Source organism: Myxine glutinosa, chromosome 1 (assembly GCF_964187855.1).
Source record: "Myxine glutinosa chromosome 1, kmMyxGlut1.1, whole genome shotgun sequence".
In the NCBI taxonomy this organism is placed as follows: Eukaryota; Metazoa; Chordata; class Myxini; order Myxiniformes; family Myxinidae; genus Myxine; species Myxine glutinosa.
In genome coordinates, this window is record NC_136261.1 from 182,820,593 (window position 1) to 182,892,681 (window position 72,089).

Consider the following 72,089-nt stretch of genomic DNA (forward strand, 5'->3'; position numbering starts at 1 on the left):
CGCTTCTCTCGCACTTCTCCGAACTCATCTGCTGCCTCAATTGTCTGCTAGTGCCGCTGTGTGGACATCGCGTGCTTTTTCCAGGACTCGTCTTAGGTGGGGGCGTCTTCTGCGGGTTATATATGCCACCCCCTGAACCTTCGCGAACCTCCTTGATGTTTCTCTCCACACCCTCTCCAAGTCCAACCCCTTGTTCTTGGTTGGTTGAGTGGGGCTGACTCACTCCTCCCCTCTATGATGAGGTGGGGACACGCCTTTCTTCCCCGACCCGAGCACATGTTCAATGGCGGCAATTGCAGCAAACCGCCCAATTCAGTCGGCAAAGGATGCAAAAAGGGGAATGCAGTTGGTAATGGAGGCTTTGAAGGAATTGAAAGGGGATCTATCTTATGTAATTCAGTGCAATGGAGTATTAAGTTAATGGAAGACAAGGCCTTACCCTAATACACAAGGAAATAACTGTCAACAAAGATATATGGTGTCCTTTGTGTATGTTTTATGGAATTAACTACGGGAACGCCCTTTGACCTTTATACAACAACAAATGCAGGAAGGAGGGTGACATTTTACCACAATTCATCACACAACAATAAATAAAAAAAACATTCTCATATCCACAACACTGCACCCTCCTCCCCCCCTTAGGCACGGCCCGGGCCTATAACTTTTACCTTAGTGTGGCACGTAGGTGTAGTTCCCTCTACTTTTAACCTGACCCTGAATGTGACAGTTTTAAAACACCAATAAATATGTCCCGCTGCTCCATTGCACCCTACCTAACAGACTCACCCCCACAGCTAACCGAATTGCGGAATTGTCTTCAAACTATACATTGACGGTGGGGAGCATTATTTACAACGACTCTACTTTATTTACAAAACGCAACCCAGGACCTGTGATTGTTCTTTCTGGGGGGGGGGGGGGGGGGGAGACAGTCTGCCCTGCATCGATGCACCAGAAAGCACCAAAGCACCCTCAAGCACCAATCGGTGCACAGTCACCACAGTTCTCAATAAAAATAACCAAACAACCCCTAACCCTGCTGGTGGTCTCTTGCTCTTCGGCTCCCTCTGCTGGCTATTTGCTTTCTTCCAGTTGTTGTCAACTTGTGTTTTGCTGCCTATTTGGTGGAAATAAAAGTGCACAAAATGTGTCCATTTTTATTTGTGGCCCACAGGGCCGACTATGAGTGGTTCACCTGTGGGCTTGGTGCCACCTCACCGGGTCCGCAAGCAAGATCTTGGGCCATCGTGCCCGGTTCCAGCAGAGGGGCCTTGCCCCAACCCATGGGGTCCATAAGTGGTGCTCGGCCACAGACATGTGGTCCATAAGGTGGTGCATCGATGCAGACAGCTGGTTCTGGGAGTTCCGGGTGCACAATGGCGGACTCACGCACGCTCCCATCGGCGCCCAGTGGCGCACAGGTCCTCATGTGGGAGACAAAGGGGGGAAAAGACAGATGAGCGAGGGGTAAGGTCTCAAGGGTACACATCAAACAAGGCAATGCAAGGCGAAGTGCGTACGGAGAGCGAAGTGAGAAAGCTCGTCCCTACCGTACGTCACCTCCCCTGTCACCTACTCTACCCTTGCCCTTACCCCATATTTACAACAATCTACACATTTACAAATCCTTCGCTACCGTCACATCTTCCCCCTATTTCCCCTATACCAAATTCGTCTCCACAATCCCTCTAACCAAAATTTTCCATCACCCAATTCATCATCAATCCTCATAAGGAGGGAGAGATGGAACAACAAAGCACAATGTCACACCCACGTCATGATGCGTCTCACAATCCAAAACATTTGCATCATAAAAATAATAAAAACAACCTGGCATGGTGTGGAGGTACGTCATCCCAGGTGAGTGGATGCAGATGGTGCGAGGAGATTCTTAATCCTAACTATCCTCTGAATGACATTAACACACTTTACACTACCCCGGGTCTTTCCCTGCCAATCCATTGGCCAACTTACACTATGGGTTCTAAAAAACCAATTCCCATTGACCAAACTGTGGTGCTTCTCAATTTGGGGTCTCACTCCCCCGATTCATCTCCCGGTGCCCTTGAACAATTTCCGGGCTGGGTCATGTAGCTCTCCCAGCAGGTCTACCCACCTGCACACCTCCACCACTGTAGTTGCCACCCGAGCTTACCTAGCTCCTCACCCTAACCTATCTAATTGGGGAAGGCCCCTACTGGCTCTGTCACCCCTCGGTGCCCTCTGGCACTGGGCTACCCGGGTCCGTCCTCCGGATCCTCGGGCCCCATCCACAACAACTCTACCGGCTCCCAGAGCCCACCTGCGGCCTCACCTGGCCGACATCCTCACAGTGGTGGAGTGCCCAAACCAACTACACACACTAACAGGCTACACGCCCAGCCATTTCCACAACACTAATGCACCCATTCAATCACCATTCTTCCACCACGCACCACAGATGCCAATATCCAACCACAATTTACCTGTACCCTCTACCTAACACTTACACTACCCTCCCCGGGTATTCGTGATGGGGGTCCATTCTTCCCCCATTCACACCTTCGCACCATCCACTCCACTCCACAGTTTCCACCATACTCACTCCACGACCATCCATTCCAATACTCCATATATTCCACACTCCATGTATTTCACACAACCATTCTCCATACACCTGTTGTTGCACACCTGTGCAATCACACCTGGTGCCACCTGCATCCTCCTTCCTTCCTGGACCATTTGGGTCAACACAACACACATCACCATCACTCCCTCATACACTGCTCCATCCACCTGTTCAGTTGCACACCTGTGCAATCACACTACAACTCACAATCATTTACTCATACCCTGCTCAATACACTTGAATACACCTCCAACACTCACACGGCATCATCTGAACTACCTGGTGCCCTGCTAACTTAGTGCTCCCCGTCTTCCCTTTAAACTAAGCACATACCACGTCATTATCATCCACACTAACCTACCTGCGTCCCCACTACAGGTATCATTGTCACTACCTAAACCTTACCGTTACCTATTGTCATCTTCTCTAGATCCCTACCGTTATATCCTAACCCTCCCGGGCTAGTTTTCACTGCCATAAACCCCATAAACTAGTGCTCCTTTGCCCCCGCTGTGAGAGATGGCAGAGTTGCCATCCCACCACATCGGGTATCTCTCACTACCAATTTTGCTCGTCCAAATTCAACAATCACTACCAATCCTCTGCCAATCATCACTCTGCCAATCCTTTGCCAATCATCAAATTTTGTTTTTCTAATTTCGGCGCCAAAACACTATCCTCATCATCACAGTCTACTCACTAGTGCCTCTCGGTGCGCCAATTCATCTCCAAAGCTCGGCTTCGCAAAGCCGAGCAATGAATGCGGGTGGTTCGTTGCCAGCGGATGGGTCCGTCCGGCATTCGGTGCAGGGAAGGCGGTCTACTCGGCCCGAGATTTCACGCACCATCGGGGCACGGGACCGTCCGATGCCCCAATCTCGGCCGGCTGGAGCGCGGCAACCACAAGGGGTCGCTGTGTCGGCCCTTCCAACCGGACCGCCCGCTTCGCCTGGCGGAGCTCGGACGCGACCGTTCCGAGCGAGGCCCAGTGTGGATCGCGTACGGCGGTTCTTTCGAAACCGCCGTGGTTCGGATCCCCGCTGGTCCTCGCGGCACGCGAAGCCCGGCACGTACCGAGGGCCCGATTCGGCTAAACGTCGTTCTAACCGCTAACCCGGTTAGCGTCGATGCTCCATTCGCATGCTTACACCCCGCAGCCCGTTCCTTGCTCATACATCCAGCCGTCTTCATGCTCTTTGTCATTGCACCTTCCCTGACACACCCAGGTACACTCACAGACTTGGTCACACACCTGACCACCGCACACACCTTTGCACACACTCATCGTTCGCACACCTCACCAACACACCTCTTCACACCCCCTCCTTGGTCACCTCCTCTGTGACAACCACAGGTCTGCTCTCACTTGCACACCCAACCACGTGCCTCACTACCAACTCCAGCGTGCATTCCCATACGCGCTCTACCATTCCAGGTGTGCTTCCTTCCATTCCAGGTGTCCATCCTCTCTCACCTGCCACAACCAACTCACGCCCCGTGTCACTCTTACTACTTTTACCACCACACTCGGTCGCGCATTCACCCTCACTCTTGACAGCGCACTCTTTCCTCATGCACCCGTCCGTTACACACCTTTCTCGCGCATCCTCTTGTGCACACTCTCTCGTTACTTCCTCCGTAACACTCACCACAGGTGTGCATTCTCCCTTACTCTTGACAGCGCACTCTTTCCTCATGCACCCGTCCGTTACACACCTTTCTCGCGCATCCTCTTGCGCACACTCTCCCGTTACACCCTCCGTAACACTCACCACAGGCGTGCATTCGCCCTTACTCTTGACAGCGCACTCTTTCCTCATGCACCCATCCGTTACACCCCTTTCTCGCGCATCCTCTTCCGCACACTCTCTCGTTACTTCCTCCGTAACACTCACCACAGGTGTGCATTCTCCCTTACTCTTGACAGCGCATTCTTTCCTCATGCACCCGTCCATTACACACCTTTCTCGCGCATCCTCTTGCGCACACTCTCCTGTTACACCCTCTGTAACACTCCCCACTACGCGCTTCCATGTGCCCCTCACACCTGCGCTACGACCAACTCACTCTCGACAGCACACTCACTCCTCGGCGCGCACTTTTTCCTCACACACCCCAGAGTCGGACATTCTCGCACACCTCCTCTTTCGCACACCGTACCTGTCGCACACTTCACCAACGGCCTCTCACGAACACCCGGGTCCACATCAACCCCCAAGCCGACTGAAGCTCCCCTCACATCATATACATTTCCACGTATATCGCCACTCACCTTGGCACCTCGTCTCCGCACCACCTCTGCCACCTGCAAACTCTTTATCTGGTTAGCAAGCACACCATCACGATTTGAGCACCGACCTTGCACATATTCCATTACTTCCTCCTTTATCTCCCTCTTAGTTTCCCTCCGTCTCTTCTTAATTTCACTCACCCCTTCTTCCACTTCCTCTAACTTTTGCTTCACCTCTTTTATTTCCCGGTGCGTCTCCTCAATTTCGTCCTCTAAGGCCACCTTAACCGTTTCTATGTGCGTCCTCACCTCCCTGTCCTTCGTCTCCATTACTTCTGTCACCTCGTCCAACCTCGTTGTCAGTCCCTCACGTACCATCTGACATTGCCTCTTCGTCGCTGTCAAGTCGTCCTTGATGTCTCTTTGTGTCGCTTTTAACCCTCCTAGTACTGCAGTGTTCTTTTGTACCTGCTCCGCTAACTCCGTCTGTCCCACCGTCAGCTGTTCCACCTCCTGCGTCAGGTCCTCTATGCCCCCTTGTAACCTAGCCGTTCCATTTCTCACCTCTTTCTCCATACGCTTCTCACCTCGCTTTACCTCCTCGCGTACCCCCGAGACCTCCTCGCTTACACCTCGTCGTATCTCCTCCTTCATCTCCTCCATCTCTTTTGTGGATGCCACCCTCATCTGTCCTAATTCATCCCTTTGGGCATCCAATTTGGTTTCTACCCCGATTTTCACCTCCTCTATCTGCTCTCCCATTAGTTTAATTTCCCGGGCCGATTGCTCCCCTATTTCCCGCAATTTGTTTTCCATCTTGTTTTCTAACCCCTCTAACCCATTTTTCACCCCCTCTATCTGATTCTCCTGGGCAGCCATTCTATTTTCCACCCCCGTTAACCCATTTTTCACCTCTTTTATCCCGTTGTCTAACCCCTCAAATTTATCGTCTAACCGTTCACTGGTACCCCTTGCTTCGTCCCTCATTTGACTCCTCAATTGCTGACCCTGAGTATCCATCTGGTTCCCCAATTGCTGACTATTAGCCCTCATCTCGTCCCTCTGCAGGTTGAGGGACGCCTGCATTTGCGTCATAAATCGTTCCATGAGGGCCTGCATTTGGACCACCCCCATTGGTGCAGCGGGCGCAGCTACCGTGCGCTCGTGCGAGGCGCCTTTTTGCGCGCCTGAAACCTCGTGCGCGAGGGCGCCATTTTGCGCGCCTGAAACCCCCTCAACCACATTGCCATTGTTCTCCTCCTCCCTTTCCTCCACATACATTTCCCCGAGGTCCTGGGTCGATTCTACCCCGTCTATCTCTCCCACCGGCATCCCGTCGCCTTGACCAGCCATGGCGCGACTTTCAAATTTAGGATTTTATAAAAGACAATCTTTGGGCCACTCGTAATTTGAGCGCGCTAAGCGCTTCAGGTCCGAATCCGACACTCCTGACACCACTTGTTACGGACGCGGCTAGGATGTTGATTGGCCGAGCGGATGGCCGCCGCGCCCGAACAGTTACTCCGACTAACCCGATTCCTGAACGTTGGCCAAAATCGCGCCACAGATATTCAATGGGGCAAAAACTAAAGCGAAGGATGTGAAGAAGAAGAACACCAAAGCAAAAGGGTGGAAATACGAATATTATTTATTACTATTTACACAATCAAAGAAACCAAGGAGGAGGAAAGATAAGAAAATAAAATAGAAAGAGGGACGGACCAGAAGGACACAGTGCAAATTCCTAGCTTACCTATAGCAGTCTTAATTAACCCAGGGACAGAACAAACAAAACAAACTCACGTACACAAGAAGGATGGAATCGTTGGAATGAATGCTGGAAGGAGGAATGGGAAGGTTCAGCTGGGGCAGATGGTTCGGGCTTGATTCCGCACGGGACGTCGGGCTGGACCTCGACGGCCACCGATGCCACCGCAATCTGGTTCCCGCGGGGTAACGGGTCGAAGCGGCCTGGTGGAGTCAACTGCTGGTGGAGCCAAAACTACTGGTGGGGCGCAACTCTTTCGTTGCACTTCTTACTTCGCACTTCTGTCAAAGGCTTCCCCGCGCTTCTTGTTTCGCACTTCTGTCAAGGCTTCCCCGCGCTTCTCTCGCACTTCTCCGAACTCATCTGCTGCCTCAATCGTCTGCTCGTGCCGCTGTGTGGACGTCGCGTGCTTTTTCCAGGACTCGTCTTTGGTGGGGGCGTCCTCTGCGGGTTATATATGCCACCCCCTGAACCTTCGCGAACCTCCTTGATGTTTCTCTCCACACCCTCTCCAAGTCCAACCCCTTGTTCTTGGTTGGTTGAGTGGGGCTGATTCACTCCTCCCCTCTATGACGAGGTGGGGACACGCCTTTCTTCCCCGACGCGAGCACATGTTCAATGGCGGCAATTGCAGCAAACCGCCCAATTCAGTCGGCAAAGGATGCAAAAAGGGGAATGCAGTTGGTAATGGAGGCTTTGAAGGAATTGAAAGGGGATCTATCTTATGTAATTCAGTGCAATGGAGTATTAAGTTAATGGAAGACAAGGCCTTACCCTAATACACAAGGAAATAACTGTCAACAAAGATATATGGTGTCCTTCGTGTATGCTTTATGGAATTAACTACGGGAACGCCCTTTGACCTTTATACAACAACAAATGCAGGAAGGAGGGTGACATTTTACCACAATTCATCACACAACAATAAATAAATAAAAAACATTCTCATATCCACAACACTTAAGGTCAAATTTTCAAAATCAATTTTCATCTGAAAAGCCGTCAATTTTCAACCGATTGACTTGAAAATTGAACAGCATTTGCCTATCGAGTCACTAAATTGGGAAACATACTCTTTTTGAGGTCAAAAGGTGAAAGGTCAACGCAAGGTCAAATTTTCGAAATCATGAATTTTCATCTAAAAACCCATCAATTTTCATCTGATTGATTTGAAAATTGAACAGCATTTGTATAGTGCCTCACTGAATTGGGAAGCCAACTGTTTTTGAGGTCGAAAGGTCAAAGGTCAACTCAAGATAAAACTTCTAAAATCATCATTTTTCATCTGAAAAATCGTCACTTTTCATCCTATTGACCCGAGCATTGATCAAGATCGTCAATTTTAATCGTTATGAAATTGACAATTTGCTGTATTCATGGAAACCTTTGGGGGGAGGGGGGGCGGGTATTGCAAGTATCGTGCTCTGCATGACATCTTCTTGTTTGTTTGTTTGTCCGGGCGATATCTCAGTCATCCTTTGAGCTAGGAAGCTGAAATTTCGGCACAATAGTGAGCAAGTGCTTTGGCAAAATCAGTATTTTTGGTTTTTTGATTAATCAATTAGTTATTTAAGTGGAATGATGCCCTCACGCCAGTGAGCTTTCGTGTCCGCCACACGCGCCCCCCCAGAATTCCCACGCACCTGGAGGGCCAGTTTGCGGGGCAACCGGATGACCCGGCCGAAGCGCCCTCTGGGGACTGGCGGCGTCTGGGGTGCAGGGATGCCTCCGGTTGCACCCGGGATGGGTGCAGGACCGGGGGGCGGCGTGCCTGGGCAGTGCCGGGGGTCCGCCCGCAGGGGGGCGGCCCTGACGCGGGGGCCAAGCCACCAGTGGTGGGTGGTCCACGTCGAGGTGGGCCGGCTTGAGGCGATCCACCGAGACGCGGTCGGGAGTGCCGCCGATGTCCAAGGTGAAATGTTTCACCCCGGTCTCCAGCACGCGGAAAGGCCCGTCGTACGGGGGCCGCAGTGGTGTCCAGTGGGCATCGTGCCGGACGAAGACGTACTCCGCGGTGCGAAGCTCCGGGGCGACGTGCGTAGGCGGGTGCCCATGGTGCGCCGTCAGCACCGGGGCGAACCTCCGGGCGGTCTCCTGCAGCGCGGAGCACTCCTGCGCCACGGACCATGGTGCCGTGGGGTCGGGGAGGAACTCGCCCGGCACCCGCAGCGGTTGTCCGAAGACCAACTCCGCCGCGGATGCGCGCAGGTCGTCCTTGGGTGCCATCCGGAGGCCCAGCAGGACCCAGGGGAGCCTGTTGACCCAGCCGCCGTCACGGAGGGTGGCCCGGAGCGCGGCCTTCAACGAGCGGTGGAACCGCTCGCATAGGCCGTTGGCCTGGGGGTGGTAGGCCGTGGTTCGGTGCAGCTGGACCCCGAGCCCCCGCGCGACCGCCCCCCAGAGCTCCGAGGTGAACTGGGGGCCGCGGTCGGACGAGATGTCCGAGGGGGCGCCGAACCGAGCGACCCAGGTGGCGATGAACGCCTGCGCGATGTCCACCACCATCGTCGCCGCCAAAGGCACGGCCTCCGGCCACCGGGTGGTGCGGTCCACCATGGTGAGGACGTGGGTGAAGCCCCGCGAGGGGGGCAGAGGTCCCACCAGGTCCACGTGCACGTGGTCGAACCTACGTGCCGGCACCGCAAACGGGGCCAATGGGGCCTGGGTGTGCCGGTGCACCTTCGCGCGCAGGCACGCGAGGCACGTCCTGGTCCAGCTGCGGACGGCCTTACGGAGGCCATGCCAGACAAACTTGTCAGCGACCAACCTCTGGGAGGCCTTCGTGCCCGGGTGGGACAGGCTGTGGATGGCGTCAAAAACCTGGCGCTGCCAGCCCGCGGGCACGATGGCGCGAGGCCGCCCGAGGGAGACGTCGCACAAGAGGGCCGTGCCGTCGAACGGCACCTCGGTGATGCGGAGGCCCGTGACGGCGGTCCACAAGGCCTGGACGCCGGGGTCGGCGGCCTGGTCTGCCGCCATCCGGGCATAGTCGATGCCAAGGTGGACTGCGTGGGCGACGGACCGGGAAAGGCAATCCGCCACCGGGTTGTCCTTCCCCGCGACGTGCCGGATGTCCGTCGAGTACTCGGACACGGCCGAGAGGTGACGCTGCTGCCGGGCCGACCACGGCTCGGCGACCTTGCCCATTGCGAAAACCAGTGGCTTGTGGTCGACGAAGGCCGTGAACGCACGGCCCTCGAGCAGATGGCGGAAGTGCCTGACCGCCAGGTGAAGCCTGAGCAACTCGCGGACGAAGGTACTATAGCAGCGTTCGGGCGGGCGAAGCTGCCAGCTGAAGAACGCTAACGGTTGCCAGGCACCACGCACCCATTGCTCGTGCACCGCGCCCACCGCGTAGTCCGAGGCGTCAGTGGTGAGGGCGATCGGTGCATCGGGCGCCGGGTGCGCGAGCATGGTGGCGTTAGCCAAGGCGAGCTTCGCGCCCACGAACGCCGCGTCCATCTGCTCGGTCCAGGTAACGTCACCTTTGCCCGGCTTGCCCCGGAGGGCCTCGTGCAAGGGGCGCAGGAGCTGGGCGATGCGGGGCAGGAACCGATGGTAAAAGTTTACCATGCCCAGGAACTCCTGGAGCCCCTTGATAGTGCGGGGGCACGGCAACCCCTTCACCGCCTCCACCTTGGCCGGTAGGGGGACGGCCCCGTGCCTGGTGACGCGGTGCCCCAAAAAGTGGCTGTCGGCGACGCCAAACCGGCACTTGGCGGGGTTCACAATGAGGCCATGCTGGCCCAGACGTTCGAAGAGCGTGCGGAGATGGTGTAGGTGCTCTTCGCGGGACGCGCTGGCGACGAGGATGTCGTCCAGGTACACGTAGACGAAATCCAAGTCGCGCAAGACGCTGTCCATTAGGCGCTGGAACGCCTGAGCCGCATTCTTCAAACCGAAGGGCATCCGAAGAAATTCGAAAAGGCCGAACGGCGTGATGACCGCCGTCTTCGGGATGTCCTCCGGCCTGACGGGGACCTGATGGTAGCCGCGTATGAGGTCCACCTTCGAAAAGAAGGACATGCCCGCCAACCGGGCGGAGAAGTCCTGGATGTGGGGGACGGGGTAGCGGTCGGGGGTGGTAGCGTCGTTGAGGCGCCGGTAGTCCCCGCACGGTCGCCATCCCCCGCCGGGCTTTGGCACGATGTGAAGCAGCGGCGCCCAAGCACTCTCGGAGCACCGCACGATGCCGACCCGCTCCAGTGTAGCGAACTCCGCTCCAGCTACGGCGAGCTTCGTCGGCTCGAGGCGGCGTGCCCGGGCGTAGACCGGTGGCCCGGCGGTGGGGATGTGGTGTTCCACCCCGTGCTTGACGGCCCCCGCCGAGAAGGTGGGCCGCGTGAGGGCCGGGAAACCTGCGAGGAGGCGGGTGAATTCGTTCGCCGCCGGAAGCGTACAGATGAACCTGGCCGGAACCGAACCGCTCAGCAAGCCGCTCGGCGAGCCGCTCGATGAGCCGCTCCGGGAGCTGCTGAACGAGGCGGGCAGCGTGCAAGCGAGCGAGCTGAATGTCTCAGCCTGGACAAGCCTTCTGTGCTTGACGTCCACCAGTAGACCATTGGCACACAGGTAGTCCGCGCCGAGCAGTGCCATAGGCACGTCGGCAGTGACGAACGACCATCGGAAAACCTGCCCTCCGAACCGCAGCGAAAGGCAGCGTTTTCCGTACGTGCAAATGGACGTACCGTTGGCGGCAAGCAGCGCGGGGCCCCGGCCCGCGGACTGCTTGTCGGACGTACCGGCGGGGACGACACTCACCTGCGCTCCCGTGTCGCACAGGTAACGGCGCCTGGATAAGGTGTCCGTGATGAACAACAGGCTGCCAGTATGGCCGACACTCATGGCAGGAAGCGAGCGCCGGCCTGGTCGTTTCCCGACCTGCCAAAAGTACAAGGCGGGCGACAGGACCTGGCCTTGTGGCTGAACCTGGCATGGAAATGGCACCAGGTCTGGCCCGGTGGTGGTCGCCGCACCGGTTGCGACGACGGTGGTGGGCGGGGCGTGGCGGCGGCCACGCACGGATCCGCCAAACCTACGCCGCGCTCGGAACGAACCGAACGCCATGCCACGCGGCCATCCGTCAAAACCTATGCCGTGCTTGGAAGGATCCGAACCGCCCGTGCCATGCGCGGCGCCGGGACCCACTATGGCCGTGCTATATGCCGGCCGCGCGTCGTGGGCTGCGAAGTACTTGTCCGCCTCCCTGGCCAGGGCCAGCGGTTCCGTAATGGTCGACCCGGCCAACGCGAGCCGCACCTGTACAGGCAGCGCGCGGAGGAAGAGAGCACGGAACAGGAAATCCGTGCGGCCGTCGCCGAGCAGGGCTAGCATGTAATCCATGCGGGCGGACGGGCGTGTGTCGCCGAGAGCGGGAAGGTCCAAAAGACGGTCGGCGCGGTCGGCCTCTGGGAGGCCAAACGTATCGAGGAGCAGCTGCTTGAGCGCCGCGTACTTGCCCTCGTCCGGCGGGTGCCGGAGGAAGGACACGACGCGCGCGGCCGTGCCGGAGCCAAGGGCAGCGACCACGTAGACGTACCTCTTGTCGTCCGCCGTGACGCCCCGGAGCTGGAATTGGGCCTCGGCTTGAAGAAACCAGGTGTCGGCCTGCGCTTCCCAGAACTCCGGCAGCTTGATCGCGTTGATGGCCATTGCGCGTTCGGGGATTCAACTACGGTTGAACCAGTCGGAGGTCACCAATGTGGTGCGGGAGCACACACGTTGAACAAAGGTAGGCCACAACGCTTTGGTTATCATCGAGCTCTTTATTCATTGCTCACTCATCCGCACTGGAGTGCTCCGGGCTGCGCACCCGGTGTATATCCTCTTGGCCACGCCTACCCCTCGGGCGTGGCCGCCGCCCACTTGGTGCGTGGAATGATGCCCTCACGCCAGTGAGCTTTCGTGTCCGCCACAATTGATTAAGAACTTATTTATTTCCTTTCTCATTTTGCCATTATCTCAGGCCCCGCCAAGGTAAGCAACATCGGCATGCTTCGAGATGCAGAGCCTCCTTCCATGACTGCGAACACTGTAAAAAGTCATGGTTGGACTTGGAGTAATAAACTAATAAACATGTCTTTTTGATTTATCTGAGTCCCTTCTTTCAATGTTTATTATTGTCATTAACATTGCAACTCCTCAGCTCATTTTCATCCCTTCTTTAAGGTTTTGTTGGCTTCATGGAGGGGAGCACTTTGTTAGGCGGTGTATGGATATGGATTAAACGTGGGAGGTGTAAGTTCACTCTACGGTTGCGCTCGTATGTCTTGAGATTATTTTTTGATCTGCTTTATTTTATCTTTTCTCTTTCTTGTCGTACTCACCCAGATATCTGTATATTTTTGTTTACAAAAATACAACGATGGTTATCCAGCAACTGCCGACACCCACAAATAACAGGCGGTTTCATACGGACCTTCGGCCTGCTGAACGTTACATCGTTGACCTAAAGTTCCGTCATTTTTAATGAAGTAAAATTGTTAAAGCTGCATTGGCTTCATGATCTGTAAATAATATGGGTAAATTGAAGAAACTGATATGCAAGTTTATAAAAAGGGGCGGTGTATAAATAAAGGAAGTTCCGGTTAGGGTAGAGTGTAGGTTTCGCGCATGGCTCGTTTGTTTTGTTCTACCAGGGTCACTTGCCTGTTGGGTCAGTCCGTACGGTCGGCACCCAGGCGTTTACAGTCATGGCGGACACAACGTGGTCGTGCCTTTTCCGAGAGTAAGAATCCGCGACTGGGAGACAACGGGCGGCTGTCGGAGTTGGACAGAGCTGACGCGTGGGTGAGTTTACAGGCCCAGATCATTCACCTATTCACGGTTATCAATGTATTGTATAGCTCGGCGTAACCGTGTGTGGAGTCATACTCTGTTTGGTTTGTTGTTGGATAATCAAACTGCATACTTGCCAACATTGGATTCCTCCAAGAAGAAACCTGATATTTGTAGTCTGCTCTGACCTCGTTTTCGCGCTGGAAGCACCCGGCCGCTGGTTGCATCATTTATGTGGGGGCGTCTGCCGCTGATGCGGTTGGAGTTGTGAGAAAAATGACTGTTAAACAGTAACACCCCTAGTAAGGTGTATCGTGGTAAAAAAATGTGATTCTATAAAGTTTAGTCACAATTGACCTTTGGGCTTGGGAGCTCAGAGGAGTAGCATCACAAACAAACAAAATGTCTCATTCGCTTTTATATGCAAGATAACATTGCTCCAAAATCCTAATGAAATGGAATGACATCTTAAATGAAAGCAGATCGCACAAAAGTGAAACAATGCGATCTCGTGTTTAAAAAGAAAAAAAGAAAAAAAAAGATTTACATCGAGCAAATACAACCTGTAAACATCCGACCTGAAAAAAAGGGCTGCTGTTGACTGTATTTCCATAGTTTTCAAACTAACAATCGTCGAAGAATAGCACTCAAAGTTGAGCAGCAAATTCATGACAAATAGTTAAGCAAAAGGACAAATGAAGCAACTGGAAAGGTAAGAGAATGTTGAAGGTTTCATTCATGCACTCCCTTAGTATGCATGGAAAGTTTCGGGCCATGAGGTTTTATGGTTTTGGAGTTATGGAGGAGACACATGCACCCTGACGTTTATTATTATAGATAAATATGTTAATGATGTGGTTTGCATACAAGTACAGCAAATGTAATTTGGTTGGAGGTCATAATTTATTTTATTTTTTTGTATACAGAATGGAGGCTCGTAAAAGAGCTAACATTTATCACACAAACAAACAGACAAACAAAGTATATAAAAAGGGGAGCGGTAGACAAGATGGGGAGAGAAGGGGAAGCACATAAACGCAACATTTGAGAGCAGGGACATCGGGAATGTGTGGGAGGGATAGGGCTTGGGGGGAGGCGGCGTGGGAAGGGGGGGGGGGGGGTGGGGTGGGAGAAGTATAAACACAAGGACACCAAGGACTTCCAGGAAAGAAGTTGGTATTTCAAAAAAGTGGAATTGCGGTGAAATTAGCGCGAGTAGAAAAGATCAAGGTTTTGGATGGGGGAAGATAAGAGATGGTGGTGAACAGCTGTTTTAAAGACCTGGAGGGAGGAGTGGGATTGAAGAGAGTGAGGGAGTTTGTTCCAGAGGTGGGACAAAAGAGGAATGAAGGAGTGAAGGTGAGCAGAGTCTTGATTTTGGCAGTTTAACCATAAGAGGGTTGCAGGCAGATCTTGTGCGACCTGTAGGAATATTTGGGGGACAGAGCCCAGAGAGAGCTGGAGGTGCAAGGCTGGAGAGGAGTCGGTAGAAGACAGAAAGACCACCAACCTGGCTGTGGTAAGTAAGTGAAAGGCCCTCGGAGGTAGCTTCATCGCGGGAGATTCCAATGATTCTGAACGCTTTGGTTTCATCGGCGTGAAGACGAGCTAAGTGTGATTATTTTTTCTCTCTGGAAGATAATTCCTTTCTTAGAGAATTTCTTAGAGAATTATTGTGATTGTTTATTATTATTTTTGTGAGCTCTGGATTGTATTTAATTATTTAAGAGTGGCAGCATAGAGTTGTTGGAGTAAATTTGGTTTTTCCACATTTAAATTTACCTCTAAATTGATCATCATTATCATCAATTGATACATGCGAGTAATATTTCGTCCCCAAGTGTAGCTTTGACTTTGTCAATTCTTCCACAGAAACATACTTTTTTGTGCACAGATTCATCCCATCTTGTCTTCAGTTGTCTTGCCAAACCTCCCGCTCTTGGTACTCTGAATCCTGTGGTGAGTCAGTTGCTTTGAAACAACTTACAATCTTCTACTGGTAGGCAAATCCAACTGAAGACAACCTCGGATCATTCCACAAATCCCGCAACAAGTGTGTCTACTCTCAGGAGAGCCAGAAAAACGACTTCTGTCCAATCTCAAGAATGAGCTTTGAAACTTGTCTCCCTCTGCTAAAACCTGGTGGCTGGCACCTTGTTAAGTCTGTGTCTGGTGTATGCTCCCCATCTATCCTTTCCCTCATTTCAAATGGAACCAATGACGACTCTGCTCGTGAGAAGTCCGAATGCTTCAATTCCGTGTTTTTTCAAAATCTTGCGTCCCTAACACTTCTCTCTCTGTACACACCCTTCCCAGTCGTTCCCAGCTACTTCTGGATGCTGTGTCTTTTGCAGCTGAGAAGGTGGAAAAATTTCTGACTCTACAACTGGACCAGGCGGCATCAGCTCACGCATCCTAAACACCTGCTCTGCTGCTCTTGCACTTCCTCTCTCTCTCTGCCCTTTTCGTTCTGTCATGTACCACAGGTCATCTTCCATCTGCTTGGAAATCTGCCAACATCATCACAGCATCAAATGAGAAGGTGCAAAAACTGATCCTCTCGACTACAGACCAATCGGCTTACTCCCAATCATAAGCAAATTCATGTAATCCGTCATCGCAGTTGATATGAAATCCTTCTTTTTCTCCAACAGTCTCATCTCAGATCAGTAATTCAGATTCAGACATGGTTACGTCACTTTAACTTCGACATGCTGCTTTGACTCTCCCAACAGTTGATGGAGGCCTTCAATATCAGACATGAGGGCTGTCTCTCTTGACATATTTGGAGCTTTGGATAGTATGGCATCCCACCTTACTCTCCAAACTATCTGCCGATGGAATGCGAGGCCAACTCTACTCTTGGATTATTGATTTCCTCCACTCTCGTAGCTAAAATGTGGCTATCACTGCAACACTTCCTTCCCCTCTCCCTGTCAAGGTTGGAGAACCCCATTGTAGCTTTCACGGCCCCATCTTATTCCTAATCTTCATCAATGATCTCTCTGACTTTGGAAAACCCTCTATCTCTTTGCTGATGAGTCCACTCTCCGTGCTGTCCTCCTCCTTCCCCCAGGTATCTGCGGGATGCATGCTGTCCACCAACAACCCCCTCCGAATTAAACTGCCTAAATCCAGAACCATTGCTCACCTTCAGTCATTTATCCCTCTTTTTTTCCATCTGTGGAATCACCTTCCACACTCTCTTAATTATCATTCTTCTCCACCAGTCTTCAAGACGGTAGTTCACCACCATCTCAAGTCATCCCCCATCCAAAAACACGATCTTTTCTACCCTCATTGATCCTCACCCAAATCCCTCCTAATTTTCCAATTTTTTTCTCCTTAGAATTTCTCCTGTATGCTTGTGTTTTGCATCCTGTTTTTGTCTGTCTGTTCTGTCATGATCCGTTCAGTGTGCTAGCTCTCCCACGAGTCTTGACTTTGTATACAAAAAAGGAAGTCCAAATATTATGAAACCTTAACATACTAAGAATAATACATTAACACAAAAAACACTACCATACCGTATAGCTGTAATTTTCAATAAAAGAAAAATAAGTCGCATCAAGAGAGAGCAAAGAGGTACAAGTATATATATTTTAAACTTGTCATAATAAATGCACTACATTGCCAAAACTATGTGGACACCCGAACATCACACCCGTATGTGCTCGTCGAACATCTCATTCCAAAATCATGGGCATTAATATAGAGTTGTTATACCCTTTGCTGCAATAACAGCCTCCACTCTTCTGGGAAGGCTTTCCACTAGATGTTGAAACATTGCTGCGGGGATTTGCTTCCATTCAGCCACAAGAGCATTAGTGAGGTCGGGCACTGATGTTGGGCGATTGCGCCTGGCTCGCAGTCGGCGTTCCAATTCATCTCAAAGGTGTTCGATGGGGTTGAGGTCAGGGCTTTGTGCAGGCCAGTCAAGTTCTTCCACACCGATCTCGACAAACCATTTATGTACGGACCTCGCTTTGTGCACGGGGCCATTGTCATGCTGAAACAGGAAAGGGCCTTCCCCAAACTGTTGCCACAAAGATGGAAGCACACAATCAGCTGGAATGTCATTATATGCTGTAGCATTAAGATTTCCCTTCACTAGAACTAAGGGGCCTAGCCCGAACCATGAAAAACATCCAGACCATTATTCCTCCTCCACCAAACTTTACAGTTGGCACTATGCATTCGGTCAGTTAGCGTTCTCCTGCCACCCACCAAATCCAGATTTGTCCTATCGGACTGCCAGATGGTGAAGCGTGATTCATCACTCCAGACAACGCGTTTCCACTGCTCCAGAGTCCAATGGTGGCGAGCTTTACACCACTCCAACTGACGCTTAGCATTGCGCACGGTGATCGGCCATGGAAACCCATTTCATGAAGCTCCCGATGAACAGTTGTTGTGCTGATGTTGCTTTCAGAGGCAGTTTGGAACTCAGTAGTGAGTCTTGTGACTGAGGACAGACAATTCAATTTTTACATGCTTCAGCACTCGGCGGTCCCGTTCTGTGAGCTTGTGTGGCCTCCCACTTCGCGGCTGAGCTGTTGTTGCTCCGGGACGTTTCCACTTCACAATAACAGCACTTGCAGTTGACCGGGGCAGCTCCAGCAGGGCAGAAATTTGACGAACTGACTCGTTGGAAAGGAGGCATCCTATGACGGTGCCACGTTGAAAGTCACTGAGCTCTTCAGTATGGTCCATTCTACTACCTATGTTTGTCTATGGAGATTGCATGGCTGTGTGCTTGATTATATATACCTGTCAACAATGGGTGTGGCTTAAACAGCCGAATCCACCAATTAGAAGGAGTGTCCACATGCCTTTGGCCATGTCGTGAAAGTGAAATTGGTTGATTGTAACTATAAGAAAAATATAGTGGTCACTTGATAACTCGTGAACCAATAATTCATTACGTCCACCACCGGAGGTAGATGGAGGTTGTCTATTCATCCGTGTTTGTTTGTCTGTTTGTGAGCGCGATGTCCCAAGAAGGTGTGGACAGATTAGGGCGAAACTTTGTGGACAGATTGGGTGTGTGAAAAGAAAGAATTGACTTTATTTTGGTGAAGATTTGAAACCAGATACTATCATTTTTTAAGTGATTCAGGGATTCAGATGAATCTTGGTGGATGAATTGCTTCGGCGATAAGAACAAGCCGATCCAGATCCAGATCCGGCCTATCGGTGGTAATTAAATTCAGTGACGCTTGGTCCAAGAGTTTCAGCAAAACCATCAAACAATATTTAAAGGAAGAATATCTGTTAGGAGGTATGTGCATTTGCCATGTCATGTTTCAGCAATCTGGTAAGGTGGGGTTCGGGCTGCTCAAGTTCCTTTCAGTGCAACACCGAATGCTTTCAAAGCTACCAGTGCTTCGTGTGCAATATGCATGGGATTGGGCTGGTGGTAACAGATGATGCAGCTTTGAAGATTGGTTTGTGCAAATGAGCAACATGTATGATTGAATGGCATCAGTATATCGAATGGAATGTCCACCTAGGATGATTCTGATTGCATGCTTTATACACGCTCGATAGATTTGTGCTGTTTTGTAATCCCGTCATATTCCGGCACAGGCCGAAACAAGCACAAGTAGATGGTACGTGGTACTCTTCTTCGGGGTACGGCTCGGCATTAGGGTGGTACTGATCCAAGATATTGTGACAAATGTATATGGCAAGAGCTGACCTTGTCACTGATGAATGAGATGTTTCATTGATGCTGATACATTCAAGTTGTTTTTAAGATGAAGACTTTGCTCACAATGACTAGCCTTGTGTTGAGAGCCCAGAATATAGTTTAAGTGAAAACTCTGACATTTCTGCTTCCCGTCCTCCTATCCCGCCTCCTCTTCCCCCCCCCCCCCCCACCCCTCCTCCCCACCACATACCCCCACTCTTTTCTCACATGTGCCCTTTTGTAACCTATTCTGTCTTAGTTAACACCCAACCCTTTCCCTTCCTTGTGTGTGCATTCTATTCAGATGGCCCCTTGACTTTTTTATTGAACATTTTGTTTGTGATTGCAGATGATGCGGAAAGCACAAGAGACAGGTAAGTTTATCTGAGTTGTGGTTGATATTAAATTGTCTGTGTAAAGCTAATGTGACCTTGTTTTGTTGCACATCTGACCTTGGTTTTTGGTTTTATCCGTTGTTTTATCACATGATTGCTTCAGGTATTTTATTTTTGCAGTGTGTTTGTGTTCGTGTTTGCATTCGTGTTCATTCTTGCCTGTCTGGTGCCTTTGATTCATACCACATGGACCTGCCATATTTGTCTGTAGTCACATGGGATAAATTACGTTTGGGAAGGTGTTAAGAACATGAATTACAGAAGGAAAAGAAACAGAACAGACAGGGAAAAGGCCGACAAGGAGCTTTCTATCCATACAGGTTATGATTCTAGCCGTTTCTATCTGTGGGAACAAAACACTTGCGTTAACATTCATAATAAAATGAACAATGACCTCGTAAGTCATTTTCCTAAATATTCTTCTTTTTTTTTCTTCATTTCTTTGGATATAATTTATGCATTCACATTTCCTTACCTTCCCTTTACTCAAGTCTGTCCATAAAGGGGCCATATATTTATTACGTACATTGGAAGAAGAGAGGATATCATTCCTTGTACCAAATGTATTTCCTTATGTTTGGGGATTAGTGCAATGTGTTGCAAGTTTGCAATCTTCCCCCAGAGCCTTTCATTTTCTGGTGTACCTGTTACATCAAAGGAGGTTGTACAAACAAGTGTGTATGATTGCTAATAATTGTGCAATTGTTTATTGTTTTTTGTATTTTTTTGCCTTCCTCTTCCTCGGCAGGCTTTTTGTCCTGGCTGCGTAATGGATTTCTCGCAACTGGGATTGGTGTGGTCTCCTACATGCAGAGCGATGTTGGCCGAGAGGCAGCATATGGTGTGTCACAGCTCCCACAGGGAATTGTTTAAAATGTAAAACAAATGAGGAGGATTTGATGTCTAAGCCAGAGCTCATTAATGGACTATGCACCATTGTGAGTAAATTGGGGGAAAAAAACCTTTTCACATTAGCAGATGGTGCAATAATTGAAAGGAGACCGGAAAAGGTGAATGTGAATTGGAAGAGTTTGGTTGACATAAGCAATGAGTTTTGTAGGCACAGTGATATTATATCAAAAGTGCACGAGTATGCAAAATATATTTGCTGTAATTATTTTGAAATACGTTCGGTGCCTAATGCCAGTATAGTAAACTGTGCTTACTTAAGTATACAGAAAGTTTTTGATATGAAGTTTCAGACAGAATTGCAAGCATGGCAAGAACAAGTGGCAGATGAAAGAAGTGAGCAGACTGGATAGAAAATTGACTCGAAGAATAATAGTAAATGGACATGTCGTGATGGAAAGTAATTACAGCAATGGTTTTGGTCCAGGAGTGGCAGAAGGCGAAGGGTACGGGAGCACAAAAAGCAGAGCATGAAAGTTATAAGGCAGCCAAGAAGGCTGCAAAGAAAGAGGTAGCAAAGGCGCAGGAGGCATGCAGGAAAATATTCGGAGAACGCTTGGAGTCGGAAGAGGGTCAGAGAGCGGTATTCAGGATTGCAAAGCAGATAGCGAAAGAGAGGTGTGATGTGATGGGGTTGAGTTGCTTGAAGGATGAAGTGGGACAAATCGTTGTGGACCCAGATGGAATTAAAGGAAGATGGAAAAGATATATGGAAATGCTGTTTAATACAGAGAATGAATGGGATGGCAACATAGAGAGTAACCCAGTTTTAGGACCGGCAGAGAAGATGACTGAGAAGGAAGTTGAGGAAGCGATAAAAGCAATGAATATGAATGAATGATCGTTTTAAGGCCATTTTCCACGCTAGAGCACGGGTTAGCCTTGCTGGCCCCATGACGATCATGGTTCCCTGTTTGAGGCAATGTTTTTATGGCCGGATGCCCTTCCTGGTGCCAACCCTTAGTCACCTCTTACGATGCCTAGGGATACGGTGTACCTATTCTAAACCGGGGTACACACCGGGATCATTCATCCCAGCAAGCTGGTACTCAATTTGCCGATCTTGGAAGGATGACAGGCTGAGTCAACCCCCCTGGTGTTAATTTAGCGATCGACCGGGATTCGAACACAGGGTCCTAGGATCTCAAGCCGGCACCCTAACCGCTAAGCCGAAGCAATGAAGCAAAAAAAGCGATGAAGAGTAGAAAAGTGGGAGGGCCAACGGGAGTTGTGGGAGATATGTTGAAGGCAGCAGGAAGTTGGGGTGTGAAGAGAATGACAGAGATCTGTAATCTGGTGGTGAAAGAAGGCCGCATTCCAGTGGATTGGGAACTGAGTACCCTCGTCCCTCTATACAAGGGGAAAGGTGTGGCTCGTTCCGAGCGATAAAGTTATTGCAGCATGGAATGAAGGTATTGGAAAGGGTGTTGGAGAGGAGGATAAGGAAGAAGGTGAAGATCGACCAAAATGCAGTTTGGATTTATGCCAGGAAGAGGAGCGACAGACGCGCTCTTTATTGTGAGGCAGTTGCAGGAGAAGTACATGGAGAAGAGGAAGAAGTTGTTTCTTGGGTTTGTTGATCTGGAGAAAGCATTCGATAGGGTTCCACACAAAGTATTGACGCGGGCATTGAGGAAGTTAGGAGTGGAGGAATGGTTGATCAGAGTAGTGATAGCAATGTACAAAAGAGTGCGCACAGCTGGAAGGACGAAAGACGGGAACAGTGGAGTTTGAGGTGAAGGTGGGATTGCATCAGCGGTCTGTACTAAGTCCACTACTATTTGTAGCTATGATGGAGGTGCTGGCTCAGAACGTAAAGGAGGGTTTACCTTGGGAGTTGTCTGCAGATGATCTGGGGTTGATTGTGGAAAGTATGGATGGACTGAAGGAAAAGATGAACAAGTGGAAGGAATGTATGGAGACAAAAGGTCTGAAGGTGAATATCGGAAAGACGAAGGTGATGGCAAGTGGTAAAGCATGTGGTGAGGTGGAAAGAACTGGGAAGTGGCCATGTGCTGTGTGCAGGAAGGGTGTCTGAGTGAACTCCATTCAATGTACAATGTGCGCTGAGTGGCTTCATCAAAAATGTAGTGGTCTGAGAGGGTCATTAACCAGTGTGGCAGCTACATTCAAATGTAAGGTGTGCACAGAGGGAGCTGCAGATGGAGGAAATGTTGAGTTGGATCTTGGAGATGGCGTGAAGCTGGAAGGTGTGAAAACATTTTGCTATCTTGGAGACATGCTGAATGGAGAAGGTGGATCAGACTCGGCAACGGTTGCTAGAGTGAGATGTGCATGTAAGAAGTTTCGGGAACTGAGTGGCGTGCTGATGAGGAGGGGAGTGTCGTTGAAGCTGAAGGGAAAGGTGTATGCTGCACGTGTGAGAAGTGTTGTGATTTATGGGAGCGAGACATGGGTAATGAACGTAGAGCAGCAACGAATGGTGGAAATGCGAATGGTTCGGTTGATGTGTGGATTATCGTTGAGAGAGAGAGAGAGAGAGAGAGGACGACAAATGATGAATTGCGAAAGATGATGGGAATAGAGCCTGTGATTGATGCTGTGAAGAGGAACAGGTTGAGATGGTTTGGTTACGTGTTGAGGAAGGATGAAAGTGACTGGTTGAGAAGAGTGATCGAAATGAATGTAGAAGGAAGTAGAGGACGGGGAAGACCGAGAAAGACTTGGCTGAAGATGGTGGAAGAAGAAATGCGGGCAAGGGGGTTAACAAGGAGAGATGCAGAAAATAGGGCAAAATGGAGAGGATTGTCATGGGGACCGCAAGGCTAACCCCCGCTCTCGCAGGGAAAATGGCCTTAAAATGCATGTTGTTGTTGTTTTGGTCCAGTCCTGTCAGCTCTTTCATTGTCTAGACTCTAGATAAAGGAAATGGTGGACGGGACAGGGAGGATTAATTTATATAATGTGGAGAGAGAGAGGGGAAAAGTAAGTTATTTTGGAAGGATCACGGCGAGGTCACGTCTTTTCGAAGCTGTTCCATGCGCTCACGCTTTCGAAGCTAAGTGATCTTTCTCAATTGTGTTTTTGTCGAGACTGTATCTATCTTTCGGTGTATGTACCTATAGCGTATCTTTTGGAAAATTTTCGGTGCTAATTTTTCGTACATGTATACACAATCGTCGGTTAATGCGTATCGAGTATTCTGAGGCCTAGTACTCGTCGGCTTTGGCTACCGTACCGTCTCCGACCTTGTGGTTTTGTTTTTCTCTCAGCGATTCGTCGAATGCGCTGCAATTATTTTCGTTCTTTGTTTCGTCCCAGTCGTTCACCCCATACCTCCTTGTTTAATATCTCTATTCAAAAAAAAACAAACCCAAAAACATATTTCCTTCCCAGGTCTTATTTGTTTATTTGTTGTTCTTTTTTGTTCGTTCGTTCTTCGTTCGCGATCATGCGATCATGTGGTTAGAAATGTATAATCTCTCCCCCGAACAACTATTTTCTCTCATATATTATAACACCCTTTTCTTCTTTTCCTACAAAAGGATGCTTTCGTCTTGCTCACCAAATCTATTCATTCCAAAAAATATATATAACACCATCTCTTACAGTTCCTCCTTTCTAAATTCCCTAAACTATCCAGAACTCCACCCCTCATTAAGTGTCCTCAAACTTATTTTTGACTCGAAGGTCTCAAACTCAATTTGCAAAAAATGTTCGTTTCCCATGAATCGTACACTTTTCAAAATCCAATCTCACCCCTCCCCTCCAAATCCTCCCCATCACCCATCCCTTTCAAATCTCCCCCCTTGCCCCTTCCCTCCCCTCCCTCCTAAACTCCCCCCACACCCCTCCCCTCCGAGACTCTCCCTCGCTCCTCCCCTCCTAGACTCCCCTCTCACCCCTCCTCCTCAAAGCATCCTCCCTGCTTCTTCCCCCTTCCAACTTTCACCTTCATCTCCCCCAACCTTCTGCCTCGCTCTTCCCCCTCCTCAAATAACACCTCACTGTGCCTCACCCAATCTCCATCAAGCCTTTTGTCCGCCCCATTCTTCCCTTTCTCCAAGCTATTCTGAAATCTCTGAAATCTCTGACACACCTTCAACAGCTCTCCCTACCTCTTCCTCCTCTTCCACATCTTACCCTACCCCTCCCCCCCCTGTTCTGGACCCGATGCTCCCCCTTCCTCTTCATTAACGGTATGGACCTTAAACATCCGGGGCCTTCGCTCAAACTTGACTGATCTCTCCATACAGGTTGCTTCTGACAAACCAGATGTGATCTGCTTAACAGAAACTTTCCTCCTTCATGATGTCTCTGATGCCTTGGTATCTCTCCCAGGTTACTCCCTCCTCCGGCATGATAGACCTGAGCCTCGTCCTGGAGGTGGGGTTGCTATCTTTATAAAAAAACTCTCTTCTCACTCGCCTTCCACTGCCCTCTCTCCACCTCACCCCCAGGAATACCTTTGGCTACGGCTTCCCCTTCGCTCCCACCTTTTGTTCATATGTGTGTTGTACCGTCCACCAAACAGTGATGACTCCATCTACATCTCGCTGTCTGATAATATGGACCAACTTCTATCTACCCATCCCAACTCTCTCTTCCTCATATGTGGTGATTTCAATCGTCACCATGCCAGTTGGCTGGGTGTGGGTACCTCTCTCACCAGCCATGGCTCTTCAGCAAAGGACTTCTGCGACTCACTGGGACTGACACAATCTGTCAATTTCCCGACCCGGATCTCAGTCAACGGAGCATCTTCTCTTCTGGATTTGGTTATGACAAACTTCCCTGAAAATGTCTGCTGCTCTTCTTCTGCTCCAATCGGCTCATCTGATCATGTGCTTGTCAAAGTGGACATCTCTCTGACCATTCTCAGAGAGCCTCCTCAGCGTCGACGAGTCTGGCATTTCACTCAGGCCAACTGGCACGGTCTTCAAGCAGCCATCAATCATCTGGACTGGTCTCCCATCTCTGCCGCCTCTGACATCAACTCATCCTGGGAATTCTTTCAAAGTAAATTGCTCTCTCTCATGCACAGATTTATCCCATCTCGTCTTCAGTTGTCATACCCTTCCTCCCGTCCATGGTACACGGAATCTTGTGGTGAGGCTGTTGCCCTGAAACAACTTGCTTTCGTCTCCTGGAAAGCAAATCCAACGGAAGGAAATCTCATTTCCTTTCACAAAGCCCGAAACAAGTGTGTGTCCACCCTCAGGAGAGCCAGGAAACAATATCTCACCGTTCTCAAGACCGAACTCTCTTATCTGTCTCCCTCTTCCAAATCCTGGTGGCGTCTGGTCAAATCTGTTTCTGGTGTTTGTTCCCCCTCCATCCCCTCCCTCACCTCAAACGGCTTAACGGCTGACTCCGCACGTGAAAAAGCTGAATGCCTCAACTCTGTGTTTGCCTCTAAATCTTGTGTCCCAAACCCATCCCTCTCTGTACCCACCGTACCCAGTCGTACCCAGCTGCTCCTGGACTCTGTCTCCTTTCCCTCCTGACAAGGTGGAAAAGTTTCTGTCAACCCTCGACTCTGATTCTGCAACTGGTCCTGACGGCATCAGCCCACGGGTCCTAAAATCATGTTCTTCCGCTCTTTCACTCCCTCTTTCTGTTCTCTTCACCCTCTCTTTTGCTCAAGGTCATCTGCCATCTGCTTGGAAATCAGCCAACATCACCGCTTTGCACAAAAAAGGTGCAAAAACAGATCCCAGCAACTACAGACCAATCAGCCTTCTCCCAATTATCAGCAAAGTCATGGAATCAATCATTGCTTCAGATATGAAATCTTTCCTCTTCTCCAATGGCTTGATCTCTGATCATCAATTTGGTTTCAGACCTGGTCACTCTACTCTGGACATGCTGCTTCTACTTTCTCAACAATGGATGGAGGTCCTCAACGCCAAACAGGAAATTAGAGCCGTCTCCCTTGACATTTCACGTGCCTTCGATACGGTCTGGCACCCTGCTCTGCTCACCAAACTCTCCTCCTTTGGTATCCATAGAAATCTCCACGCATGGCTGGCGGACTTCCTCTCTGGTCGTAGTCAATGTGTGGCCCTGAATGGGTTTCTCTCATCTCCTCTTCCTGTTCAGGCTGGAGTTCCCCAAGGTAGTGTTCTGGGCCCCGTGCTTTTTCTGGTCTTCATCAATGATCTCTCTGACTCTCTTGAAAATCCTCTCTATCTCTTTGCTGACGACTCTACTCTCTGTCGCTCCATTCCTCATCCCTCAGATCGGCAGTCTGCAGCCTCATCACTCTCTGCAGACCTGGACAAAATCACAGACTGGGCAAACAAATGCAACATGTCTTTCAATCCTGATAAATCTCACACTCTTACGATGTCTCTCCAAAAAGACCGACTGGAAAACCTTCCCATCTACTTTCTGAATAATCCTCTCCAAGAAGTTCTGTCACTCAAGCTTTTGGGTCTCACTATTTGCCATGGTCTTTCCTGGGAAAACCACATTTCAAATCTGGCCTCCAAAGCCAGTCGCCGACTGGGCATCCTCCGTCGTGCGAAGTCCTTCCTTGGCACACCTGAGCTCCTCACCACATACAAGGCTTTCATCCGCAGCTCTATGGAATACTGCTCTCCCCTCTGGTCTGGTGCTCCTGCCTCACACCTAGCCCGTCTTCACGCTGTTGAAACCAAAGCGTTCAGAATCATTGGTATCTCCCGCGATGAAGCTAACTCCAAGGGCCTTTCACTCACTCACCGCAGGCAGGTTGGTGGTCTTTCCGTCTTCTACCGACTCCTCTCTGGCCTTGCCCCCCCCCCCCAGCCCTCTCTGGGCTCTGTCCCCCAAATATTCCTACAGGTCGCACAAGATCTGCCTGCAACCCTCTTATGGTTAAACTGCCAAAATCAAGACTTTCTGCTCACCTTCACTCCTTCATTCCTCTTTTCTGCCGCCTCTGGAACAAACTCCCTCACTCTCTTCAATCCCACTCCACCCTCCAGGTCTTTAAAACAGCTGTTCACCACCATCTCTTATCCTCCCCCATCCAAAACCTTGATCTTTTCTACCCCCGATAATTTCGGTCCCCTTGTGTTTTATACCTCTCCCCCCCCCCCCCCCCCTCCCCTTCCCATGCCTCCTGCCCCCAAGCCCTCTCCCTCCCACACTTCTCCCTGCTCTCAAATGTTGTGGTTGTGTGCTTCCCCTTCTCTCCCCATCTTGTCTTCCGCTCCCTCTTTTTGTATATTTTGTTTGTCTGGTTGATTTGTTTGTGAAATAAATGTTAGCTCTTTCACCAGCCTCGATTCAGTATACAAAACAACAAAAAAAAAGAAAAAAAAAACTTTTTCAGCAAAGTTTTATTTTATTATTATTATTATATTTTTTTTGCTGACTGGAATGAAAGGGATAGTAAATTATGGATAATTTTATGTTTGGAATTGCAAACTTGTGTTGGACAGTAATAGCAAATTTCCTTAACTGTGTCATCTGCTTGTGCTTGATATGCTTGCGTACAACATGCATAACTCCATTTGAAACTAGACAGCACTTGGTAGAGAGTCGTGGTGGGCGATACCATCGATTCTTTGTAATCGCGATTACTGATTACTTTTGCAAGGAGTAATTGAGAGTAATCGACTACTTGGTCTGATTTTTGTCACTCAGTTTTTTTTTTGTGTTTTTTTTTCATTGTTACAATCGCAATGCAATAAATGAAAATGAAGACGAAATCAATTTATTTGCAGCAAGTTTTTAACGACATGTACAATATCGGAACATGACTTTACAAGTTCTTGTTAACGAACAAATACATGTTGATATGCTTGTCTTTGAGGCGATTTCTCTTCTCTGAAATCAGCTCTCCTGCTTTGGAATAGTCTTTCCGACGGCACAGATGTTGCTGGTGCACAGATATTTTTTTGCCTGCTTTGCCAACAGAGGGTATCCAGCGGCGTGTTCTTTCCACCATGCGAGGGGATTTTCTTTCATCCCAATGAGCTTCACTTTCATATCGGAATCTGTTTCCACTGTTGCCTCGGTGAATTGGGTGCGGTGACTTTCAGATGCCTTGGCTTTCTTGCTGAACCAGGACCACATGTCGTTGTCTTCTTCTTCCTTTGTTCCAGCTGCAGATGAAGTGCTGCCACCTGAAGCTTCAGCAGTTGTGTTTGACTTCATCTCTGAGACGAGACGAGCTTGCTGTGTGCTAGCTTGTTCATCATCAACAAATGGGATCTTCTTCAGTCTTGGATCCAACAATGTGGCAGCTGCCAGGGGAAAGTTGCTTTCGGAGTGGAGGAAGCACTTTGTCATTTTTTAATTCAACTCCTCAAGTAGCCTCTTGACACTGTTTGAACTAATCGATTCCCCGCTCATTTTCATGACATTTTCTCTCAGTGTCCGTATATTGAAGATCACCCTTGATATTGTAACGAATTTGAGAAGTGTAACGGTTTTGAGAAGTGTAACAATTTTGAGAAAGTGTAACGAATGTGAAAAGTATGGTTTTGTTGTGTGTAACACCCTCGTAATGTAAATAATGGTCGCAGCCATCCTCCTAGTTAATTCCATGAAACTTACACACAGGCCACGATATATCTTTTTAAATAGTTTATTTCCTTATTCTATGTAGGCTAAATATGTGTTTCCCACTAGATTGACTGCATTGTATCAAACGAAATAAGCGTAGGCCCCTTTCAATTTCCCCAATCATCTCCGCTCTCCAAAGTTCCTTTCAAAAGCGGTGCGAGTGGTGTTCAATCCCGCAAGCCGCCATTGCCCATGTGCTAATCTCAGAGAAGAGGGGGGTAGGAGCCGCCAACTCACAGGCGTGGCACGTCGTAATGATCAAAGGAGGAATCGGACAGCCCTAACAGCCAACCAGCACCGCGGTGAGCGACCCGGTAGGCGTGCCCTCGCAGCCGGTGGCTTGATTCCGACCCGAGTAATAAAAGCGACTGGAAGGGACTGCTTCAAGAGATGAGAGATGAGATGAGAGGAGAGATGAGCTGTGAGCTGGGCTGTGAGCTGTGAGATGAGAGATGAGAGACGCTCCAAACCAAAAAGGAGAGGTACTTGGAGATGAAACAAGCTTTGGAGAGACGCGCTGAGAGGAGGGAGACGGCTCCACCAGAAGGAGAGGAGCAGGTGTGACCGAGCCAGCGCGTGACGTCCACAGCATCAGCAGCGTCGACGCGACCGAGGGTTTTCCCGCCAAAAACGCGAAGAATTGGGAGCTGCTACCTCCAGCCCTGCCGGTTGCAGGGACCTGACCCTGCCTCCCTCTCCAGCAACCCACCTCCGCCATTCCTGCCTGCAATTTCCCCCGTGTAAGTGTGAACGTCGTCTGTCTTAATCGTTGTCCTGGGGTTAAGTAAATTGAATAGTATAAGCTAACGATTCACTGTGTGACTGCTTCTTCCATCCATTGCTTGTAAATAACTTTGATCGCTCCTTCTTTTTGCTTGTGTGTATAATAAATCCTGTTATTCCTCCGTACTCTGTCTTCTTCTCTCTTCCTCTTTACATTCGGTCGCTTTAGAGGTTTCCCGATTGAATACCTGTGGCGCGATTGGTCAACGTTGGGGGAGTCGGGCTAATCGGGGATCCTGTAACGGTCGCGGTTGACCATCCGCTCGGCCCAAAGTAACATCTTGTCCGCGACCCGTAACAATATTGACACGTTGAGGTCAGCACTCATCTCTGTCGTGATTTTCTCAAATGGGTGCAAAATGGTGATGGTTTCCCTCATGATGTTGTTTTCATCCGTGGTTAAGCACATGTTGTTCTTCCCAAGGAGACAGTGTCATAATTACTGCCTCAGCTTGTTCCTCCATTCTCTCTAGCATGTAGAAGGTGGAATTCCATGTAGTTACCACTTCCTGGATCAACTTGTGTTGTGGGAGCTCATGTTGAAGCTGGATCGCCAAACGTTTGTCTGTGCCCTTCACTGATGAGTGAAAGTATGTGACTGTATCTCTCACTTTCTTCCGGATTGCCACCAGTTCTTCATTTGCTCCGATGCTGTTGGTAACTATCAAATTCAGAGTGTGAGCAAAGCATGGCAAGTGCCTCCATTTCAGAAGTCTTGCTGCTGCCAACATGTTAGCTGCATTATCAGTGACTAGCAGGGATGTTTTGTCCCGAATCCCCCAATCTGTGGCATCAAAATAAAATAAATCGAAATAAAACAATTTAATAGCTTTTATAACAATTTAATAGAATTTGGCATCTGTCAATCACGAGGACATCGGCGACCATCGACTCATCCAACTAACCGACTACTCCACCATTCTTAACAGTAATCAAAGTAATCTATTACTTTTAATCGATTACGCCCATCACTAGTAGAGAGTATACAGTCGTGGCCAAAAATATTGGCACCCTTGCACTTTTTAAAATAACTCACAATTTTCTCTAAAAATCAGTTGAAATTGACAATAGTATTTGGTTTCCACAATTCTTTATTTCACTGTTAATATTACAAAACCTTTGTTTTTGATTCAGAACTTAATATATCCTTTTTAATAAAAAAAATGCCATTGACAAAATTATTGACACCCTAGACTTAATATTTGGTCGCGCACACAGCCTTTGGACAAAATAACTGCAGTCAAGCGCTTCCTATAGCCATGAACGAGCTTCCTATACCTCTCTGCTGGCAGTTTAACCCACTCTTCTTGTGCAAACTGCTCCAGTTCTCCAAGATTTGAAGGGTGCCTTCTCCCAACTGCTGTTTTCAGATCTCCCCACATGTTCAATGGGATTTGGATCAGGACTCATTGCTGGCCACTTCAGAACAGTCCAGCGTTTTAATTTGAACCATTACTGCGTACTTTCTGAAGTGTGTTTGGGGTCATTGTCCTGCTGCAAGACCCATGACCTTCGACGGAGACCCAGCTTTCTGACACTAGGTTGAATATTGCACTCCAAAATGCCTCGGGTCAGCTTAAATCTGTTTGGTAGTTGATCGAGGTGCTTTCTCCACCATTAGAAAATCCTTCGCTGCAATCATCGATCTAGTTTTCTCTTGCGGCCACGTCCAGGGAGGTTGGCTTCAGTGCCATGGGCCTTAAACTTTCTGATAACATTGCGTACGATGGACACAGGAACATCAAGGTCTCTGGAGATGGACTTGCAGCCTTGAGATTGTCCATGCTTGGCTATAATCTTACGTCTGACCTCAGACAATTCTCTGGTTTTCTTTCTTTTCTGCATGCTCATTGTGGTACACACAGTGACACAAAACAGCAGAATGACTCCTTTTCTCTATTCAAACTGGTTGAATGAGTGATTTTTACATTGCAGGCACCTGCAACTCACCACAGGTGAGTTCAATTCCAAAGTAAAGAAGAATCACCTGCTTGAAATCTAATTATTTCTAACAACTTCTAAAAGGTGCCAATAATATTGTCCGGGTCATTTTAGGATTTCTGTGTGGAATAAGCTAAGATGTAGTAATTTTTTCAGCTTGTTTTGTTTTGTTCTCCTGCAAACCAACGAAATACATATGTGGAAACCACAAGATTTTTTAAATTTTAACAATTTTCTGGAAGAAATGGTGCATTATTTGAAAAAAGTGCAAGGGTGCCAATATTTTTGGCTACGACTGTACCTCCAATAGGCTGAACAGTTTGTTTTGTATCCCCCTGATGGGTCGGATCTAAATCCAGACCTGAACCAAAAGCTAATCTGCTTGTTCTTGTCACCTACACAACTCGTTCACCAAGTTTTGTCAGAAGTCGTCCACAACTTTTTGAAATATGCTATGTATCTATCATTTTGGACACTATCACTCAATGGTGAAGAATCAGTAAAAAATATGAAATTCCTCATATCTGGATCCAGATTTGGATCTTTACCAAAATCAAGTTGATTCGTCCTTGTCACACATCCAGCCTGTTCACCAAGTTTCGTCCAAATTCATTCAAAACATTTTGAGATATTGTGCTATATATTTGTTTTAGTCCAATCATTCAATGGTGAAGAATCATTTAAAAACATCTCGGATCCGTATTCAAATGTACACCAAAATTGAATAAATTCTTCCTTGTCACACACCCTACCTGTCCACTAAGTTTTTGGCCAAATCGGACCACAACTTTTTGAGATATCCTGTTCCCAGACAGATAGACAAACAGACAGGGGTGAAAGCATAACCTGCATCCACCTTTGGTAGTGGAGGTAATAATGGGCACAAGTACTAAAACTGTCAAGAGAAGGCTACTTTGAATAATTGGAATGTTTGCTGGCCGGTGTTATTTTTACCTCCTCCACCAAAGGTGGATGGAGGTCTGTCTGTCTGTCTGTCTGTCTGTGATTGTCTGTTTGTCCATTTGTGAACAAAATGTCTTAAAAGGTTGTGGACGGATTTGGACGAAATTTGGCAGAGACGTAGTGTATGTGAGAAGGACGAAGTGATTAGATTTTGGTGAAGCTCTGGATTCTGATCTGGCTACTAGAATTTTTAAAAGTGATTCTTCACCATTGGGAGATAGGGCCAAAAACGATACATAGCAGGATATCTCAAAAAGTTGTGGACAGATTTGGACGAAACTTGGTGGACAGGTTGTGTGTGTGACTCGGACAAATCGATTCGATTTTGTTGAAGATCTGAATATGGATTCGGATATGAATATGAATGAATGATCGTTTTAAGGCCATTTTCCCTGCTTGAGCAGGGGTTAGCATTGCGGGCCCCATGACAATCATGGTTCCCTGTTTGAGGCAATGTTTTTTTTTGGCTATATATTTTTGGCATGACAATGCCCTTCCTGACGCCAACCCTTAGTTGCCTCTTACGATGCGCAGGGATACGGTGTACCTATTCTAAGCCGGGGTACACACCGGGATGATTCATCCCAGCAAGCTGGTACTCAATTTGCCGACCTCGGAAGGATGACAGGCTGAGTCAACCCCCCTGGTGTTAATTTAGCGATCGACCGGGATTCGAACCCAGGATCCTAGGATCCCAAGCCGGCACCCTAACCGCTAAGCCAACACCAGGCTTCGGATTCGGATATGAGAATTATTTAAAAAATTTATGTGATTCTTCACCATTGAGTGATAGGGCTAAAACCAACATATAGCAGGGTATCTCAAAAAGTTATGGACTGATTTGGATGAAACTTGATTGGACAGGTTGGGTGTCTGGCAAGGAAGAATCCATTCAATTTTGGTGAAGATCCGGATCTGTATCCGGCTATTAGAATTTTTAAGTGATTCTTCACCATTAGGAGATAGGGCTAAAAATGATACAAAGCAGAATATCTCAAAGTTGTGGACGGATGATTTTGATGAAATGTGATTCTAAATTGTGATTTTCTGGTCTACTCTGATACAAAATGTAAACTGTTCACCTCGTGGAGGTATGCTCTCGACTGAGTGTCGTTCTAGGTATTGCTGTGGCACGATGTTCTCCATTGAGTGGTTCATTTTTCTAGTTTACCAGTACATGTATTACCATATTTACATGATTCCAAAGTGCAACCTTTTTTTTTTTCGTCAATGAACTTTTGTTTGTTTGTCTGTACAGGCCATCATTTTATTTTCTACATTTTGTGCTTTTGGCATCAAATTTTCAACAACCCTTTATTATGTGAATATGTAGAACACTAATTAATAATTGGGTCAAAGGGAAAAGTGACAGGAAGTACAAATGGTGCGTATTAGCCCATCCAATGCGCAACTTGAGATGGCTGGGTTTTGCTATCTTTTCCGTCTTTTCCGTCTTTATTTTGTGCACTTGCATTTTGAGATTCTTCTGCTTTATCATTTGAGCTTTTGTCTTCAAATTTTCACCAAACCTTTGTATGAGAAAATGGAGAACACTCATTAATAAAAAACATGTTTTTTTACCATTTGAGTTTTTGTCATGAAATCTTCAACTAACCCTTGAGAATATGGACAACACAATAACAACAAAACAACAGGCATTTTAAGGCCATTTTCCCTGCAAGAGCGGGGGTTAGCCTTGCGGTCCCCATGACAATCTTCGCCATTTTGCCCTATTTTCTGCATCTCCCCTTGTTAACCCCCTTGCCCGCATTTTTTTTTTGACAATCTTTAGCCAAGTCTTTCTCGGACTTCCCCGTCCTCTACTTCCTTCTACATTCATTTCCATCACTCTTTTCAACCAGTCGCTTTCAAACTTCCTCAACACATGACCAAACCATCTCAACCTGTTTCTCTTCACAGCATCAATCACAGGCTCTATTCCCATCATCTTTCGCAATTCATCATTTGTCTTCCTCTCTCTCAACGATACTCCACACATCCACCGAACCATTCGCATTTCCACCCTTTCCAGCCTTCGTTGCTGCTCTACGTTCATTACCCATGTCTCGCTCCCATAAATCATAACACTTCTCACACATGCAGCATACACCTTTCCCTTCAGCTTCAACGACACTCCCCTCCTCGTCAGCACGCCACTCAGTTCCCGAAACTTCTTCCTTGCACATCTCACTCAAGCAACCGTTGCCGAGTCTGATCCACCTTCTCCATTCAGAATGTCTCCTAGGTAACAAAATGTTTTCACACCTTCCAGCTTCACGCCGTCTCCAAGATGCAAATCAACATTTCCTCCATCTGCAGCTCCCTCTGTGCACACCTTACACTTGAATGTAGCTGCCACACTGGTTAATGACCCTCTCAAACCACTACATTTTTGATGAACCCACTCGGCACACATTGCGCATTGAATGGAATTCACTCCGACACCCTTCCTGCACACAGCACATGTCCACTTCCCAGTTCTTTCCACCTCACCACATGCTTTACCACTTGCCATCACCTTCGTTTTTCCGATATTCACCTTCAGACCTTTTGTCTCCATACATTCCTTCCGCTTGTTCATCTTTTCCTTCAGTCCATCCATACTTTCTGCATGCAACAACTCCCACGGTAAACCCTCCTTTACGTTCCGAGCCAGCACCTCCATCACAGCTACAAATAGTAGTGGACTTGGTACCGACCCCTGATGCACTCCCACATTCACCTTAAACTCACCACTGTTCCCGTCCTTCGTCCTTACAGCTGTGCGCGCTCTTTTGTACATTGCCATCACTACTCTGATCAACCATTCCTCCTCTCCTAACTTCCTCAATGCCCATGTCACTACTTCGCGTGGAACCCTATTGAATGCTTTCTCCAGATCAACAAACCCAAGAAACAACTTCTGCCTCTTCTCCGTGTACTTCTCCTGCAACTGCCTCACAATAAAAAGCGCGTCTGTCGTTCCTCTTCCTGGCATAAATCCAAACTGCATTTCGTCAATCTTCACTTTCTTCCTTATCCTCCTCTCCAACACCCTTTCCAATACCTTCATTCCATGCTTCAATAACTTTATCGCTCGATACGAGCCTCAGTCCAGTAGGTCACCTTTCCCCTTGTATAGAGGGACGAGGGCACTCAGTTCCCAATCCTTGGAATGCGGCCTTCTTTCACCACCAGATTGCAGATCTCTGTCATTCTCTTCACACCCCAATTTCCCACTCCCTTCAACATGTCTCCCATAACTCCCGTCGGCCCTCCCACCTTTCTACTCTTCATTGCTTTTTTCGCTTCCTCAACTTCCTTCTCGGTTATCTTCTCTGCCGGTCCTAAAACTGGGTTACCCTCTATGTTGCCATCCCATTCATTCTCTGCATTCAACAGTATTTACATATATCTCTTCCATCTTCCTTTAATTCCATCTGGGTCCACAACGATTTGTCCCACTTCATCCTTCAAGCAACTCACCCCCATCACTCACACCTCTCTTTCGCTATCTGCTTTGCAATCCTGAATACCGCTCTCTGACCCTCTTCCAAATCCAAGCGTTCTCCGAATATTTTCCTACATGCCTCCTGCGCCTTTGCCACCTCTTTCTTTGCAGCCTTCTTTGGCTGCCTTATAACTTTCATGCTCTGCCTTTTCTGCCCCCATACCCTTTGCCTTCTGCCACTCCTTGAACTTCTTCCTCTTCTTGTCAATCTTCTTTCCAACTTCATCATCCCACCACCATGTTTCCGAGTGCCTCGGTGGTCCTTTTGTCCATCCACATACCTCACCAACGGCTCCCAACAGACTATCTTTCATTGACATCCAACCACTTTCAAGCTCAACCACATCATCCTCTACCATACTCAGCCTCTCTTTTAATGCCTCCCTCACTGTCACCTCTTTAAACCTCCACACCTTCATTCTCGGTTGGTACTTCACCCGCCGAGCTCTCCTCGCACCTTTCACCCTTATGTTGCAGACAACCAAGTGGTGCTGTGAAACGGCCTCCTCCCCCGGGATCATCTTTGTGTCCCGGAGGTGCCCCCTATCTCACCTACGCACCAGCAGGTAGTCAACGGTTGTCGTCGACCCACCTGACGTGTATGGAACAAGCTTATTATCCTCTTTCTGGAACTGAGTATTACAAATCAACAAATCAGCTCCATCAGCAAACTCCAAAATCCTTTCACCTTCTCCATTTCTCACACCATATATGTAACCCCCATGAACTCCCTCAAAACCGTCCATACTCCTTCCCCTCATGTCCATTTAGGTCTCCTCCTACCACAACGACTTCCTTATCTTTCACGTTTTCCATCAGCTTCTCTATCGCACACCAGAACTTGTCCTTCTCTTCATCGCTCCGACCAATCTGCGGAGCATATCCCGAGATGACGTTCACCAAGAGCTTTCCAATCATCATTTTCACCATCATCAACCTATCACTCACTCTGGTCACACTCACCACACTGTCTACAAACTCCTCAGAAAACAGGACACCAACACCATTCACGCCTTCTGGGCACCCTTGCCACACAAACTTGCATTTCTGTCCCTGCCTGCCCTTCACCATTCTCACACCACTTCCCTTCCATCTCGTCTCCTGCACACAACATATGTCCACTCTTCTTCTGACCAATACTTCCACCACTTCTCCTGATCTCCCTGTCGTTGTCCCTACATTCCATGTCCCAAACCTCAGAAACCGATCTCCACTTCGGGCTGTACCCTGCCCATATGTAGTTGTAATTGTCATGGTTCTCTTTTTGAGGCAATGTTTTTATGGCCGGATGCCCTTCCTGACGCCAACCCTTTTAGACGCCTCTTACGACACGCAGGGATACGGTGTACCTCTTCTAGACCGGGGTACACACTGGGTAGAATATGGACAACACAAAGGAATACAATTGATAATTTTTTTTTAACTGTTGTTTTCGTCAAGTTTGGTTATTGTACAAAGCGTACACGGATGGGCTTTGCACTTTGACATGCTTTCAAGTTTTGTAAAAAAAAAAAAATTGTTCAAAGTTTAATTTTCAAGATTAATTTTTTACATTTTTCCCTTTTCATGCAATTGCAATATAAATTGGGGTTGTTTCTAATAAATAATTATTCTTTCCTCAATTGTAAGTTATTCATTCCTTCATCATTTCATGTTAATGGTCAAATTTTATAAACATTTTCAATTTTATCAGATGTGCACATGAAGAGTTAAAGGCTTCCACTTTTTTCAATCTTTTCTGCCATGTCTGCGTTTAGGAAAGTCGATCAGTTGAAAAGCGAAAAGTACTTTGAGGCAGAAAAAGTATTTGTTTTCCTTTCAGTCCATGTCTGTGCATTTGTCATCACCAATAGGTGTTCCCAAGTGAATGTAATATGTTGCAGGATACATGTGCAAAATATCTGTTTTGGCATTGTTTGCACATACAAGGGTTTGTCAATTTAAGATGAATGATTGCTTATCCAATTTTTATAACCACCTTGTGTCAAATTTTGAGATTAATGCCCCTGCCTCCCCTCATTTTGGTTCACGTGAGCTGTGGTATACAGCACAGCATGCTGCTCTCAGACACACACAGCATATTGCCACCTGTATCAATTTTGCTTTATTTATGTAACACCATTGCCCATCCATTCTGGCCAATTACCAACCTCCCAGCCAATCCACATTATGAGTAAAGTGATGGAAATAATTTGTCAACAGCAGTATCAAACAACACTTACTCATCGATGCTAAGTTTGGGATTCCGCCAGAGCCACTCTGCTCACAATTTCATTATGACATTGGTCTAAACATGGACACCATCTGAATTCCACAGGTAAAGTTAGTGACTGGCCTTTAGGTAAAAAATTAACAATTTACTGAGTGTGCCACCTATTGGGGTTCCAGAAGAGGGAGGGGACTCCAAGGCTGGAGCATTTTTGTTGCTGTTGTTGGAGGCTAATCATCTTGCTTATGGTAGGTAAATCGATGCAGAAGCTGCTAATGGTGGTATCCTTGGCCCAACCCTCTCCAGCTGCTTTATCAATGATCATTACTCCATCCTGAGGTCAGAAGTGGAGCTGTGTTGTGCATGATTGCACAGTGTTCAGTCCCGTTCATAATTCCTCAGACATTGAAGATGTACATGCATGTGTGAAGCAAGACGTGGACAGAATCTAGGCTGAGGATAACAAGTGTTGGTGACGTTTGTGCCACATTTGAACCAAGCAATGAACCTCTCCAAGAGCCTAATCGCCTGCTTTTGGCATTGAATGCCATTACTATTGCTGAGTCCCCTACCATTAACATCCAAGTGGTTACCACTGATCAAAACTCAACTGGACCTACCTCAGGTTTCATGGCTACTTTAGCAGGTCTGAAGCTGGGCATACTTCACCGAGTTTCACTGCCTAACTCGCCGAGCCTCTCTCCTATTAGTATCTACAAGGTACATGTTGGGAGCAGCTGCAACAATACCTCAAGAAACTCAACATCGAGGATCTATCTCCCCTTTCACTCGACATCCAGCATACCATAGCTGCAGAGGATGCTCGCAAGATGATGTATTGCAGCAAGTCAAAGGCTTCTTTGGCTGCACCTCCTTACAACCTGTGTGACTTCCACCGCATACAAGCACAAGGACAGCAATTGCTTGAGCATACTATCGCCTGTTGTCCAATAACATACTGTTATGTTGGAGGGGGTACTTCTTACGTAGATGATAAATTAGCATGGTCCATGTATTCACGTACATTAGAACATCTTTCTGTTGTCGGGGACCTGGTAGGTTGTGTTGTTGTATATGACGGGAGAGGGGCAGAAATGACTCATGTATTCGGGAGGAAAGCACAATTCATTGTTGTCTTCTCTGTGACCCAGGCAGGGTAAGAAGAGGGGGTGAACTTTGGATGTGACAGCAGTTCTTGTTTGGGCTGATTAACCACCCCTAACCACCCCTTCTGTGTGCGGTGGGCGAGAGCAAGGCCTGTCGACACGACAATACAATTTGTATTGTTGACAATACACACATCTAAGTTGGCCTCCAAAGCCAACTGGGCATCCTCCATCGTGCAGTCTTTCCTTGGTGTACTTGAACTTGTATCTACTTACAAGGCCTTCATTTGCAACTGGATGGAGTACTGCTCTCCCTTCTGGGCTTGGTTCCCCTGCCTCCCATCTTGCTCAGCTTGATCCTGTGGAAACCAAGGCCTTCTAGCTTGCTGGAATCTCCTGCGATGAAGCTGAGTCTATGGACCTATCACATCGCCATCACAGACAGGTCGGTTGTCTGGAATCTACCGCCTCCTCTCTGGTCTTGCACCTTGCTCTTTCCATGCTTTGTCTCTGCCCCCCGCCCCCTTCCCTCACCCCAGGTTCCTGCAGGGCACACATGGTCCACCATCAACCCCCTTTGGGTGAAACTCCCAAAATCCAGAATTGCTGTCCACCTTGACTCAGTTGTTCCTCGTTTTCCCCACTTGTTGAACCAATGTCCACATTCACTTCAATCTCATTCTTCCATCCAAGTCTTCAAGACAGCTGTTCGCCATCATTCCACCCCATCAACCTTCCATCCCCCCAAGCCCACCTTCCAAATTTATAGTTCTCCTGCCTGAGCTTCTGTATTCATCTTGCCCACCCCATCCTCTCCTACCCCTCCTTCCTCCTCACTTGTTAGTCCTCTACCGGTGTACACCGGAGGGGACTATAGGTTTGCACGCCGTCCCTCCATCCCTCTGTCTGGCAGTCTGTCAGTGTCGGTCTGTCCGTCCGTCACGCAAAGAACAGTTTTCCGGACTTTTTTTCTCAACTCTTAATGCTAATGATTTCAAACTTGGTACATGGTTTCCTCATGATAAGTTACAGATCAAGTTCGAACTTCACTACTTAGGCAGTTAAGACCGAAAAATAGGGCGTATCGTTCATTTTTTCAGGAAAGCACCAAATTGGCACAGATGTAGTATGGACCTATACAATTGTTTTCCTGAGGGGCGCCCAAAAATTCAGAACCCCTGGTGGCCGCCATATTGAATTTCAACATGACCGCCCTCTGTGACCTATTTCCCTCAATAACTTCTATACTATGAGCGATAACACCACAGTTCCAGTGTCTTACCCCATGTTTTCATGGTCTCTGAATCCAATGGGATCAATTGCATAAAGATTGGCATCCATCATCTTTAATTTCAAGATGGCTGCCATGGTGTTTCCATTTTCCTTGAATCTCTCATAGTATTTTAGGTAAAATTTCAATTCCAAGTGATACACATTGTTTTATTGGTTTCTGATAACAACGGAATGGTATTAATTAATCAATGTTACACACAGTTGCAGTTTTAACTTAAAATATTGTGGGCACTTGAAAGGTGGAGGCTCTCGCACAGATGCGTAGTACTACAAGCACTGTCCATCACAGTCACACAGTGATGTGCAGGGCAGATTTGCCCTGGAGCATTTACAGTTGCTTTTACAGGCCGACTTACAATGGCAGCTTGTAAGCTCTGAACATGCCTCCTGTATCAGTGGTATTGTGGTCCAAATTGGTGTCCAAGAAGTCCCTGTTTTCATCCAGCCCCAATCAGCTGGTGATGGAGGTTCTGGGTAGGGCACAAGTGCCTGACTCCATACGTGTCCAGCCTGAAAACATGCACGTTTTAGGTGTTGTTCGAAAGCGTCTGCTGTTGGGGGAATGTGATCAATTGTTCTTGCCTTCTTCGTGAACAAGTGTCGGCCCATGTCATTCACTGTCTTTATCTCGGTAGTCCGGTCATAGAGGATGGCAACATATATTTCTATGCTCTGTAGTTCCATAGTAATAGCGTCCACAGATGGCCTATAAGCGAGAGCATGAAAGGTCTGCGTGATGCTGGGGTATGCCTCCCAAGCCTTCCAGGCTGTCTTTTTCCCAATTTGGGCAAAAAATGACACTGTGTCGCAGCCAGTGAAGGCATGAAATAATGGCAAAGACTCGGACGTCCTGCGGTCAAGGCCGGTGGCAATTTTATGGATGGCAAGGTAGTGGTAGCTTTTACCAGTGCCAATGGCAATCCAGAGTTCCTCCACACCGTGTGACTGGTAGGTAAAGTAGTGTGCTTTTGCCAAGACCACAATATCAGAATCTACAGTTCGAATCAATACCCGTTTTCTCCCCTTTTTCACGGCATCCAGGACATTTTTGGGGATTTTTTGAATTTTCTGAATTTTTGGGCGCCCCTCAGGAAAACAATTGTATAGGTCCATACTACATCTGTGCCAAATTTGGTGCTTTCCTGAAAAAATGAACGATGCTTCGTCTTAACTGCCTAACTACATGACGTTTCGATCATTTTTGACATAGTTATGGCACTTTGGTAATTTCCCCAAAAGTTTTCTGGACGACAGACTGCCGGTAAGGGACATGTATTGCAGCGCAATACTCAGAATGCTTGTTTTATTTGTCCATGTCTCCCTCTAGTGTTCCCGTTGTACTGTTGCGTCCTGCTCCATTCAGTGTTCTCGCTCTTCCACGAGCCTTGAATTTATATACAAATAAAGGTTGTGTTTAAAAACACAAATCCAATTTTGGGGATAAAGCAGGTCATATTTAAACAGCGAAGCTGTGAGCTTCTTCTTTTGCTGAAAACAAACATCTTTGTGACGTGGAACATTGCTACTGTATGGTGTGATGGTTCGGTTGTGTTTTCTTCCCCCTTTAATTGCATATGGCATAGTAGCTGATAAAATGTGATAAACCTTCTCAAATCATGTATGCTCTGTCTTGATTGATTTTGAGGAAGATAAATCGATAGCAGATGACTGGCCTTATTGCATTTTAAACATAACATGAAAAAAAACAAATTCTCCACAATGTCAAGGTTCGTGGAAGTGATAGAATGTTTTTAGCATAACAGAGGTGGAACCATTTTTTTTTTTTTTTTAATCTGCTAGAATAATCGATGTGGTGCCGCTTGTACTGATCTACACCATGCTCTACTGGTCCAATATTCCTTGGCTTTTGCAAAATTTACTTTTGCACTCGCATAAGCAATGTTGCAATGCAATTTTAGAATGACCAATGCATTTGATTGAGGTGTACGTGTTACCTTTCTCGCTCATTTTTGAAATGCAAGGCAAAATATCTTGAACAAGCTATGCTGGCTTTCACTCAATTATAAGTTAAATGACATCGTCACATTTTGGACAACTGATCCATTTTCAACTGATCCATTTTCAACTGATCCATTTTCAACTGATCCATTTTCAACTGATCCATTTTCAACTGATCCATTTTCAACTGATCCATTTTCAACTGATCCATTTTCAACTGATCCATTTTCAACTGATCCATTTTCAACTTCAAGTGATTGTCGATACTGGCTGATGTGGGCTTGATTGATTACCATGGCTGCTCACTCAAGTTAACTTAACCCTAACTTAAGTAAAACAAGTGTGCCAACAACCCCTCAACATGATGAATAAATAGCACCGCAAAGTGGGCGTAACCCCTCAGCCCATGCATGGTGGAAACCAATTTCAAGATGGCTGCCGTGGCGGCCATATTGAAAATCGCAGCGTGCTCATTTTCGAAAGGAACCTTCCTCTATCTACTCGATCCCAACACACTGCAAAAATGGATTTAATCAGACAAGCCGTTCTGCTTGAAATTGACGGAAACCAATTTCAAGATGGCTACCGTGGCGGCCATATTGAAAATCGCAGCGCGCCCATTTTCGAAAGGACCCTTCCTCTACTCAACCCCAACACACATTGCAAAAATGAATTTAATCGGATAAGCCATTCTGCTCGAAATTGACTGAGACCAATTTCAAGATGGCTGCCATGGCGGCCATATTGAAAATCGCAGCGCACCCATTTTCGAAAGGAACCTTCCTCTACTCAACCCCAACACACACTGCAAAAATGGATTTAATCGGACAAGCTGTTCTTGAAATTGACGGAAACCAAAAGTTGACGGACGCCTGGACGACGCCCGTGACGACAATACCCCTTAGCCCAATTTGGGCTGAGGGGTGAAAAGGCTAGGTTTTTGAAATCTATCTTCAAACTGACCATTGCTACTGATGTCGGATGTTGGTGCTTCATGAAAAATTGTATGAATGTTAATAAATCCAGGCTGAGATCCTTTCATTATGGCAGGTTGATTTGTATTGAACTGTTTTGATCGTGCAATTTGTTGTGTATGCTAATAAGATTCTGTTTTGCAAGTTTCATTCTACCATGAGGTTCTTCATTTCCATTCCTCTTGCTTCCTTTTCCTTTCAGGTTTTTTCATGCTGGGTGGACTATGCATCTCATACGGCACAGCCTCGCACATTGCCAATACTATATTCCAGCGGCGGGCGATGTTGTTGACTTCAGGTGGTGTTGTGCTGCAGTGCGTCCTTGTGGGGTCTTTGACTATCCTTTGGATTAGCGCTCTATCGGTGTATCTTGGCCACCTCGAGGTTGAGATTGTGCATGATGACGGCAACGATGATGGTCGTGGAGAGGATGATGCAGGTTCTTGCAATGAATGCGAGAGTGATGACTCTGACAGAAGGAAGTGACGCAATTCCATTTCTGCTCAATCGGCATGTTCCCTTCTTCCAAGTATCAGCATAACAGCAAATCTGTGACTGGTACAATGATGTGGTAAAACCTGCTGGCTTTGCTTTAGTTTTAGGTCATGGACATTATGCCATCTGCATTGTCCTTCTCATGATGGATCAATGGCTGGCTAGTCGTGTCCTGATCCTTTAACTCTAGGGTAATATTATCGTGACCCAACAACGGATGTTTCATTATTTTTCATTATATAATTATCAAATGTAATTACCTTTTAATAATTGGGAAGTCTTGTGCAATTAAAAATGTTTTGCCTTAAAGGTTACCGGGTTCGTGCAGATTTACAACTTTTCATGTAAGCCGAAGGCATCAAATATTCCCAATTAAATTGTACTCTATTTTTATTCGCTTATCTTAAGAGTGCACGTTCCCTGTTGCTCATTTTCTAGGTCATGGTGACTATTCATAGGGTTACTTGTAGGAATGGTACCAAGGCATTTTCCTCCACCTGGAATACCTCATTTTTGTGGAAATGTTCAGATAGCATACTGCTGTTAACAGCTAAAGAGCAATTGTTTTTTTAATTATTGTTCATACAAGACCGAGAGTCTAACAACGGCGTAGCTGGCTTGGATCTGCTGAGTGGAGGATCTGCTGTCCCCCAATCATGTGACCAGATCCTCAGCTCTGATTGGTGGATGTATGTGAGGGATGTACATACATACACACATACATACACAGGATGGACAGGCGAATGCTGTTTCATGGTCTGATTTGGAAATTAGAGTGTAGTCATTACCAAAATTCTCATTTTGAATCCTTGTCAGCCAAACAAAATAATTGACCAAATAAAAAAATGCATCCATTTGATTTCCTCTAATTTATTTTGAAGCATCCATGTCCACAAACGAATGGGAAACTTGCTGAAGCTGCAGTTGGTGCTAAATGATGCACGATTCACAAATGGACGGAATGGGAAATCTTCTAAGATCTAATAATTAGCATTGAAAAAAAAAATTTGATTCACTTAAATTTTGTGTGTGTGTGTATATATATATATATATATATATATATATATATATATATATATATATATATATATATATATATATATATATACACATACACACTATATGGTGCACAGTGAAAACTATCACATTCGAACTTCAAAAAAAAAACTTTTAAATAATGTTCCATCTGCTGGTGTGATGGCTATATTCAGGAGGGTTTTTTAAACTTTTATTTGGCCCGTTTCACATGAATGGGAGTTAATGACACAACCAACATTGAAATATACATGGCATAACTTTTGGCCACTTACCAGGTTCGATGACGCTTAGCAACCCAAAGACTTTCATGGTTTTAAACTTTCAAATGAGAAGATTGATACAGCAGAATTGATATGTTATGCAAAGGATATGAACATTGAAGTGGCCAAGGACTTGCGTGAAGATGACTGGAGTGGATGTAATGCGACAGTGAAGCATCTGTGGTCCACCAGGTGACGGTTGAAGAGATTGTTGACATGATTATTAACCCCGATGGAGAAAACGATGACGATATTGAAACTGCTCATGAAGAAAAAAAGCAGAAGATGGCCATTGATCAGGGAATAAAACTTGAAGAACAGTATACTAAATAAACTTCCTGCAGGGGATGAATGTTGTATCTCAAAAAGAAGTGGAGTGGCTGTAAGGCTTGGATGTGGTTGTGGATTTAATTGTATTTGTAATTGGCTTCCGCTCCTTAAATAAGTGGATGTAATTCTTGACCTCCGCTTCTGGTCCCTTGAGCAAGGAAGCGACTTCGACCTCTGCACGGCATTAAAGTTTAAGTATCTTCCCATTTGTGTCTTTCTCAAATTTCCGCTCGTTATTTTATTGTGTATGTGTTACTGTGTGTTTCGAGTTAATCTTGGTTTGCAATTCGTGCAAACTTGTGTATAATTAAATCATTTTCTGTTCGCACGGCGTGCGTGGCCTGGTAACTTGAGGCTTCCCTCCCCCCCATCGGTGTTTTGTGTATTTAAGTTCTTTCCTTCACTGTATTGCTTATTTCATAGATTTTCTCTTCTCCCCCTAACTGGTCGTAGTCAACGTGTGGCCCTGAATGGCTTTCTCTCATCTCCCCTTGCTGTTCAGGCTGGAGTTCCCCAAGGCAGTGTTCTGGGCCCTGTGCTTTTTCTGGTCTTCATCAATGATCTCTCCGACTCTGGAAAATCCTCTCCATCTCTTTGCTGATGATTCCACTCTGCTGCTCCATACCTCATCCCTCAGATCGGCAGTCTGCAGCCTCCTCACTCTCTGCAGACCTGGACAAATCAGACTGGTCAAACAAGTGGAACATGTCTTTCAATCCTGACAAATCTCACACTCTCACTGTGTTTCTCTGAAAAGATTGTCTGGAAAATCCTCCCATCTACTTTCTGAACAATCTTCTCCAAGAAGTTCTGTCACTCAAGCTTTTGCGTCTCACTATCTGCCATGATCTTTCCTGGGAAAACCAAATTTCCAACCTGGCCTCCAAAGCCAGTCACCGTCTGGGCATCATCCGTTGTGCGAAGTCCTTCCGTCACACCTGAGCTCCTCACCACATACAAGGCTTTCATCCGCAGCTCAATGGGATACTGTTCTCCCCTCTGGGCTGGTGCTCCTTCCTCACACGAAGCTCGGCTTCACGCTGTTGAAACCAAAGCTTTCAGAATCGTTGGAATCTCCCGCAATGAAGCTAACTCCGAGGGCCTTTCCCTCACTCACCGCAGGAAGGTTGGTGGTCTTTGTCTTCTTCCGACTCCTCTCCGGTCTTGCTCCCCCAACTTTGTCTGTGCTCTGTCCCCCAAATATTCCTACAGGTCGCACAAGATCTGCCTGCAACCCTCTTATGGTTAACCTGCCAAAATCAAGACTCTCTGCTCTCCTTCACTACTTCATTCCTCTTTACTCCCGCCTCTGGAACAAACTCCCACACTTTATTCAATCCCACTCCTCCCTCCAGATCTTTAAAACAGCTGTTCACCACCATCTCTTGTCTTCCCCCATCCAAAACCTTGATCTTTTCTACCCCCGTTAATTCACCCCAGATCCGCTTTTTTGAAATTTCGACTTATTTCTTGGAAGTCCTAACAGTGTCCATGTGTTTTATACCCCTCCCACCCCACCCCTTCCCTTGCCTCCTCCCCCACCACCCCCTCAAACCCTCTCCCTCCCACAGATCTACCGATGTCCCTGCTCTCAAATGTTGTACTTGTGTGAATTCCCTCTCTCTCCCCATCTTGTCTCCCACTCCCTTTATCTTGTGTTTTATTTGTTAGTTTGTTTTTTTGTGATTAATGCAACAACTCTTACACAACTCTTACACAACTCTTACACGAGCCTCGATCTTGTATACAAAAAAAGAAAATAAATAAATAAAGATGATCAATATTTACCTTACCCAAGAGAAACTAATGAAATAAATGACTTCGGAAAATGTTTCGGAGGGCAAAAAAGCATTGTAAACAAACTTGTATAATTGCAGTTCAACCTCTTCACACACCCTTTGTGTCTTTCGCATATCCCTAATTTGGTACATGGTTTCTATTTTGTCCTTCAACCCTGCTGTTGGTGTCCCCCCCCCCCCCCCTCTCTATACTGTACCTTTTGTTCTGTTGCGTCCTGATCCATTCAATGTTACAGCTCTTCACCGAGCCTTGACTTTATATAAATAAAATAAACAAGGTTTCCTATTCGAAAAGACAAAAATATATACAATCCGAATAATGATCGGTCCCAAGGAATTAGGATTTGAGAGATTTTAGTGTGTGTGTGTGTATATATGTATGTGTATATATATATATTGTTGTGGATCTGCCGCCGGCCTTCTCCCTTTATGAAGGGGGGATTAATCCCCTTGTCTTTACTGACCTGGCATGACCCGAGACCTATTACGTCCCTTCCGGGCAGTGCTAAATAGGTTTTCAGGACCAAATTTGCTGTTACCTAAGTACTAGCGCTGCCCTGGAAGCGAGGGAATAAGCCTTGCACAAACCACGTGATGGTGATACGCCGAGCGGTTTGCGTACACGTGATCCGCGCTATTATTAGTTACTAGACCCGATTGGAGCGATCTTATTCGTACCACGCTTAGTCAATGGAGAAATCACAAAGGCGATCGAATTGGAAAGAAAAGGAAGAACAAATATATTTAACTATGATTGCACGTATTTACAGCTCAGGACGAAGAGACACAGGGAAATCCTTAAACAGTCTTATACTTAATACCCCAGGACAACGGGCCCGTCTGACACACACACTCACACGGGGATTGCAGATGGGCAGGATGCTGTTCAGGCCGAATGCGCCGGCTTGGACGTCCAGGATCGGCCCCGTCCGGCTCTCCACGGTCCCCCACACGTCCCGTGAAGATGGAGGTAGGAGAAGGCAGCACTGCGTATCGTGTCGCTCGAACGGAGCGGGTAATCTCGGGGCGAACGGTAGAGGGCGGACTTTGCGCCGCTGGCGGTTACTCAGCCGCGTTCACTCGCTTTGGCCGAACCGCGTGAGTTATCAACGCCCTGTCTGCGCCCACGTATTCCACGTAACAAAGTTCATTCAGCGCGGGTGATTCACGTCAAGCGCGGCTCCTTTCTCCGTACTCAGAAGTCACTTCAGCGCACCTCTCCCGTCACTCTGGTCTGCGCGCAACTCTGCTCAACGCACGAGCGCCTCTCCCATAACTGGACTCGACTCATTCAAGCGCCTCTCCCATAACTGGACTGAGGTGGGGGGCTTCGCGCAAAGGGTTTTATTGCCACGCCCTTAGAACCCTCTGGAACTCACCAGACGCTCTTCACCACGCCCTCTCACGCCATGCCGCTCGAGCTCTGATTGGCTGGTTCATTCTTACCGTCCCCACTGCTGCCGCGCCGAGCTCAACCCTCCTTCACCCTTCGAGGCCCTGCCTCGTGTTAACTTGACTAGTGGACAGCCAAATGGGACGCGGGATGGATTGCGCCCACAGAGGTAGAATGGAGGTGTACGCAAAATGAATGGGGGGCCTATTCTCCTGTTTTTACACAACGCAGGTACTAAGAGGGGAAATGGCCTATTCTTACACATACTAAGACATAACTATACTACAAATGGGCCTATATGTTGCTCGTGTGACTAACTATGGGGGGCAAACCTTAAACATTTATTGACTTCAATGTGCCAATCTCAAAACCGCAGCAATATATTGCTACGACCACGGAATTTTTGGCTGTACTGTGAGGGGGGAATCCCTTGTTTTCCTCGAACTTACTGAGCACAAATAACTTTGTACCACAGCAGGTTGCCAGCCAACCGCGAATGCTAATTGGTGCACCACACGGTCTCAGGGTTTGCCGTTTTGCAGCTTTCCAATCGGGACGCCCTCGGCTATGCACCAATCTTAATTAGGGTAGCCGAGATTTACTGCTGGAGCATACAGGACTGTACAGTGCCAATCAATGTGGGAATTATCACTTCCCAGTCCAACACAATCTGCGAACGTCACAGGATCAATGGAGGAAATGATGAACATGGCCAGATTGGAAAATAAAGTCAAGGGATGTTTGTTTATAAAAACAGGCACAACAAGATGGTATTCATAGAATACTTAGGCTGCACAGTCAACTTGTTGCAAGTCAACTCTTCCGTTTTTGAATATTTTTTTTCCTTTCAACCAATATGGCTGCCAGACCACGTGAGCGATGACATCAATTTATATACTCTAATATAATTTTTTCTTTTTATATACAAGATCGAGGCTCGTGAAAGAGCGAACATTAATCACACGAAAAATCAGACATAAAACATAATAAGGGGGGCAGTAGACAAGATGGGGAGAGAAGGGGAAGCACATAAACACAACATTTGAGAGCAGGGACATCGGGAGATGTGTGGGAGGGAGAGGGCTTGGGGGAGGCGGGAGAAGTATAAAACACATGGACACTGCAAGGACTTCCAGGAAAGAAGTTGGTATTTCAAAACTGTGGATTTGGGGTGAATTCGTGGCGGTAGAAAAGATTAAGGTTTTGGATGGGGGGAGATAAGAGATGGTGGTGAACAGCTGTTTTAAAGATCTGGAGGGAGGAGTGGGATTGAAGAGAGTGCGGGAGTTTGTTCCAGAGGCGGGAGAAAAGAGGAATGAAAGAGGGAAGGTGAGCAGAGTCTAGATTTTGGCAGTTTAACCAGAAGAGGGTTGCTGGCAGATCTTCTGCGACCTGTAGGAATATTTGGGGGACAGAGCACAGACAGAGCTGGGGGAGCAAGGCCGGAGAGGAGTCGGTAGAAGACAAAGACCACCAACCTGCCTGCGGTGAGTGAGGGAAAGGCCCTCGGAGTTAGCTTTATTGCGGGAGATTGCAATGATTCTGAAAGCTTTGGTTTCAACAGCGTGAAGCCGAGCTCGGTGTGAGGTAGGAGCACCGGCCCAGAAGGGAGAACAGTATTCCATTGAGCTGTGGATGAAAGCCTTGTATGTGGTGAGGAGCTCAGGTGTGCCAAGGAAGGACCGCACGACGGAGGATGCCCAGTCAGCGACTGGCTTTGGAGGCTAGATTGGAAATGTGGTTTTTCCCAGGAAAGATCATGGCAGATAGTGAGACCCAAGAGCTTGAGTGACAGAATTTCTTGGAGAGGATTGTTCCGAAAGTAGATGGGAGGGTTGTCCAGTCGGTGTTTTCGGAGAGACATAGTAAGAGTGAGATTTGTCAGGATTGAAAGACATGGTCCACTTGCTTGACCAGTCTGTAATTTTGTCCAGGTCTGCAGAGAGTGAGGAGGCTGCAGACTGCGGATCTGAGGGATGAGGAATGGAGCGGCAGAGAGTGGAGTCATCAGCAAAGTGATAGGATTTTCCAGAGAGTCGGAGAGATCATTAATGAAGACCAGAAAAAGCACAGGGCCCAGAACACTGCCTTGGGGAACTCCAGCCTGAACAGAAATGGGAGATGAGAGAAATCCATTCAGGGCCACACATTGACTACGACGATAGAGGAAGTCCGCAAGCCATGCGTGGAGATTTCCATGGATACCATCGGAGGAGAGTTTGGTGAGCAGAGCGGGGTGCCAGAACGTATCGATGGTACGTGATATGTCAAGGGAGATGGCTCTGATTTCCTGTTTGGCATTGAGGACCTCCATCCATTGTTGAGACAGCAGAAGCAGCATGTCCAGAGTAGAGGGACCTGGTCTGAAACCAAATTGATGATCAGAGATTAAGCCATTGGAGAAGAGGAAGGATTTGATATCCGAAACAATGATGGATTCCATGACTTTGCTGATAATTGGGAGCAGGCTGATTCGGCTGTAGTTGCAACGATCTGTTTTTGCACCTCTTTTGTGTAAAGCGTTAATGTTTGCTGATTTCCAAGATTATGGCAGACGACCTTGAGCAAAAGAGAGGGTGAAGAGAACAGAGGGTGAGATGGAGCGGCAGAGCAGGATTTTAGGACTTGTGGGCTGCTGCTGTCTGGTCCAGTTGCAGAATCAGAGTCGAGGTTTGACAAAAACTTCCCCACCTTGTCAGGAGAGAAGGACACAGAGTCCAGGAGCAGATGGGTATGACTGGGTACGGTGGGTACAGAGAGGGATGGGTTTGGGACACAAGATTTTGAGGCAAACACAGAGTTGAGGCATTCGGCTTTGTCATGTGTAGAGTCAGCTGTGTAGGCATTTGAGGTAAGGGAGGGGATGGAGGGGGAACAAACACCAGAAACGGATTTGACCAGACGCCACCAGGATTTGGAGGAAGGAGACAGGTTTGAGAGTTCATTCTTGATTGTGTAGAGATAGTGCTTCCTGGCACTCCTGAGGGTGGACACACACCTGATCCAAGCTTTGTGGAAGGAACTGAGATTGCCTTCAGTTGGATTTGTTTTCCAAGAGGCGAAGGCAAGTTGTTTCATCGCAACTGCCTCACCACAAGATTCAGTGTACCATGGACGGGAGGTAGGGTATGAAAACTGAAGACGAGATAGGATAAATTTGTGCATGAGAGAGAGCAATGTACTTTGGAAGAAATCCCAGGATGAGTTGATGTCAGAGGCAGTAGAGATGGGAGACCAGTCAAGATGATTGATGGCTGCTTGAAGACCGTGCCAGTTGGCCTGAGTGAAATGCCAGACTCGGCGACGCTGAGGCGGCTCTCTCAGAATTGTCAGAGAGATGTCCACTTTAAGAAGCACATGATCAGAAGAACCGATTGGAGCAGAAGAAGAGCAGCAGACATTTGCAGGGAAGTTAGTCATAACCAAGTCTCGAAGAGAAGATGCTCCGTTGACTGAGATCCGGGTTGGGAAATTGACAGATTGTGTTAGTCCCAATGAGTCACAGAAGTCCTTTGCTGAGGAGCCATGGCTGGTGAGAGAGGTACCCACACCCAGCCAATTGGCATGGTGACAATTGATATCACCACATATGAGGAAGAGAGAGTTGGGATGAGTATATAGAAGTTGGTCCATATTATCAGACAGTGAGATGTAGATGGAGTCCTCACTGTTTGGTGGACGGGACAACACACATATGAACAAAAGGTGGGAGCGAAGGGAGGTACCCACACCCAGCCAATTGGCATGGTGACAATTGATATTACCACATATGAGGAAGAGAGAGTTGGGATGAGTATATAGAAGTTGGTCCATATTATCAGACAGTGAGATGTAGATGGAGTCCTCACTGTTTGGTGGACGGGACAACACACATATGAACAAAAGGTGGGAGCGAAGGGGAAGTTGCAGCCAGAGGTACTCCTGGGGGTGAGGTGGAGAGAGGGCAGTGCAGGGAGAGTGAGGAAGAGTTTTTGATAAATATAGCAACCCCACCTTCAGGACGAGGATCAGGTCTATCACACTGGAGGAGGGAATAACCCGGGAGATATATTAAGGAATCAGAGACATCTTGAAGGAGGAAAGTTTATGTTAAGCAGATCAAGTCTGGTTTGTCAGAAGCAACCTGTATGGAAAGATCAGTCAAGTTTGAGGGAAGGCCCCAGATGTTTGAGGTCCATACCGTTAATGAAGAGGAAGGGGGAGCATCGGATACAGAACAGGCTTGGCGGTTTCCACCCAGGCGACGCATTGTGAGGGGCATGGCTTAGCAGTTTCCAGGCAGTCTATGCGCCCTTAACGACAACCAGGCTTTGCAACATAATGTATTTGCCATGATCAATCAGCTTGCTATCGCTTGCCAAACCTGCCGTTCCTTTTCAACAGTTTCTTTGGAGTGCTTGCTTGAGTGTTTAAAATCAGGCGGGCACTCTACAAGTTTATAAATAATGGAATACACCTGCACACCTGTGGGAGGATCGCAGAGCGTTTCCATATTTTTAATCTATAAATTATTATAGACTAGCAGAAGTACCCGGCATCGCCGGGTGGGGGGAGGGGAGGGGGAAGGGGGGAGGAGAGGGGGGGAAGGTGGGGAGGGGGGAGGAGAGGGGGGAAGGTGGGGAGGGGGGAGGAGAGGGGGGGAGGGTGGGGAGTGGGAGAGGGGAGGGGGAAAAGGGAGGGGGAGGGGGTAGGGTGGAGGGAGGGGGAAGGGGAGGGCCAGTCAACAATGATGTTGCAGTCTCATGGTTGGAGAGCAGCACAACAATCGCGACATCGTCCTGCATCTTCGCAACAGCACGAAGCGGATTTTGGAGACTCCCCGATCCTGTGACGCCCTCCAGTACCGGCGTTGCCGGGTGGGGGAAGGGAGACCCGTAAATTCCCAACCCGTACATTCGCCCTCTCGACTCAAGCTCACTCGGACAAAAGCCTCACACAAATTACACCGTGAAGGCCCAATGGCCATGTCCATGCCACAAATCAAGTACGTGAGCGAGTCGGGCGCACTGAATTGAAAATATATAGAACGCTCATACTCCGTGAAAAGTGAAGCCGCCGTGTCGCCATCTTGGTTAGCACGACTCAACCAACTCGCTTCGCGGATCTTTTGTTTTGAACGTGTGAATTACGTGCGAACGTGTAACTGTGAGTTTATGGCGGCAAGGAACATCACGTGATCGCTCTGAGCGAATCAGCGCGCTGCTCTGCCACCTGCTCAGATTCCGTGTATAATATTCCTCGCTGAAATGCGCTGAGGTAAATATGGATCTCGTAAAGATGAAAGAAAAAAAAACCTATTTCGTGTGAATGGCAATGTTCCTCGCTGAAATGTGAAAAAACGCAATCGCTTTTCTCTCTGAAATACGTGCGAACGCATAACTGAGTTTATGGCGGCAAGGAACATCACGTGATCGCTCTGAGCGAATCAGCGCGCTGCTCTGCCACCGCCTCAGATTCCGTGCATAATATTCCTCGCTGAAATGCGCTGAGGTAAAAATATGGTAAAAAAATATTATGAAATAATTTTTTTTTAGGTCGGCCATGTTCTTCCCAGGCTCAATGGCCATGTCTATGCCAAATATCAAGCACGTGAGCCTCTCCGTTTAGGAGTCTATCGGTAACATTACACACACACACACACACACAAACTGTGTTTTATATATACTAGGGCATGCCCGTACGTGGGTGCCCGTTCCTTGCCAAAAAAAAAAAAAAACGCTACCCGTACGCTCTACCCCGCCCGTACGCCCGTACGCCCGTAAACAAAAAAAACAACGCTCTTCGCTTCCGCCCTTCGCTCTGACTGAATTGGGAGAAATAATGCGCATAAGAAATCGAGAAATTATTATTTTCTCCGGAAGAAATCGAATTACGAACCGTAATGGCGCACGCGCTCGGCTCGGCTCGCTCTCACATCGGCCACGCCTACGCAACAACGCGTTCTGTGATTGGCTGCCGGAAGTGCAGTCTTCACTGTCCGGAAGGTCGCAAATCGCAGTTACGATGAATCGCAAATTAGTTTTAATTAGTTTTAAAACATAGTTTAACGGCAACATAGTTTTCCAACGTGAAATAAATGAATACGCTCTCAAATGTGCCGTCCGAGGCAGAGTCTGTTCGCCACGTTCGGCACACGTGATAGCTCGCTGCTCTCTGATTGGTTGAATCGTTTTTTAGACATAGCTCGGTAACTACTTCTCCGATTAATATGAAACCTTGAAAAGGCACATCCTCGGGTCCCCAGCAATATACCTGGCAAGTTTCAAGTATATCGGACCCGTGGTTGTCGAGAAACAGCGGTCACAGACATACAAACATACACACAGAGATTACTGGAATTATAGATAGATATAGATTGCGGTTTTGGTCATTGATTACGATGGTAACTGCTGCAATTCGAAACAAGAAAAAGAGCAATCAGAGATTGCAAACCCTTGCCAGGATGTATTTTCAGTGGTTTTTAAGGATTTTGTGTTGAAACAAATATGGCGGCCAAAACACGTCACCGATGATGTCATAATTATTTTTTTTCTAAACTAATTTATTCATAGATTATGCTCAATAAATTTCAACTTGATAGGATGAAGTTTTGTCCTTGTCGAAGTATGACATCATAATGGAGGCAATTATGACACCATTAACATATTTTATTCCCCATGGAGAGTTCTTTACAATGAGCCATGTCTCAATTTTTTCTAATCAGCGCTTTGCGAGAAAAAAGGGGCAAAGTTTTTCGGTTTTTCGAAGATGGCGGCCGAAACACGTGACTGATGACGTCGTCATTATTTTATTTCTCCACCACTTTATGCCGACATGTCGCTCAATAAATTTCATCTGAATAGGATGAGGTTTTGTACTTGTCTTATTATGACGTCATAATGGTGCACTTTTGACATCACCATTAACATATTTTATTCCCCAGGGAGAGTTCTTTACAATGAGCCATGTCTCAATTTTTCTATTCAGCGCTTTGGGAGATTTTGAGGTGCAAAGTTTTTCGATTTTTCCAAGATGGCGGCCGAACCACATGACCTATGAAGTCATAATTATCAATAAAAAATTACACAGGTGGCGTTGCACCTATGGTGAAAATTTTCTGTCAATCGGACCAACGGTTGCAGAGAAAACCATATTTATTCTGTGCAGACAAACAGACAGACGGACTCAAATGCAATACCCTCTCCTCTGGCGAGGGTAAATATTCGAATCCTGTCCATTCTTATCAGTTAATTGGGGGTGAGAGTGTGCGCCAATCCGACAACAGATTTCTTCAGTCTCCACCACTGATCGCTATTGTTCGGACGGCGCCAGCATTACAGAGATCAGGTGCCGGTATTACCGATATCAGGTGCCGGTATGACAGAGATCAGGTGCCGGTATTACAGAGATCAGGTGCCGGTATGACAGATATCAGGTGCCGGTATTACAGAGATCAGGTGCCGGTATTACAGAGATCAGGTGCCGGTATTACAGAGATCAGGTGCCGGTATGAGACCCCTCAGATCCTTAAGACTCTAAAGACCCAGAGGACCCCAAATCCCTGAGGACCCAAAATACCAAAAGACCCAGATGACCCAAAAGCCCTTGAGGACCTGAAAGACCCAGATTATGCAAAAGACCCCGAGAACCCAAAAGATCCAGCAGACGCAAAATTTCCCGAAAACCCATAAATCCCCAGGGACCCAAATTACCCAAAAGTCCCTGAGTACCCAAAATACCACAAGGATCAAAATGACCCAGCAGACGCAAAAATCCCTGAGGTCCAAAGATACCCAAAAGTCCCCGACGATCGAAAAGACCCAGAGAACTCAAAAGACCCCCTCCCTCGCATGAAAACAAACAGTTCCACAAGGGTGGGAACTTTTCACCACAACAGACAACGAGGTCGTGACTGGTCACTACCCAGATCAAGAGGCAGAATTGCGCGCTTTACATGCCGGAAAGGCGGACCTCGTGGAGAACGGGCCCTTCTGATCCATCCCACTGTTTGTGCTTTCTTTCCATCTATGTACCGTCGCCATCCCTCCGTTCAACGTCACTTCGAGCTCACATGAGTTTCCCTCATTGCGGATTTCTTTGAGCAATTCTCCAAAAGGAAATATTCGAATAACTTTCCTTTAATCATCTTCAAACAAGCTCAAAAGCTGTAAAAATCACAACTTAAATTACCAATTTTATACTTTGAAGGTATTCTGACCTCGTTCCTTCCCCTCGATCGAACCACCTCCGTTTACATGTGATATTTGCTCCTTTTAAAGGACGACACAAATCACAGTGAAGCAATTAGACGTTTATAAGTTACACTAGTTCATCAATTTCGCCTCATTAAAAACAAAACTGAGTGAAGGGCGTGGCTTAACGATTTCCACCCAGGCAACGCAGAGTGAGGGGCGTGGCTTAGCAGTCACCGAGCAGTGTTTGCTGAGTGAGGGGAGTGGCTTAGCGGTTTCCAGGCAGTCTTTACGCCCTTAACGACAATCAGGCTTTGCAACATAATGTATTTGCCATCAGCTTGCTATAGCTTGCCAAACCTGCTGTTCCTTATCAACAGTTTCTTTCGTTGGAGTGCTTGCTTGAGTGTTTAAAATCAGGTGGGCACGCTACAAGTTTATTAATAATGGAACACACTTGCATACCTGTGGGAGGGTCGCAGAGCGTTTCCAAATTTTTAATCTATAAATTATTATAGATTGCGATTTTTGTCATTGATTACGATGGTAACTGCTGCAATTCAAAACAAGAAAAAGAGCAATCGGAGATTGCAAACCCTCGCCAGGATGTATTTCCAGTGGTTTTAAGGCTTTTTTGTTAAAACAAATATGGCGGCCAAAACACGTGACCAGTGACGTCATCATTTATTTTTTTTCTAAACTAATTTTTCCTAGATTATGCTCAATTAATTTCATCTTGATCGGATGAAGTTTTGTACTTGTCGAATTATGACGTCATAATGGAGGCACCTATGACATCAACATTAACATATTTTATTCCCCATGGAGAGTTTTTACATTGAGCCTTGTCTCAATTTCTTTCTATTCAGCACTTTCGGAGATATAGAGGTGCAAAGTTTTTCGGTTTTTCCAAGATGGTGGTGGAACCATGTGACATATGACGTCATAATTATCATTAAAAATTACACATGTGGAGTTGCACCCATGGTGAAAATTTCCTGTCAATCGGACAAACGGTTGCAGAGAAAATCATATTTATTCTGTGCGGACAAACAAACAAACAGACAAACAGAAGGACTCAAATGCAATACCCTCTCCTCTGGCGAGGGTAAATATTCGAATCCTGTCCATTCTTATCGGTTAACTGGGGGTGCGAGTGTGCGCCAATCCAACAACAGATTTCTTCAGTCTCCACCACTGATCTCTATTGTCCGGATGGCGCCAGCATGACAGATATCAGGTGCCGGTATTACAGAGATTAGGTGCCAGTATTACAGAGAACAGTTGCTGGTATGACAGAGGTCAGGTGCCGGTATGACAGAGATCAGGTGCCAGCATGACAGAGATCAGGTGCCGGTATCACAGAGATCAGGTGCCGGTATCATAGAGATCAGGTGCCGGTATTACAGAGATCAGGTGCCGGTATTACAGAGATCAGGTGCCGGTATGACAGAGATCAGGTGCCGGTATTACAGAGATCAGGTGCCGGTATTACAGAGATCAGGTGCCGGTATTACAGAGATCAGGTGCCGGTATTACAGAGATCAGGTGCCGGTATTACAGAGATCAGGTGCCAGAATGACACAGATCAGGTGCCGGTATTACAGAGATCAGGTGCAGGTATGAGACCCCGAATATCCTTAAGACCCTGAAAGACCCAGAGGACCCCAAGTCCCTGAGGACACAAAATACCAAAATTACCCAAAAGTTCTCAAAGACCCAGATGACCCAAAAGCCCTTGAGGACCTGAAAGACCCAGATTATGCAAAAGACCCCGAGAACACAAAAGACCCGAAGGATCAAAAAGACCCAGCAGCCGCAAAAATCCTCGAGGACCAAAAATCCTCGCAAAATTTCCCGAAGACCCATAAATCCCCGGGGACCCAAATTACCCAAAAGTCCCCGAGTACCCAAAATACCCCAAGGATCAAAAAGACCCAGCAGACAGAAAAATACCCGAGATCCAAAAATACCCAAAAGTCCCCGAGGATCCAAAAGTCCCCGACGATCGGGCCCTACGGCCAACAATGGGGTATACGGCCTACAATGGGCAACGGGGCCTACGGCCTACAATGGGCAAAGGGGCCTACGGCCCACAATGGGGCCTATGGCCTACAAAGGGCAACGGGGCCTCTGGCCTACAATGGGGCCTACGGCCGACAATGGGCAACGGGGCCTACGGCCTACAATGGGGCCTACGGCCTACAATGGGCAACGGGGCCTACAATGGGCAACGGGGCCTACGGCCTACAATGGGGCCTATGGCCTACAATGGGCAGCGGGGCCTATAGCCTACAATGGGGCCTACGGCCTACAATGGGCAACGGGGCCTACAATGGGCAACGGGGCCTACGGCCTACAATGGGCAATGGGGCCTACAGCCTACAATGGGGCCTACGGCCTACAATGGGCAACGGCGCCTACGGCCTACATTGGGGCCTACGGCCTAAAATGGGCAACGGGGCGTACAATGGGCAACGGGGCCTACGGCCTACAATGGGCAAAGGGGCCTACGGCCTACAATGGGCAACGGGGCCTACGGCCTACAATGGGGCCTATAGCCTACAATGGGGCCTATAGCCTACAATGGGCAACGGCGCCTACAGCCTACAATGGGGCCTACAGCCTACAATGGGCAATGGGGCCTACAGCCTACAATGGGCAACGGGGCCTACGGCCTACAATGGGCAATGGGGCCTATGGCCTACAATGGGGCCTATGGCCTACAATGGGGTCTACGGCCTACAATGGGCAACGGGGCCAACGGCCTACAATGGGGCCTATGGCCTACAATGGACAACGGGGCCTACGGCCTATGACGTACAAAGGGCAACTGGGCCTACGGCCTACAATGGGGCCCACGGCCTACAATGGGCAACGGGGCCTACGGCCTACAATGGGGCCTACAATGGGCAATGGGGCCTACGGCCTACAATGGGGAACGGGACCTACGGCCTACAATGGGGCCTATGGCCTACAATGGGCAATGGGGCATACCACCTACAATGGGGCCTACAGCCTACAATGGGCAACGGTGCCTACGGCCTACAATGGGGCCTACGGCCTAAAATGGGCAACGCGGCCTATGGCCTACAATGGGGTCTACGGCCTACAATCGGCAACGGGGCCGACGGCCTACAATGGGGCCTGTGGCGTACAATGGGCAACGGGGCCGACGGCCTACAATGGGGCCTACAATTAGGCCCCGTTACCCATTGTAGGCCGTAGGCCCCATTGTAGGCCGTAGGCCCCGTTGCCCATTGTAGGCCGTAGGCCGCATTGTAGGCCATGGGCCCTGTTACCCATTGTAGGCCTTAGGCCCCATTGTCGGCTGTTGGCCCCATTGTAGGCCCTGTTGCCCATTGTAGGCCGTAGGCCGCATTGCCCATTGTAGGCCATAGGCCCCATTGTAGGCCATAGGCCCTGTTGCCCATTGTAGGCCGTAGGCCCCATTGCAGGCTGTAGGCCCCGTTGCCCATTGTAGGCCGTAGGGCCCATTGTAGGTCGCAGACCCCGTTGCCCATTGTAGGCCATAGGCCCCGTTGCCCATTGTAGGCCGTCCGCCCCATTGTAGGCTGTGGGCCCCATTGCCCATTGTAGGCCCCATTGTTGGCTGTAGGCCCCATTGTAGGCCGTAGGCCCCATTGTTGGCCGTTGGCCCCGTTGCCCATTGTAGGCTGTAGGCCGCATTGTAGGCCGTAGGTCCCGTTGCCCATTGAAGGCAGTAGGCCCCATTGTAGGCTGTAGGCCCCGTTGCCCATTGTAGGCCGTAGGCCCCGTTGCCCATTGTAGGCCGTAGGCCCCCATTGTCGGCCGTTGGCCCCGTTGCCCATTGTAGGTCATAGGCCCGGTTGTAGGCCGTAGGTCCCGTTGCCCATTGTAGGCCGTTGGCCCCATTGTACGCCGTAGGCCCTGTTGCCCATTGCAGGCCGTAGGCCCCATTGTAGGCCCCGTTGCCCATTGTAGGCCGTAGGCCCCATTGTAGGCCTTAGGCCCCATTGTAGGCTGTAGGTCCCATTGTCGGCTGTCGGCCCCATTGCCCATTGTAAGGCCGTAGTGTGTGTGTGTGCGTGCGTGCGTGCGTGCGCATCTGCACATTTTTCCATCACGCTTTCTTCCAAAGGGTTCCTGTGGTCATATGATAAAAATGGTACCGTTGGGAAACTGATAATTGATTTATTGGGAACAAATATTAGTGCCAGTTTTGAATCATAAAAATGCCTCTTTCAATGTCCGTTCAGGGAGGGAGGAGGAAGAAGCTGGAATTGGAGCTTTGATGTTGCAGTTCCAATGGAGAGAGAGCATGAACCCTTTACCCTTGTTCCCTTGTTCCCTTGTTCCCTTGTTTCCCTTGTTCCCCTTGTTCCCCTTGTTCCCCTTGTTTCCCTTGTTTCCCTTGTTCCCTTGTTCAAGGAGCTTGAACCCTTGTTCCACTGGAGAGAGAGAGAGCATGAACCCTTTAGAATAAAGCGTGATGGACATGAAAGGAGCACACACAATTATACATAGTAATACTTGTCAAATAACCCTGGTGTTGGGCTAGCGGCTAGGGTGCCGGCTTATGATACCTAGGATCCTGGGTTCGAATCCTGGTCGATCACTGAATTAACGCCAGGGGGGTTGACTCAGCCTGTCTCATCCTTCCGAGGTCAGCTAATTGAGTACCAGTTCACTGGTAATTCCCTGTTTGTCGTTAAAGGCGGCGAAAAGGGTTGGCGTCAGGAAGGGCATCCGGCCGTAAAACATTGCTTCAAAAAGTGGACCAAAAAACAACAACAACCACGGTTCCCGAAAAAGGCCAACCCCCGCCTTGCGGGGAAAAATGGCCTCTAAAGGTGGTTATATTTTTTATAATACTTGTCGAATATATATAACTAGAACGACACTCAGTAGAGCACATACCTCCGCCAGGCTGAACAGTGTACGTTTTGTATCCACTGATAGATCAGATCTGGATTCGGAGCTGAACCAAAATCTAATCTTTTTGTTCTTGTTGCCTTATCAACTCATACACTTTGGTTTGTCATAATTCGTCCATAAATTTTTGAAATATCAAGCTATATATCGTTTTTGGCACTATCACTCAATAGTGAAGAATGACTTAATCCAGATTCGACTCTTCACCAAAATTGAAACAATTCGTCCTTGTCACACACCCAACATATCCACCAAGTTTCGTCCGAAGTTGTCCACAACTTTTTGAGATGTCATGATATACATCGTTTTTTGCCCTATCTTTCAATGGTGAAGACTCACATAAAAACAATTCTCAGATCCATATCCGGTTTTGGATGTTCACCAAAATCCCAATCTCTCCTTAAAATTTCCTCTGCATCCGTCCACAACCTTTTGAGATATCCTGGTCACAAAAAGACAGGTGTAAACATAACCTCCATCCACCTACACCTGCAGAGGTAATAATACACAGAGAGCACATAAACATTCACACGGCCATAACAGTACTACAACTACATGTTATAAAAGATCCTTTTTTCTCGTGTTTCACTTCGTTTTACATCCTCAGTGAGACTCACACATAGACGTGCAATATGTTTGTGAAGTGCAACATGCTGTCTTTTGATTAAATTCATCAACGAAGTGACGGGTAGGCACGGCTAGTCTCCCTCAATCTCACAAGTTGCATCATTGAGCACAGGACAACTTTTAAAAAACTGTTTCATCACCTTCAAGTCTTCCATAGACATTTTCTGTGATTTCAAAGCGATTTTTGGTCCTTCCAGTTTTAACAAAATGATGAATCCATTTTCATGTACCTAAACTTGCTGTTATCTGGGATGCTTCATTTATTTATGACCTGAGATTATGAACTCCTGAGATTTTAATTTGTTAGTTTGTTAATTAACCTGAATTAATTTGTTAATTTGTTAATGAATTTGTTAATTTGAATTGAATTTTGAAAATGTGTAAATTTAATTTATAGATGTTAATTTAATTAATTTTGTTCATTTAATGTTAATGTTATCCTTGGTGTTGGGCTAGTGGCTAGGATGCCAGCTTAGGATACCAAGGATCCTGGGTTCGAATCCTGGTCGATTGCTGAATTAACGACCAGGGAGGTTGACTCAGCCTGTCATCCTTCCGAGGTCGGCAAATTGAGGACCAGTTCACTGGTAATTCCCTGTTTGTCGTAAAAGGCGTACAAACAGGGTTGGCGGCAGGAAGGGCATCCGGCCGTAAAACATTGCTTCAAAAAGGGGACCAAAAAAACAACAACAACCACGGTCCCCGAAAAGGCCAACCCCTGCTTTGCGGGGAAAAATGGCCTCTAAACGGTGGTTTTTTATTTAATGTTAATGTTAATTATGTTAATTATAATGTTATGTTAATTTGTTAATAATTATAATGGTAATTATAATGTTAATTATAATAATTATAACGTTATAATTATAATGTTAATTTGTTAATTAATTTGTTAATTTATAGATTTAAAATTTAATTTGTTAATTTGAATTGAATTTGAAAATGTGTTAATTTAATTTATAGATGTTAATTTAATTAATTTTGTTCATTTAATGTTAATGTTAATTATGTTAATTATAATATGTTAATTTGTTAATAATTATAATGTTAATTATAATGTTAATTATAATAATTATAACGTTATAATTATCTATCTATAATTCCAGCAATCTCTGTGTGTGTGTGTGTCTGTCTGTGTGTTTGTCTGTGACCGCTGTTTCTCGACAACCACGGGTCCGATATACTTTTAACTTGCCAGGTATATTGCTGGGGACCCGAGGATGTGCCTTTTCAAGGTTTCATATTAATCGGACAATTACTTACCGAGCGATGTCCAAAAAACGATTCAACCAATCAGAGAGCAGCGAACTAGCGCGTGTGCCGAACGTGGCGGACACACTCTGCCTCGGATGGCACATTTGAGAGCGTATTCATTTATTTCACGTTTGCAAACTATGTTGGCGCTATGTTGGCGTTAAACGATGTTTTAAAACTAATAAAAACGAATTTGCGATTCATTCGCTTTCCTGCGCGTTTGTGTACGCGATGGCGATTTCTTTACCAAACTCCGGAAGCCGTTCGCTTTGGACCGAACCATTTCATGTAAATAGAGGGGGGGGTTCTGTGGTCGTTGCGAATGGACCAAACCATTCATGTAAATAGAGGGGGGGGATTGTCACTGTACTCGCAAGCCGTTCGCCGTTCGCTTTGGCGTTGCGAATGGACCAAACCATTTCATGTAAATAGAGGGGGGGGATATAATTTTAGATAGATATATAGTACGGGCATATATATAGTACGGGCATGCCCTAGTAATGTTAATTTGTTAATTTATAGATTTAAAATTTAATTTGTTAATTTGAATTGAATTTGAAAATGTCTTAATTTAATTTATAGATGTTAATTTAATTAATTTTGTTCATTTAATGTTAATGTTAATTATGTTAATTATTGTTAATTATGTTATTTTAATTTGTTAATAATTATAATGTTAATTATAATGTTAATTATAATAATTATAACGTTATAATTATAATGTTAATTTGTTAATTAATTTGTTAATTTATAGATTTAAAATTTAATTTGTTCATTTGAATTGAATTTGAAAATGTGTGAATTTAATTTATAGATATTAATCTTACTATAATTCACCAAATGTCCATCGGTCTGTTCGAAGTACCGTAAAAACTGCTGAACCGATTGAAACAATATTTTGTGTGGGTAATCCTGGGACCCCTGGGAGTAAAATAGGCTATTTAGTTTTCCCAATTTCAGCTTTGGTCTCCAGTATTCTCAGGTTTGGACTCCCACATAACATTCGCGTTCGCATAACGTCCATTGTTCTCATTGTGACGATGTTGTTTTCCCGGGTGCTGCACAAACGGCTGCACCGATTGCTGCACGGACTCGATCGGACTCGGTGACCCCGGACAAAGACCTTTTTTTATAAGGACACGGGTTGAATCCCTGCTTGAGAGAATTCTAACCCATTTCAACTGAAGGAAACATGTATCAGGAGTACATACAACATAGCGATTGTGAACACGATTATTGATCACGATTCACGATCACGATCATCACGATCATAGTGTATCGATCACTGTGGGACATTTGGTGAATTATAGTAAGATACTGTTTAGATTGTGATGATTTGCGTGTGATATGATTTAACGGATGTTAAATCCATCGATATCCATCGCCATCGATCGCTAACAGATCGCTGTCTCCATCGATCTTGCCAAGGCCGTAACAGCTATCGGCCTAAAATCCTTTTAACTGTTGATTTGGTACAGTTACACGTATCGGGAATTTGGTACACGTATCAGGAGTACATACGACAGCGATTGTGAACACGATTATCGATCACGATTCACGATCACGATCATCACGATCATAGTGTATCAATCACGATTTGAAACATGATGGAATAATATTTACCGATATGAACAGTGATGTGGCTTTTATTGAAATTTTGAAGATACTGTTTAGATTTTGATGATTTGCGTGTGATATGATTCAACGGATGTTCATATGAATCGTTTAAAATACAAAAAACCTTCAATTTCTGATATTTTGCCATCGCCATATGCAGATTCGCCACGGTCTCATGATCGATGTTTCTATACGTGAACGTACCCGTTTGTTTGCGAACGGGTACGTTTTTCATGGAAGTCCTTCACGAACTTGCTGTCCATGTCTGACGCGTGACTGAAGGTGCTACAGGAATGTGGAATTTATTCGTTTCATGCTTTAGCATTCGCCGTATCTGCATTGCCTGTTTGCTTCCGGCCTCCCACCCGTGCGTAGCACGGGTACCTCACTAGTTTCATTAATTTTGTTTATTTAATGTTAATGTTGATTATGTTAATTATAACGTTATATTAATTTGTTAATAATTATAATATTAATTATAATGTTAATTATAATAATTATAACGTTATAATTATAATGTTAATTTGTTGATTAATTAGTTGATTTATAGATTTAAAATTTAATTTGTTAATTGAATCTCATCATTTCCTTAATTGAAAATTTATGAATTCGTTAATTTGTCCTGAAATTGTTAATTTATGAACCTGACATTTGTGGCTCCATCGCCACAAAGTTTTTACTTTCCACAATTCCTTCCACAACCCGATTATTGCCAGGGTTTTATTTTGACCTCCACAGTTATTTGAGTGCATGACCTGATTGTCATTGTTAGAATAGTCTCAAATTTTATGATTCAACTTGCAATTTTGCTGTTTACGTTTCATCATATATTTTGAGCACATGAATATCTAGCCTCATCCTTTGTCAAAATTGTGAATTCCGACAGTGTAGGTCCACAGCCTTATTTTATAGAATGTTGGCCGACGGTTAACTTCAGTATTATTAGTTTGTTGAAGATCCAAGGTGATTACAGTCATATCGATCAGTCTTTGCCCATTTTGCATCATTTTTCAGACTCCTCTGGAATGCTTAAGCTTCGTGCTAGTTAGTGCAGCCCTAGTTCACACTTCTACGTCACTTATCCATCTGGATCGGAACATGATTATTGATTTGCATGATGAGATTATTATATGTGTGACATCTCCGATTTGGTAATTCAAGACCAATATTGTATTCTTGTCAGAAAAAATGCTGGTACTTATCTTCAGGGACTTTATCATCTTGTCCTTCCCTTTCACACCTAGTCAGATAATGGTCTTGATAGAGTTTTTAGCTCATCTACGATGGAGCCGAGAAGGGCTGTGAAAGTCATAACAATGTCCTCCAGTCCATCCTTTCTTCCATCTGTCAGTCAGTGGATCCATTAACATTTTTTCCCCTACTCCTCCAAGGCAGCTTAACGGATCGTTTGTAAACTCGGCATGATGATTCTTTACGTCGATGAGCAAAAACTAATGTAGCCCTATAAAAAAAAATTCCATGCACGTCGTGAGATAATTAGCTAATTAACTCGCAATGTAATCTATGTGCTGTATGTGAAATGTCAATCACATATAGCGAGATTCCGAGATTCCATCATCTCACAAGATGTTTCATTGTTTAATTTAAACCTCTTAATTTCCCTTTCCAACAGAGAGGGTATTGCATCCTTAAGACCCTATGGATCCTTAATACCCTTTAAAACCCCTAAGATCCAGAAGATTGCTAAGACCTTTTAGAACCATAACATACTTTAGAGTTTAGAACCTCTAAAGGCATAAGACCCATCATAAACGTTTAGACCCCTAAGCCCCACCTCATCAACTAATGCAGCCTGACTACGACCGCTCGACATAGGGAGACAAGCGTCTGTCCCACTTGAGACTATTCATTTATATTACCATGTCACAATCAAGGTGTACAACTTTTGGGGATTTTGGTATAGTGGTATTTTGCAATTGTTTTGATGTGACAGTGAACTGATTAGATTGTTCCTGTGAAACAGCCAGTGAGCCAGCGCTAGCTCATATACTTTTCGCAAAAAGCAGCCAAGGATATTTAGAATTCACAAACTAAGACTAGCAGAAGGGACACACTGCTTAATGTCCAGCTTGAGGGATGGTGCACATTGCACCAAATTGATGGTTTATAGTCAGGTTCTGAATCAAACCCAGGCTAGACAGCTCAAAGGTAAGTGCACTGATGTACAACTCGAAGTGCGAGCTTACTGTCTGTGTCTTACAAAAAACTAGTGTCTCATGTACAGTGGCCTGTAAAAGTATTCAACCCCATGCAAAGTTTTCACATTTTGATGCCACCTGAGCTTATTTCATGATGCTTTCAAATCAAACTTGATGTATAGAGTCTTCACAGATCAGGTCACCCATCCAAACTCAGCGGCTGGACAAGCGGGAAACTGGTTTGGGATGTCACTGTGAATCCGACAATGATTTTCAAAGATCTGCAAGAGTGTATGTCTGGGATGCGGGACAGTGTTCATCAATCAACAATATCCAATGTCATCAAACGTTTCCTTCACAAAACTTCCATCCATGGACAAGTGGCAAGAAAGAAGCCATTACTGAAAAAGACTCATCTAGAAGCTTTATGGAGTTTGCGAAAAAGCATTTAATGATACTGCAGGCATGTGGAGAAAAGTTTTGTGGTCAGACGAGACACAACTTGAACTTTTGGTCTAAATTCAAAGTGTTACGTCTAGCGCAAGTCTAATAGTGCACATCACCCAGTCAACACCATCCCTACTGTCAAGCATGGTTGTGGCAGCAACATGTTATGGGGCTGCTTTTCATCAGCAGGGCCTATCAAGCTTATTGGGATAGATGGGACAATGGATGGTGCAAAGTACAGCCTTGACGAAAACCTTGAGTCGGCCATGAATCGGAAACTGGGTTAAAAGATTCACATTTCGGCCAGACAGTAATCCAAAGCTCAAAGCTAAAGCCAGATTGGAGTAGCTGAATAAGAAGAAATTAAATGTTATTGAGTGGCCCAGTCAAAGTCCTGACTTGAACCCAATTGAACATTTATGGCGAGACTTGAAGATTGCAGTCCATCGACAATCCCCATCAAACTTGGCATAACTAAAGCAATTTTCACATGAGGAATGGGCAAATATTTCACCATCTCACTGTGAAAAGTGTGTAGCGACCTACCCCAAAGGACTCCAGTCATTTTCCTGCAAAAGGTGCTTCCATCATGTATTGACCTAAGTGGTTGAATACTTTTGCAACCACTGAAATTTGATTTGTACATGTTTTTTGCAGGTATTCCTGACAAGTAACCTCCTTCAACTATAACAGTGTTTAGTTTTTGCCTCTTTAGTTATGAATAAAAAAGTTCATTTGGAAAAATTGTTTCTACATATGTAATCCGTAATTCATCTAAATGTGACATTATTGGTAGGGGGTGAATACTTTTGCAGGCCACTGTATATGTGGAAGCCCTTTGAAGTCTCTGCACCATCCTGTCAAACCATGTTATAGCAGGACGAGCTACCATCTTCTACAGAGGTAACCAAAATAGTCTAAGATTGCAGGTTAGGAATGCTATCCCACATCTACACACCAGTTATTCACAGGTTTGCATTTGATTTTGCTTGATGTGCACGGCAGAGCAAAGGAAGGTACATGCAAATGATGCAAAAATGGATTCACCGATTACAGTCTGTCGAATTAACTGTTGGATTCCTCATTTTCCAGATAGCTGGGCCTAAGGCATGTCAAATGTCAGTGCTTTCATGCATGCAATGCAGCAGGATAACCATATGAGGGCAATCACACACAAGGCATAGCGATGACTTTATGAAAGATAATGGAATATTAAATCGGAGGGTTCGTTTAAGGATGGAAGACGAAATGCGAAGGATCGCAAAATTACTCCAGGCCTATTATTTTTACATCAATAAATTCAGGAAGATTGCCTTTTTATTTAGAATGCTAACCAAAGTTAATGAATCTAAATACAGCTGGAATAAAAAAGTAGCTTGCTCTAATGGTATCCAAAAATGGGAAGATGCCAAGTAAAATGAAAGGAAGGTGTTTGTCAGGGAGACAACCCAGGGTATGAATCCTATGTTTTTTAACTTTAGGGCCAATATGGGACTTTCTCAGCATAGTTTTGGCCTCAGATTACAATCATTCTCTCACCATTTGCTTAAAATTTTGTGAGAAAATTCTTGAAAGAAGGTCATAATGAGTTGGGTGTGTGTATGCCAGTGAGACCTCTACCATAGGGCAGACACCATACTATATATCATTTGAGAAGTGTCTGTTTCTGTGTTTAACGCATATGCGCTCCTGAAGTGCTGGATGGAATGAGTTGAAAACTGGTGGTTGTCCTCGGAGTGTTGGCAAGGAGCAATAACAAATGTACCATACAATGAAAAACATGGATGCCTAAATAGCGTGTATGTGTGGCACGTACCCCCAATTGGTCAGAACGCTTGCAGCAATTGTAGGTGTGAGACAAAGGTTCACAGTCACTATTCCAGTGAAGAGGTACAGTTTGATAGTAGTTTGATACTCTGTCTGATAACTCCAGTGGTTTCCAGATATTGTTACCTCCGCCACCAAAGGTGGATGGAGGTTGTGTTTTACCCATGTCTATTTGTTTGTGAGCTGGATATCTCAAAACGTTGTGAATGGATTCGGACAAAATTTAGTGGACAGGTTGGGTGTGTGACAAAGAAGAATTTGTTTAATTTTGGTGAATATCTGAATCCGGATCTGGATACAACAATTTTCAAAAAATTTAAGTGATTCTTCACCATTGAGTGATAGGTCCAAAAATGATATAAAGCAAACAGGCAAACAAACAGATATGGGTGAAAACATAACTTCCATCCACCTTTGGTGGTGGAAGTAACTACTCACTGCCAAATGCAGCACCAGTCAACAAACAGACCTTTAGAAATCTTTTTTTTTGCGAGATTCTCAGACAATCCCTGAGGAAGGGATTTATCCACAGACATGTTCTGGCTCACTTGCCGTCTGATGAGCATCACTTTTTTTTGAGAAAAAAGCTGATGAATCAATCATGCAACAACGCTAAAGATGTGTACTTCAGCCAGAAGACCAAATTAATGGTTAATCAAAGCGAGTAAAACTAATACACATGCACCTTGTCGCTAAAGTCAATGGTCATCTATAGTAAAAAGTGAATTGGTATATATATTTGTTTGTTTGTTTATTTGTTTATATATGCTTCAAAAACTAAATAACTGCTGAGCAAAATCCAACCAAATTTGGCATGTTGTCAAGTATATGGTGTCTGTCAGGGTAGCATATCTGGAGGAGGGATTTCAGGGTGGAGGAAAGGACCCCAATTCTCTCTATATGTATTGAATAGCACAACAGTAGTAGTCAGTATTACAAATCATCTTCTTATGTAAAGAAAGTTTAAACAACTTAACAATATGCATTACAGTGATGTTGAAATCTGAGTGAGAACAATTTGAAATTTTGAAAATGTTTAATTTCATCCATTTTAAGCAGAGGTTCAAACCACAGAATCCACCACGGAGCCTCGCAGTGAAGCGGAAGTGATTATTGATCATGCCATATACAGTTATGAGTAGCAAGGATGGTTGACGAAAGTGGTGTTTGCTTTATCAACTTCAATAGCAAGTGACGTGGATTATTTCTACTCACTCAATGAGATGACTGAGAGAGAATCACGTTCTTGAAGGCAATTTATTTAATACTTGCTAAAACAGAACAGAGCACACACACTTCATTAACACACACATACAGTGGACGTCCACACAAATTCTCTCTCACTCGGAGAGTTCTCTGGACTATATAGATGTGTGGGTTCTTCGATGCCAAGGAGAAAAAGCAGATAAGTCTTAAAAGGTCTTCAAAGTTCAAAGTATCCCAGACAAGTAGACGCTGCCGTCCAGATGTGTCCCATTATTTCACAAGTTGTAGACTGGAAGAATGTGCAGTCCGTCCGAGATAAGAGGATAAGTTTGCACTTTAGCCAGAAAACTGCTCAGAGTAGGTCAAAAAGGTCACCACACGAGCTTCTCTCTGCTCCAAGCTCCAGCACCGTTTAAAATCACATTTCTAACGATTATATAATTTTCCCATAGCTCATCTTCATTATTATTAGCATTAGCGCATTAATAATTGTAATATCTTACCATTATCAGAGTTTTAGACCCAAGCAGTTTGAATGTGAGTGAAAACTCACTCAGATGGACTGAAAAGTCCTGACAAGTCCTGAAAGACTTCTACAAACCCTCATTTTTTTTTTCTCGGATAATTAAAAGTATCTTCAATTCACCAATTTGTATGTCTGCCCTCCCATTAGCTACCTAAGGCATACACCGTCATCCTGGAAGAATCTGATCATAAAAACATTTCTTTGTTCATTGACTCTTTCCATGTTGATAATTCAGTTCATTTCATTTGCATCATAAATATCTCTGCAAACAAACTTCACCTTTACCAATGCACAACAATTTCAGTTCACCATTTTCTAAATAATAATGTCTGCATAATTCCATACAAAACATCTGCAACATTTCGCAATTATACTTCCAAAATGCGTTTTACTGCAGAATAAATGT

The 72,089-nt window shown here is 46.3% G+C and overlaps 1 protein-coding gene across 2 annotated transcripts; it reads left to right on the forward strand.

The window, feature by feature from the left end:
• Positions 1–12,996: 12,996 nt before the first annotated feature.
• On the forward strand, positions 12,997–44,974 carry TMEM160 (transmembrane protein 160). Of its 2 annotated transcripts, XR_010985340.2 has the most exons (5): positions 13,001–13,398; positions 19,428–19,452; positions 20,222–20,314; positions 28,440–29,642; positions 43,823–44,974. XR_010985340.2 is itself a non-coding variant. In XM_068123473.2 (4 exons), exons 1-4 carry the CDS (start codon positions 13,222–13,224, stop codon positions 44,104–44,106), a joined length of 579 nt encoding a protein of 192 aa, XP_067979574.2. In that variant the 5' UTR covers positions 12,997–13,221; the 3' UTR covers positions 44,107–44,974. The 2 variants fall into 2 exon arrangements, 1 of the variants encoding a protein (XP_067979574.2); XM_068123473.2 differs by lacking the exon at positions 28,440–29,642 and having other exon boundaries at positions 12,997–13,398.
• The last annotated feature ends 27,115 nt before the right edge of the window (positions 44,975–72,089 follow it).

Bases quoted from the DNA above. Each gene is read 5' to 3' on its own strand.
- TMEM160 (XM_068123473.2), top strand. From the start codon at position 13,222: ATGGCTCGTTTGTTTTGTTCTACCAGGGTCACTTGCCTGTTGGGTCAG. The intron at 19,453-20,221 runs GTAAGTTTATCT...CTTCCTCGGCAG, and splicing joins GCGGAAAGCACAAGAGACAG to GCTTTTTGTCCTGGCTGCGT. The intron at 20,315-43,822 runs GTGTGTCACAGC...TTTTCCTTTCAG, and splicing joins TGGCCGAGAGGCAGCATATG to GTTTTTTCATGCTGGGTGGA.